At 40.0% G+C, this 72,089-nt stretch overlaps 1 protein-coding gene across 1 annotated transcript; it reads left to right on the top strand.

Moving 5' to 3' along the window:
* Positions 1-12,637: 12,637 nt before the first annotated feature.
* LOC308664182 (chondroitin sulfate proteoglycan 4-like) lies at positions 12,638-55,469 on the top strand. Its single transcript, XM_081321207.1, has 10 exons — positions 12,638-12,970; positions 27,350-27,513; positions 28,876-32,394; positions 33,506-33,976; positions 34,266-34,442; positions 42,204-42,402; positions 43,967-44,098; positions 49,524-49,696; positions 52,159-52,342; positions 52,880-55,469. Exons 1-10 carry the CDS (start codon positions 12,895-12,897, stop codon positions 54,913-54,915), a joined length of 7,131 nt encoding a protein of 2,376 aa, XP_081177333.1. The 5' UTR covers positions 12,638-12,894; the 3' UTR covers positions 54,916-55,469.
* Positions 55,470-72,089: the final 16,620 nt, after the last annotated feature.

Raw genomic sequence — 72,089 nt, 5'->3', positions numbered from 1 at the left:
GGTTTAGTATGGTCACAAATATTTCAGACATCCTAATGCACTGATTGGTGTCTTCCCTTCATGACCCGTGTGGTGGCCTTCTCAATGCATAACGTTTGTTTGGTTGGCAACAGCAGTTTTAGAATCACATGAAGGAATTTATTTGTGCAGCTATTGCTATGCTGTTGATTCAGATTTTGGTTGACCAAAATATTCATCTGACTGTGCCACTTCCAAGGAACATAGTTTTAGGTTGGTGCAGCAATGTTTACAACCAAAGCACTCCCAGTGGCTTTATTGTAGCTACTCCAAGCAATGTAATTTGAACTAATAATATTCTTTTTAAAAAATTGCTAGTTTATTTTTAAACCTTGACATAATATAGTATGGAATCCATTGCCCAGAATTTAAAGTATTTTGTTAGACACCCAACTATGTTCTCCAGTGTTGTGATTAATGGAATGTGCTGCTTTATTTTTCCCTTGGGAATCTGAAAGGCTAAAAGTAAGATCACAACTAAACAAAGGCATATCAATAACAGGAAGCTGTTGGTGAGAAATACCCTGATCTTCCTGTAAATTCACGTCACCGCTCTCCTCAGGGACAAAGGTGCACGAACAGCCCAGTAAATAATTATGATTTAATATGGGCTTTGCAATGCTGTTTACCGTACAACAACAAAAAAGAATTGTTTCTCAGGGTGCAAAAAAAAGCAAATAACAGAAACCCGTATCAATCTAATCAGGAAACACTGATGTTATGTCTGGGTCAGCTGCTGAAAACAGGTTATAACCCATCAGCGTATTGACTAGATAGTCGGACAGGCACCCAAAGAGAAAGATCGATCGTACAAAGCCCAAACCTTCAGAAGAGAATAAAAGCCAATCAACTACTTGTATGCATTTTTTTCCTCCTGCACAAAGCACAAACCATTCAGAATGAGATTGCAACATTCTTCTCAAGATGTTTACTGTCTTTGTTTGGAATTTACACACATAAAAAAGGAGCATCTTGTACTTTTTCTTTGCTTGTGTTTTTGTGCGTTGCAATGGGGGAATCTTGTGGCTTGGCTGCCAGAGCAAATGCTATAGGAAGAGCAAATGCTTATAATGGCCTCTAGAGAACTTGGAATAAATAGCTCTCAAGTGGGTCTCCAAGTGTTTCCTAACAGGAGAGCTCCTTTTGGGCGCTCTGGACAACCACTCTTCCAGCAAAGCATTCCATTCTGCCCCCATTCCATAGTCTCCTTTTCTTTTCCGACTGTGACTTTATCTGGGGTTACTGAGTGATACCATTACATGCTGGTTTTCTGGTTTTCCCCTTAGTAATTTTGGGACTTCTGCAAATCTTGTGGTTCTATTCAACTGGTTGATGCCTCCCTCTGGTATGCAGATGGTGCCATTTTGTCTGCAATCGGATTGGCACTTACTATATGTTCATTGTTAGGAATGAGGCTTTGACTGGCAAATTTTGAACTTGGAAACTTTGTGACCTGAACTCCTATTTGACCTCAGGAGTAGATTCATTGGAAGATTTCAAAACTGACAGTGGCAGATGTATTTGTTCAAATACACTTGATTACACCCATTTGTTTAGTGACCATTTGAAGTCACACCAGTACTGAAAAAGTGATTTACCACTAGTCTTTGTACTTATGACCATCACAGTATCCCCAGGGTCAGATGATCAAAATTTAGGCACTTGACAACTAGCATGTATTTATGATGGTTGCAGTGTCTCAGAGTCCTGCAATTGCTTGTGACTTTCCCAGACAGCTTCAGACAAAGCAAAGTTAACGGGAGAACTGGATTCACTTAACAGCCATATGATTCATTTAACAACTACAGTGATTCATTTAACAACAATGGCAAAAAGGTCATAAAATCAAGTGCAAAGCCACGCTTAGCAATGGAAATTCTGAACCCAATGTTAGTCATAAGCTGAAGACTACTTGAAGCTATGCTTTCTAATTGTATATCATACTGTGTATTTTTCAGTTGAAAGGGCTCCATGGCTGAAGATGCTAAACATTCCCCATCTTTTATGGATTGTTTATCAATATCACTCTTCAGCTCAAGTGACATTTATTTAATAAGATGAAATGGCTTTCTATCTCCTCTGCATGACTCTGGGAAGTTAAATAGTTGTCTTCAAACAGCAGCAGTATTTTTTTTTAAAATACAATCAGGCCTACTTTTTTGCACCACTAATGTTTGTGCTTTTGTGCTTTTGTCTGTATAAAAAAAAAGCATTAAAATATCTGCGGAATCTTGCATCACCGCTTTATCCAGCTTCTCTCCCAAAATATTTTGGAGATAATCAGGCAAGCAGTTACATAAAAGCCATTTAGAACAATTCAGTCTTTGTAAAAGAAGTCTGGGAAAAACACAGTTTGCAAAAGAAAAAAAACAGCATCCTCATTTTGGCGTATTAGATTTTAAAGCTAAGTTCAAGTCAGGGCAGTGGTTTAATGCAAAAGTTTAATAAAAACAAATAATAGTAATAAAATAATTAAGAAGTCCACAGTAAATTCTATCACCCAAGCTTTTAAATCTGTACCAAAGCACTATTGAAAAAAATGCCAAGTGTTATTTTTGGAGAAACTTACAACAAAGATTCTCTAAAGAGATTTCAAATTATTTTTCAAATCATAATTATATTTTATTACCCATCTAAACTAAGACTATGCTTCCAAAGAATCATTAAAATATTGCTGAGTGTCCCTTGAACTTTTCGTTATGCTTCCAGATGCCCTGTGAACATTGGCTATATATGAACATCTGGATTTAGAACAAAAACAGAAAGTTCATGTTTCAGAGGAAACCTCAATGCGTCCTATAAGAGGTGACAGGAAACTAAAAAGGCCCTTAGTATGGTCTTTAATACAAAACTTCCTTCAACATTAACTTTGAATAAATCCCCAACTTGGTGACCTCAAATCAAGTTCTAACTGGAAATTCTTGGAACTGTAGTTCTAAGACCTCTGGATGAACAAGCAAATATAAGGATCATGGAATTGATGTTCTAATACTATTTGTGGAAATTCATAATTGTTCATCAAATCTGCCATTCAAGTTTCCAATGTTCTTCATCATTATAGTATGTTCACATTTTTTGGACATCTGTGATGCTCTGTTTGCTTCACAATGCAGCTTTCAGACTAAAAGGTAAAGATGCTCTTAAATCAAGCTCAGATCCTGGGAACTGCATTTATGCAGTTTTCTCAGTAGTATTATGGAAGTGGTTTGACATCCCTCCTTTTTTTCATTTCCCTATCTAGAAAATAGCCCTAGGTTCCTCACTCCAAATACCAGCCAGGACCAAGACGTTCTTAGCATCTAAGAACAGCCAAATTAGCTACTGTAGATATAGCCATTTGCTTAAGCAGAAGATACATATGAGGAAAAAAATGGATATGCCATTTGCTGAGCACAAATTCTGATTTCAACTTGAAACCTAATGGTTTGATTTTTGACTCAGTGCTTGCTTGTAGCTCTTCTGTCTTTGGCTGCTGCCCATAATCTTGATCTCAGTCTGCTCTCAGCGTATGCTTACATACTACTTTCAAGAGACTGCTACAACCACGAAAAAGTGATTGGGTTCCCTACAGAGAAACTTGATGAGTATAGATAAGTACCCTTTGTATCTTCATATATCTTTTACTTAGCCATACACTCTTCTAAATCTTTGGATTGCTCACCAATATTATTTTCTCAAGTCACCCAGAACCTTTGGGAGAACAATGGGCCAGAATAACATATATGAGATGTTATGAAGTGTTTGCGGTGCATCTGGAAGATAAAATCACTTGGATTCTTTTAGGGTTAGATAGTTTGGGGCAAGTCCAGTAAAGAAGGCTTCATCTTGAGATGTTAACTGGGGTTGACTTTGAGACTAGTAGATCAGAGGAAGTGAACAGGAGCTTTTGAGACGTGCTAGAGGGCATAAAGAATTGCCAGAAGGACAGTGGAAAGATCCAATACAAAAGCAATGATCAGATATAAAGGTAAAGGTAAAAGTTCCCCCGCACATGCGTGGCAGTCATTTCCGACTCTAGGGGCCGGTGCTCATCTCCGTTTCAAAGCCGAAGAGCCAGAGCTTGTCTGAGGACTTCTCCGTGGTCAAGTGGCTGGCATGACTAGACGCCAAAGACGCACGGAACGCTGTTACCTTCCCACCGTAGTGGTCCCTATTTTTCTACTTGCCTTTTTACGTGCTTTCGAACTGCTAGGTTGGCAGAAGCTGGGAAAAGTAACAGGCGCTCACTCTGCTATGCAGCACTCAGGATTCGACCCGCCAAACTGCCGATCTTCTGATCAACAAGCTCAGTGGAAAGATCCAATACAAAAGCAATGATCAGATAAGCATGACTTAAATCCATTCCAAGAAACTAACTTGAGAAAGCATCTCAGGCTCCACCCAAAGAAAAAGCCAGGGAGGAAAAAAGCACATACAGACTTTCAAGACTGTATTACTATAGGTGTTATAATAAAAGAAGTTTTAGACCTTTATGTTACTGGGGTCTATTCTACAGTCTATAGTCCATAATCTATATGTAACCTACTCCATAGATCAAGTCCAGGGCTTTTCAACCAGTGGTACGGGTACCACCTGTGGTACATTGGCACCTGGCAGGTGATACGCGACCATCCTAGAAAAGTAGTGGGGGAGGGGAATGAGCTGAACTGGTGGCAGCACCACACAAGCCTGAGCGAGAGATGGCTGGAGATGTAGGACTGTCAGGGCTCAGCGGAAGCGCCAGGATTGGCGCCAGGTTCCAGCTAGAGCTCAGTGCTGATGCTGGCGCTTCTGCTGAGCCCAGAAGAATGTTGATGATCAGCTGGAATGTTGCAGCATCTCCAGGGTCTTGTGATTTAATTCAGATGCTTGGCAACTGATATTTATAAAGGTCACAGTGTCCCAGGGTCATGTGAAGTGACCAAAACCTGCTGCAACCACCCAGCAGATGGGGGGAATAAAAACCAAACACTTCCCCCACCCTCCGCTGCCAATCCTCAACAGAAATGCTCACAACAATGAAAACCTCGGACAGGAGGAAGAGCGCTGCCGGGCAGGCAGGCAGGTGTTTTGCTCGGCTGTGGTTTGGGGGGCACTTTTTTCAGTGCCATTGTAATTTTGAACAGTCACTAAGTGAACTGTTGTAAGTCGAGGACTACCTGTACTTGATCACTTTTTTCCTTTTTTTTTTGGTCATCAAGTTTTTGACACCTTGCTGGGTGACTGGTGGTACTTGGATGTTGCCATATCCTAAAAGTGGTACAATGGGTGAAAAGGTTGAAAAGCCCTGATCTAGTCTACTCTTCCCAGTTGCAATGTATGGCAGTGAAAGCTGGACCATAAGAAAGGCTGAGCGCCAAAGAATTGAAGCCTTTGAACTATGGTGCTGGAGAAGACTCCTGCGAGTTCCTTGGACTGCAAGGCGATCAAACCGGTCAGTCCTAGAGGAGATCAACCCTGACTGCTCTTTAGAAGGCCAGATCCTGAAGCTAAAACTCAAATACGTTGGCCACCTAATGAGAAGGAAGGACTCACTGGAGAAGAGCCTAATGCTGGGAAAGATTGAGGGCAATAGAAGAAGGGGACGACAGAGAATGAGGTGGCTGGATGGAGTCACTGAAGCAGTAGGCATGAGCTTAAATGGACTCCAGAAGATGGTAGAGGACAGGAAGGCCTGGAGGAACATTGTCCATAGGGTCGCGATGGGTCAGACACGACTTCGCAACTAACAACAAGTCTACTCTATACACTATGGCTAGATTCCCTAGCTTTTCTGCTGGCAAAATCTCCCAGGGAGGTTGGGTTGGGTTACAGCAGTGGTAAATATATTCTTGAGGAGAAGTTGGTATATCCTTACATCCAAATTAGTTTATTTATTATTTGAGCAATTTTCTTTTAAGTACAATTTATTTATTATAACAAAATCACTTTGAATAGGATGAAACACAAATGCCTATTTTAATGAAATCTGTTCCAATCTGATTCAGGAAAAAACAGCTATTAGTTTTGATATTTTCCACTGGAGACAAGCATGAAACAAAAATAACAGTGACGTCTATGTGCAAAATACACAGAGAACACAAAAGTGTTGTAAGCGTTAAAAACCTCATATGAGTCTATCAGAAACGTCCCAGCAGAAAACACATGACTACTTGCCACACTGAACTTTCTGTGTGTGTAAAAACGTCAGTATGGTATTGAACCCAAGGCACTAATATTTCTAATCTAAGAACATGCTCTGTAAGGCCACTGTGATTTATTTGGAAGAGAAACAAATCTATATTTATTTCTGTATTAAGAAAACATACTAAAATGAGCAGGCAAGGAAAACAGCAGAATTTACAGGTGTGGATAGGGCAAAAAAGTTACGGCAGTGGTATTAGTGCAATCAAAGGCAACTCTTTTGTACTTGCATACAACACTGACACACATACAGATAATTCTTGACTTCTTCTGAAAAAAGTGACTTGTGACCCATACTTGCACTTATCACTGTTGCAGCAACCCCATGCAACCAGCATGTATTTTTGACAATGGACGTGTCTCAGTGTCATGTGATTGCCATATGGAACCTTCCTAGCCAGCCTCCGACAGTCAGTGGGGATGTACTTAATGACATGATTCAGTTAACAATTGCAGAGATTTGCTTAACAACTGTGGCAAAAAAGGTAGCAAAATCAAGAATGGCTCACTGGACAACTGCTGATCCCAATTATTGTCATAAATCAAGGATGTTCTAATGGTAAAGGGATCAGATTAGACAGTAAGAAAGCATGAGTTCAAGTCCCACCTTAACCATGAAAGCCAACTGGGTGACCTTGGGCCAGTTCTTCTCTCTCAGCTCTACACACCTCACAGGCTTGTTGTTGTGGAGAAAAGAGGAGGTGTATTGTCGCCTTGAGCTATTTGTAAAAATAATAAAGGTGGGATATAATCAAATAAATATAATTAACTGTACAGAGAGGAGCACTGAATGTGCTGCTGTGCTGACAATTTGACTCCATCCATAAAGCCCACTGAAGATAACTAAGTTAGAAATCAAGATATCTATTTCTCCTTACTAATCACATCACTGTTGTTTTTTTGTGTTCAGTTTTAATCCTATGTGCGCTGCTCATATATGCAATTGTAAGGGCCGCTATATAAATTGATGTAATAAATAACAAATAAAGTTTGTTATGACTAACCTATGTATCTACTTCAAAATGGAAATGGGATGCACAAGGGGAAAAAAACTCAGGGAAAAAAATGACATGTTCTCATCCCCCTCAAAAAGAATGTTTATGAAATATGTTGTTTCAGAATATTAAGTAAAATGTTTGATACGATTTTTCTGTGTTGAAACCCTTCCCATTCCTAAATAATCCTTAAAAATTATGCAAAGGGAAGATTTTTCTTCACCAGATCATTGTAATTCCTGTGCTGAGAACAAGCTGTCCTTGTCAGAACAAGATGATTTCTCCTTCCTGGGGCCACTATTGCTTTCAACAGAGAGAAAAATTCACCTATGGCTTTCGTTGTTTACTTTCTTGGAGGATGGCAAATTTGTCTTCATGCCCATCTGTCTAGTCCTCCAACCCTGGGAATGGAGTGAAACAGGTGGCATGAGGATTGGGGGCCAAATGGCTGAGGAGGCAAGTGTTCTGTAGGAATTGCTACCAAGAATGCCTGTCACTGAGCCCCCTCCCACCATCTTCCAGGTAGATGGAGACCCTCAACAGGTGCTCCCCAATTGCCTGGGCACACTGGATAGAAATAACTGGGGAAAGGCAGTCCATGAGATAGCCGGGCCTATAATAAATACTTATTTCATCTTTATTATTTTTTTTATAAACAACTCAAAGTGGAGAACATATTTAATACTCCCTCTTTCTCCTATTTTCCCCACAGCAATAACCCTATGAGATGAGTTGGGCTAAGAGAGTGAGCAACTGGCCCCAAATCAGCCTGCTGGCATTGATACCTAAGGTGGGACTAGAACTCATCGTCTCCTGGTTTCTAGTTTGGTACCTTAATTACTAGACCAAACTGGTTCTCTATATTGGGTTTTAGAGGTAGTTTCTAGCATCTTTGAACTGCATTCAGAAACCTAGTGATTGGAATATACAAGTGAAAGAGGGAAGGCCCAGACATAAAGCTGTAGGATAAAACTTGAAAAGCACAAGATAACATTTCAGGTTTACCGTAGAAATGCTTATGTAGTTTTCTTCATAGCAACATGGAATATCTTGCTAATGCGCTTTCCTGAGATGTTTTCCCAACTTCCCAGTCTTGCCTACTACTGAGATTTCCTACTGGCCTTTTTTCCAGTTCTAATCAGGACTGACTCTGCTTTGCTTTAAGATCACCAGAGTAGGCCAGTTGCTTCCCCCTGCTGTGGATAGTTGGTAAAACCAAGACCTTAATGGCACAATAATAGTAATAAAATAAGGGTAAAAGGAAATTTAAAATGAAAGATATTAAAACATTTTATCTAAAAGAGAGGATAGGGAAATATTAGAAAATAAACTTAGAAATGTATCGATTTAAGAGGAAATATACAGACTGCATTTCTTTTTGGAAATTGTTTAATATCTTTATCATTGTAATTACAGAGGAATATAGGTAGTCCTTGACTTGTGACCACAGCTGAGCCCAAATGAAACATTTGTTAAGTGATTTTTTTTGCCCCATTTTATGACTTTTCTTGCCACAGTTAAGTGAATCACTGCAGTTGTTAAGTTAGTAACACAGTTGTTAAGTGAATCTGGCTTCTTCATTGACTTTGTGAAATAGTCTCAAAAAGTGATCACATGATCCTCATAAATATGAGTCAGTGCCAAGTGTACAAATTTTGATCACATAACCATGCTGCAATGGTTGTCTGAAAAACAGTCATAAGTCACTTTTTTCAGTGCCACTGTAACTTTGAATGGTCACTAAATGAACTATTGTAAGTCAAGGACTACCTGCAGTGTGACATGGAGTTTCATGAACGCAGGAGCATTCATATAAATGATGTAACATGGGATTGGATTAGTATATCTCAGTGTTTCACAGCCTGGGCAACTTTAAGTTGTATGGACTTCAATTCCCAGAATTCCCCAGCCAGCATATTGGCTGGAGAATTCTGGTAGTTGAAGTTTACATTTTAAAGATGGCAAGGTTGAGAAACACTGTTACGTATTACGTCATTAAGATTAAAGAGTTGAGATCAGTAACACATTCTTTATATTTAACACATTTATTATATTGCTTCTATTTAATATAAGATATTTTAAGTAGACATTTGTGTTTTATTTTAATTGTTTAGTTTATTTGATCACTGTGAAAGTTACTTTTTTTTTTTTTTAAAAAAAAGGCTTCCTCAATACACTTTCAACAAATTAGGAGAAACACAACTGCACATGCATTCATTGGTGTTTGTGTGCTTATAAACAATGCAGTATACTGAAATTTCATCATTACTGTTAAAGATGCATGCAGGTTTTAAAAGAGCACATTATTATCCTAATTTGGATTTTGGATTTGTTCTAATAAATAGAGCCAGTTTGAAACAATGGTTAATGTGCTTGGTTTCTAGGAGACTGTGTGTTCTGGTCCTGCCTTAGGCATGAAAGCTAAGGGTGGGGGACCTTAGACCAGTTACTTTCTCTCAACCCAACCCCCCTAACAGGGTTGTTCTTATGGGGAAAAGAGGAAGAGAAAAGAGTATTACATATATTGGCCACCTCAAGTTATTTGTAAAAAATAATGGAGACATAAAAATATTGAAAAGAAATTAACAGACACTATTTTTTGCTTTTTATAGTAGATGTCCTCTTTGTCCTCAGCCTTACACTGCCCTCCAGTGGCCATATTGCTCTCTTTTTGTTGGGTGTATTTTCTTTTGATCCATATAGATGCATACTACATGCAAAGGGGAAAATATATACAGGTGAAACTCGAAAAATTAGAATATTGTGCAAAAGTTCATTTATTTCAGTAATGCAACTTAAAAGGGGAAACTAATATATGAGATAGACTCATTACATGCAAAGCAAGATAGTTCAAGCCGTGATTTGTCATAATTGTGATGATTATGGCTTACAGCTCATGAAAATCCCAAATCCACAATCTCAGAAAATTAGAATATTGTGAAAAGGTGCAATATTCTAGGCTCAAAGTGTCCCACTCTAATCAGCTAATTAAGCCATAACACCTGCAAAGGGTTCCTGAGCCTTTAAATGGTCTCTCAGTCTGGTTCAGTAGGAATCACAATCATGGGGAAGACTGCTGACCTGACAGTTGTGCAGAAAACGATCATTAACACCCTCCATAAGGAGGGAAAGTCTCAAAAGGTAATTGCAAAATAAGTTGGATGTTCCCAAAGTGCTGTATCAAAGCACATTAATAGAAAGTTATGTGGAAGGGAAAAGTGTGGAAGAAAAAGGTGCACAAGCAGCAGGGATGACCGCAGCCTGGAGAGGATTGTCAGGAAAAGGCCATTCAAAAGTGTCGGGGACTTTCACAAGGAGTAGACTGAGGCTGGAGTCAGTGCATCAAGAGCCACCACACACAGACGGAACCTGGACATGGGCTTCAGATGTCGTATTCCTCTTGTCAAGCCGCTCCTGAACAACAAACGTCAGAAGCGTCTTACCTGGGCTAAAGAAAAACAGACCTGGTCTGTTGCTCAGTGGTCCAAAGTCCTCTTTTCTGATGAGAGCAACTTTTGCATCTCATTTGGAAACCAAGGACCCAGAGTCTGGAGGAAGAATGGAAAGGCACACACTGCAAGATGCTTGAAGTCCAGTGTGAAATTTCCACAGTCTTTGTTGATTTGGGGAGCCATGTCATCTGCTGGTGTTGGTCCACTGTGCTTCATTAAGTCCAACACAGCCGTCTACCAGGAGATTTTGGAGCACTTCATGCTTCCTTCCGCAGACGAGCTTTATGGGGATGCTGACTTCATTTTCCAGCAGGACTTGGCACCTGCCCACACTGCCAAAACCACCAAAACCTGGTTCAATGACCGTGGGATTACTGTGCTTGATTGGCCAGCAAACTCGCCTGACCTGAACCCCATAGAGAATATATGGGGCATTGCAAAGAGAAAGATGGGAGACATGAGACCAAACAATGCAGAAGAGCTGAAGGCCGCTATTGAAGCATCCTGGTCTTCCATAACACCTCAGCAGTGCCACAGGCTGATAGCTTCCATGCCACGCCGCATTGAGGCAGTAATTGCTGCAAAAGGGGCCCAAACCAAGTACTGAGTACATATGCATGCTTATACTTTTCACAGGTCCGATATTGTTCTATGTACACTCCTTGTTTTATTGATTGCATGTAATATTCTAATTTTCTGAGATTGTGGATTTGGGGTTTTCATGAGCTGTATGCCATAATCATCACAATTATGACAAATCACAGCTTGAACTATCTTGCTTTGCATGTAATGAGTCTATCTCATATATTAGTTTCCCCTTTTAAGTTGCATTACTGAAATAAATGAACTTTTGCACGATATTCTAATTTTTCAAGTTTCACCTGTATCATAGTGATGTTTTTCTAAATATCAAGATTTCTGCAACTATTGATAAGGCCAATTTTTACACCCAGAAGAGTGTCAGAGGTAGCAAGTGAGCTGTGAAAGTAATTACAGGCAGTTCTAGACTTACAACAGTTTGCTTAATGACCGAAGTTACAACGGCACTAAAAAACTGACTTATGACCACTGCAGTATCCCCATGGTCATGTGATTTACATTTGGATACTTGACAACTGGCTTATGATGGTTGCAGTGTCCCAGGGTCATGTGATCACCTTTTGCAACCTTCTGACAAAGTCAATGAGGAAACCAGATTCACTTAATAACTGTGTTACTAATTTAACAACCGCAGTGATTCACTTAACAAATGTAGCAAGAAAAGTCATAAAATGGGGCAAAACTCACTTCAATTTCTCACTTAGCAACATAAAGTTTGGGCTCAATTGTAATTGCAAGTTGAGGACAATCTGTAGTAATAATTTGGTATGGAGGAGGAAAATGGTAGTTGGCCTCAACTTGCATTTAAAAAAAAGCCTTTTCCAGACAGATGGAAACTACAGAACATGTTCTTCATTGCTGGTTTTATGGAGACATTTGAACCAGATTCATCATACCTTTGATTAGTAGATAACCTTTCTTTGAGCCTGGCTGCTTTAACCTAAGCCTAATTTTATCATTGGGATTTCCAATGGAAATTTATAATGAAATCTTAATTCAAGTACACTAAATTTCAATTTTGAATAATCTCCAAATACTGTAATTTTTGCTTTGTTTCTGCTCTGAGTGATTGGAAAAATCATCTGGAATAACAGAAGAGATAATTTCCAGGTAATCTTTTTTTAAAATGGGAGTATTTGAAGTGGAACTCCTAACAATTGAATAAAAATGATAGCATACAATTCCTGCATTCTGTGGGGGGGGGGGGAAGAGGCCTTTTTTTCTTTCACGGAAAATTTACAATTTGGTAACCACCTTTTTTAAAAGGTCTGATGGGAAGGTGTGCCCGTGGGGAAGACGACATACTGCAATTCTGTCATTGTTATCAATAATATATCGCTGCGTTCGTGGATGCCGGATCAGACTTCTCGGGTGGACCCCAATCAGGGCACTGAAAGCGAGTCAGATTGAGCCCACAGCTTCTCCGGACGGGCAACTGCAGCAGCTAGAAAGAGGACGACTATGAGCCATGCCTGCTCTCCTCCTAGCTCTCCCCCTTCCTGCCAGCCTCTCCCCCTTTCTCGCCCCTCGGTGTAACCTGACCCGAATTGCAAGCGCGACAGCAAGAGCACCAGTTGTTGGCGGGCGGAGCCCCGCCGTCCAGGCCCCGAAAGCGGCCTCTTGCTAGGCCGTCGGTGGCTCGCCCTCCGACGCCCGGAGAAGTCGGCATGGCCCCCGGCTGGTGTTCAAGAACCTTCTTGCTGCTCCTTCTGGCGCTCGCCAGGTGTCGAGACACGCTCGCAGGTAAGGCTCGACTTCCGCCTGCGGGCGGGGGCGGACAGGTGAGCGAGCGCGCGGCGACTGGAGGCGCAGCGGATCCCTGCAGACGGGAAAGAAGAGAGTGCTGGGCGCGCAAGAGCCCCGGGATACGTCCTCGAGTGGCTTCCCCTTCCAGCTCCTTCCTCCTGGGCCGGCTGCCTCTGCAAAGGATGGGCCAGGCTACCAGAGTTGGCGCCTGAGGCGCGGCTGTGCGTGGCTGGCTTCCGCGGCCCCACCTGCGTGCCGGCAGCAGCGCTTGGAGCGGGAAGGCAGGCCGGGCGAGAGCGGAGGCAGAAACAAACTCGCCCCAGGGGCCGGAGGGGGTGGGGGAGGGCTTCATTCCTCAGCCAAACAAAATCTAAAAAAGGAGGGAAACCCTAACTGGTTTTTTTGGATAAATGTCAGCGTAAGTCATTAAATTATGCTGTCCAGATGAGTGCACATCTGTGTAGACTGAACTTCCATGTTGTGCTGAGCATGCCTCCCTGAATGTTGAATCCATCACCAGAGAGCATTTGCTGCCACCTACTTAGCCTGAAAATAACTCCTTTTTACTCGAATGCCCTATGCTGAATTCTTGGTTTATGGCTTGTGGGAATCCAGGAAATTGGACTGAGCAAGCCAGAGCAAGTTAACCGTGGGCAAATGTGTGTTGTGAAGCTGCCTCCTAAGCCTAAATCATGGTTTGGAGATAAGAATGGCAACACCCACACAACATGCTGAACCAAAACCATACAAACATTGTGGCTTAGGTGAATAGATCAGCTTAGCTATCAATTACCACAAATCTTTGTCTAATGCTTCAGTGGCTTCAGTTAGCATAACCAGTTACGAGGAATGGTGGCAATTATACTATTATCTTCTCAGTTGCGCTGTGTTTCCTCACCTTGGCAACTCAAGATATGTGACATTTAAGATAGCTTATAGTCACTCATGCCTCAGTCACCTATTCAGATTATTACAAAGTGCTTTACATAAGGCTGCCCTTGAAGACCATTTTAAAGCTAAAATTGGTCCAGAATGGAGCAGTGCGTACAGTGTTGGATGCTCCTGGGTTTTTCCATGTTATACCTCTGTTGCACGAATTGTAGTGGTTCACATATTCCTTCCACTTTCAAAGTATTGGTTATGACCTTTAAAACTTTATATAGGATGGGACTAGGTTATTTGCAGGACCATCTCACCATGAGAGTATCTGTCTGTCCTACCAGTTCAACCATGCTCCAGGTCCCTTCTCTGAAATCTTGCTGTCTATTGGCACATTGGAAGTGTGCCTTTTCCATGGATGCCATTCACCTTATAGAACACCCATCTCCTAGTGATACAGTAAGACTTTACTCTTTTAGTCTTCTGAGAGGCTATTAAAATCTGGGTTTTAGCTCAAGTGCTGAGGTAGTGTGGTTGTTATAGCATCCCAAAGGGATGACTGAGGCACAGGGTTTTTTATATTTTATGGCTGGGTTTTATAGTTGGGGGGGCGGGAGGTAGATGACCCATCCAGAGTTTTTTTTTAAGATGGATAGTCAAATGTTACAAATAAAATAAAAGCCCAGAATTCCCTAGCTAGCATCCCAATTGCTAAGAATTTTGGGAATTGCAAAGCAAGCTAACTCCAAATACATGCTTCATTTACCAGGAGAGGCTAAAAGAGCATTAAAAAGAGAACTCAACAAGGCAGCACTATATACCACTTTACAAAATGTGTAATTTTTCTGAGCCCCTCCAACTGTCATGTGAACCCAGGGAAAGGCATGAGTCCTTTAAGACCCAAAGGCTTCAAAGTATTTTTCCCTTCAGATCCAAATAACTTAATGACTCTAGTGCAGGGGTGTCAAACTCAATTTCATTGAGGGCTGCATCAGCATTGCAGTTGCCCTCGGGGCCGGGTGGATGTGACCAGGGTGGGTGTGGCCTACTGGGTGGGCATGGCTGGAGTGTGTGTGGCCTACTGGATGGGCATGGCCAGCTCTACATCGTTCACGTCAGGGGGGCCTATGGGGACCTGGGCAGGAGTGGGACAGATCTGAGGGTCTCTGGCAGAAGGAGATGGGACCGGGGCAAGTGCCAAGGCATAGTCCACTGGAGGAGCTTCACTGTTCCTCTCAGGCCATGCAGGGCTAGGGACTGGATGGTGGCGCGGAGGTAAAATGCCCAGCCCAGCCCTCAAGCACCCGCGGCACTAAGCCCAGCCCCACTTCCCCAAGGGGGCGCCCAGTTGCACTTACCTCCTCCTCAAGGCTGCTGCTGCTGTGCTTGCTCTCCTTAGCCAGATTGCTCATGATGGGTACGAGGGCAAAGTCAAGAGGGAGGCCCACTCCCTCTCCATGTGAGGAGACCTGGCTTTGTATCCAAAGCTTCCTTAGCAATAGGATGGGAGACCCCCCAGGATAGGCCAGGAGGAGGGGGCAAGGAGATGGTGAAAGGGCAGCAGGGAAGGACTAAGGCAGGACTTCCCTCAGACCTCTCCTCTCCTCTCCTCTCCTCTCCTCTCCTTTTCTTTCCTTACTGTTTCCAGGATGGGTTCGCGGGCCATATGAAACCACTTTGCCAGCCGGATCCGGCCCCCGGGCCTTGTGTTTCACATGTCTGCTCTAGTGGAGAAGTATAGCGAGTGGTGTTAATGTCAACTAGATTTAGCTATATTTTCTTTTCTGATAACATTAATTTCTTTGGCTTCTATTTCTTATTCCTTTTTTGCACTTCTTATAACAACCACACAATTGGTTAATTTTTCCATGACTATCTGTTCCTCACCTGGCCTTTCAGATCTTCCAGAGGTTGCACCCATGGCTGCTTTGGCTTAGTCCAAGAGTGTCAAACTGCTGGCCCGCGGGCTGGATGCATCATGCCGAAACTGCGCCCACCCCAGCTCCAGCAATGCGGAAAAAGTTGCAATATGTCACAACACGTCATGTGACATTACGAGTTTGACACCCCTGGCTTAGTCCATCCAACTTGGTGCTGGTAGTCTTATTCTTCTCTTTCCTTTAACGTTTCCCAGCATGAGAGCCTTCTCTAGGGAGTTAAGACTTTGCATACTGTGTCCAAAGTAGAATAATTTGAGCCTGGTCATTTGTGCCTCTAGTGAGAACTCTGGGTTGATTTGTTTGATGATCATAGCATTATTTACCTACAAAAAGAATAATCTGATTGATATGTATGTAAGACTAGGGGGTGGGGGTTTGTTGCTAGATCTGTGGAAAAGTTTGATACTTGTTTAATGCATGTGAACTGGTTTATAGGCCACTTGAGTTTTTCATTCAGGGAAAATTGCATTGTAAGGACAGATTTCTGAGTTAGAGTCTAAATTAAACCATTTTAAACTTTACAATATTAAAGACATGACTCAAAACTGTTGGCCTGTAGAGGACAGAAAAATTATTGCCACTTTTGAAGATGAACCGCAGAATGTAAATTAGTGTCTATGTTTATACATGTGTGTTTTCAAATCATATTTCATCAGAAGGTTCTGGAAACAAACCAGAACCATGGAAATCAATAATTGTTTCTTTCACTTGACTCTAATAGGATTTGGATTATTCTCCTTGTGCCTGATTTATTACTACACGCCTGTAATATGCTGAAAACGTTTTCACAGTATATCTGTTGACAGCCGTTTCTCCCTCTCACCCCTAAACACATTCCAGATCTGCTTCTTAAAAATTCCTGAGTTCAAACAAGAGCAAAGCACTGTGGAGTTGCACATAGGAGTGGGTCCTAAGGAAAACTAATCAACATGTAACTGCAAAGCCTATAGCAGTGTTTCTTAACCTTGGCAAATTTAAGATGGGTGGACTTCAACTCCTAGAATTCCCCAACCAGCTTGATGGCTGGAGAATTCTGGGAGTTTAAGTCCACCTATTTTAAAATTGCCAAGATTAAGAAACAGTAGGCTATAGAGTGAATGGCTAGGCTTACATAGAAAGACCTCTGTTTAATCAGGCCTGTATCTATCTTTATCCAGTATTTTGTTTCTTATCAGGTCTAACCAGTTGCCTCTGGAGCACTTGCAAAAAAGGAAGGATTTCTCTCCATATGGATGATCTCTAGTTTTAATAGTTAAAAAGTTAAATAGTTAAAAAGAGGAAAATTTTTCTCTCAGTCAACTTTTTCCAGTCCATACATGTGTATACAGATAGTCCTCAAATTATGACCACAATAGGGAATTTCTGTTGCTAAGCAAAGCAGTTGTTAAGTGAATTGTGACCCATTTTATGATCTTTCTTGCAATGAATAAGCAAATCACTTCAGTTGTTAAGTGAATCACATGGTTGTTAAGCGAACCCTGCTTCTCCCATTGACTTTGTTGTCCGAAGCCAGCTGGGAAAGTTGTAAATGGCAATCATATGACCCCAGAAACATTGCAAAATTCATGCTGGTTGCCAGGCGCCTGGATTTTGATCACTTAACCATGAGAATGCTACAACGGTTTTAAGTGGGAGTACCAGTCATAAGTCACTTTTTTCATTGTCATTGTAGCTTCAAATGGTCGCTAAACAAATGGTTATAAATCAAGAACTACTTATACTTCTCAGTCATGCTTCCCTTCCATCAATTTTTCCCAAGCCAAAATGCTCTATTCTTTTTTCATAGAGAAGGTATTGAAGATTATTTTGGTTGCTCCTTTTGCAGTTTTCCTTGGTCTATAATGCCCTATATTGAAATGTTATTAACAGAAATGTGCATGGTAATCCAGGTGTGAATATGACCATTTATTTGGAAGGACCTTGCAATAGAGAATGTCTCATTTTCACAGCTGGCCCACACTAAGTTTCCTTCACTAAGCTATCTTCTATGAGCTCAAGGTTTTTTTCTGGTCTGTTATGAACAGCTGCATATTATGCTGGTTGAATTAACATATCCACCAAGCCAATATGTGGTGTGTAAAACAAGCTTTACAGCTTGGTGTGTTTATGGACCCAACTGACTGTGGTTTATTCAGCCGGCCACAGTGTTACACATTGTGACTTTGGTGATCAAGAGCTGCAATTAGCAGCTTTGGAGGAGCTAAAAGCTGCAGTGGTAGTAAAAAAAAAATAAGCAAGTCATATGTCATACAAATGCCTAGGGCTGGAATTTTCACTCTTCTCCCTAGTTTTTGGGAAACAGTTGTGTTTTTTCTTTGTCATCAAAATCCTGGCAAACTATCAGAGTTTGGTGATCACAAAAAGGCATTTGGAAGCCACAAGTGGTCTCAGATCTATGAGGTATTCTTTTTTAGTTTGATGAGACTTCAGTCACTTCATCTGATTGTTTTCCAAGCATTTGAATTCTGCAAATCTTTATCTATATTCTTTTTTGCATTTTAGCATTATTGATAGCTTTGGTAATAGAGCATCATAGAGTTCCTATATTTAGCAAGGTTTAAGAGGCTGTTTCAGAAGCGTTCACTTGGTACAAAAAGGGTTAATTACAATGTCTTCTGGACCAGAATAGACACTTAGAATTTTGAGAAAATGTCATCATCAAACATATATCATTCAGAACAGGTAAAACCAAAAAATTAGTGGACCAGAGGAATGCTGTGGATATAATTTACTTGGACTTCAGGAAAGCATTTGATAAAGTAGACCACAACATACTACTTCATAAGATAGAAAAATGTGGGTTAGACAGCATCACCACCAGATGGATTCATAGCTGGCTGACAGGCTGTACTCAGCGTGTGGTCCTCAATGGAACTGCATCTACATGGAAGGAAGTGTGTAGTGGGGTGCCCCAGGGCTCTGTTCTGGGCCCAGTGCTCTTCAACATCTTCATCAATGATTTGGATGAGGGGATAGATGGGGAACTCATCAAATTTGCAGATGACACCAAGCTGGCAGGAATAGCCAATACTCCAGAAGATAGGCTTAAGATACAGAAGGATCTTGACAGACTTGAACGGGCGTTATCTAATAAAATGAAATTCAATAGTGAAAAAAGTAAGGCTCTACATTTAGGCAAGAAAAACCAAATGCACAGGTGTAGTATAGGTAGTACCTTGCTGAATAGTAGCAACTGTGAGAGGGATCTTGGAGTCCTAGTGGACAATCACTTAAATATGAGTCAGCAGTGTGCTGCAGCTGCCAAAAAAGCCAACACAGTGCTAGGCTGCATTAACAGAGGAATAGAATCAAGATCACGTGAAGTGTTAATACCACTTTACAATGCCTTGGTAAGGTCACACTTAGAATACTGCATCCAGTTTTGGTCACCATTATGTAAAAAAGATGTTGAGACTCTAGAAAGAGTACAGAAAAGAGCAACAAAGTTGATTAGGCGACTGGAGGCTAAAACATATAAGGAATGGTTGCTGGAATTGGGTATGTCTAGTTTAATGAAGAGAAGGGTGAGGGGTGACATGATAGCAGTGTTCCAATATCTCAGGGGCTGCCACAAAAAAGAGGGAGTCAAGCTATTCTCCAAAGCACTTGAAGGCAGGACAAGAAGCAACGGATGGAAACTAACCAAGGAGAGAAGCAGCCTAGAACTAAGGAGAAATTTTCTGACAGAACGATTAACCAGTGGAACAACCTGCCTCCAGAAGCTGTGAATGCTTCAACACTGGAAGTTTTTAAGAAGAGGCTGGACAGCCATTTGTCTGAAATTGTATAGGGTTTCCTGCCTGAGCAGGGGCTTGGACTAGATGACCTCCAAGGTCCCTTCCAACTATTGTTGTTGTTGTTGTTGTTGTTGTTGTTGTTATTATTATTATTATTATTATTATTATTATTATTATTATTATTATTATTATTATTCCATTACTTGTGCTGGAACTCAATAGAGGAATGGCAATATAAGGTTTGTGAAATATTTAGCTTATGACCTCTATTTTACATATATAGACAGATATACTTTACAAATCTCATAACAAGATCAATATTTTTTTAGCATATTTCTATTCTCACTTCAAAGAGTTTTTTCATTCCTAAATCTTGTTTTGGTACATTCTATTCCCTTTTCAAGATAAAGCATTGTCATAGGTCTTCAGGTACATAATGTCGTTGTCAACACTGTCACCACCACCCACAATTTCTCATTCAATCTTTTCTACAGTCTCACAGATTCTGAAAACTAATGCTCATGTTCAGAAAAACGTTGAACATTATTTTATTTCAAAATGAAAATAATTGGCAGCCTTTTGGGGTGGGGGTTGTAATGTATTGGCATTGTATGTATAATTCACTTGCTTATGTTAACTGTTGCTTAATGGTTGACCTACTTTCTGTATGTTGTAACGGTTACTGGGCTGAGCTAGACTTGCTGTCTCCGGACAGTTAAGTAGTTTGGGGCGGGAAACTGCTCCTTCAAATCTATTGGTCGCTGCCTAGAGGCCAACCGTATAAATAGCTGCGCAGCAGCTAATAATAATAATAATAATAATAATAATAATAATAATAATAATAATAATAATAATAATAAAAAGTTGGAAGGGACCTTGGAGGTCATCTAGTCCAACCCCCTGCTCAGGCAGGAAACTCTATACCATTTCAGGCAAATGGCTGTCCAGTCTCTTCTTAAAAACTTCCAGTGTTGGAGCATTCACCACCTCTGGAGGCAGGTTGTTCCACTGGTTAATTGTTCTAACTGTCAGGAAGTTTCTCCTTAGTTCTAGGTTGCTTCTCTCCTTGACTAGTTTCCATCCGTTGCTTCTTGTCCTGCTTTCAGGTGCTTTGGAGAATAGCTTGACTCCCTCTTCTTTGTGGTAGCCCCTGAGATATTGGAACACTGCTATCATGTCACCCCTCACCCTTCTCTTCATTAAACTACACATACCCAATTCCAGCAACCGTTCCCTATATGTTTTAGCCTCCAGCCCCCTAATCATCTTGGTTGCTCTTCTCTGTACCCTTTCTAGAGTCTCGACATCTTTTTTACATCGTGGTGACCAAAACTGGATGCAGTATTCCAGGTGTGGCCTTACCAAAGCATTGTAAAGTGGTATTAGTACTTCACTTGATCTTGATTCTATCCCTCTGTTAATGCAGCCTAGCACTGTGTTGGCTTTTTTGGCAGCTGCAGCACACTGCTGACTCATATTTAAGTGATTGTCTACTAAGACTCCGAGATCCCTCTCACAGTTACTACTATTGAGCAAGGTACCACCTATACTATACCTATGCATTTGATTTTTCCTGCCTAAATGTAGAACCTTACTTTTTTCACCATTGAATTTCATTTTGTTAGATAGTGCCCAGTGTTCGAGTCTGTCCAGATCCTTCTGTATCTTAAGCCTATCTTCTGGAGTATTGGCTATTCCTGCCAGCTTGGTGTCGTCTGCAAATTTGATGAGTTCCCCATCTATCCCCTCATTCAAATCATTAATGAAGATATTGAAGAGCACTGGGCCCAGGACAGAGCCCTGGGGCACCCCACTACACACTTCCTTCCATGTAGATGCGGTTCCATTGAGGACCACACGCTGAGTACAGCCTGTCAGCCAGCTACGAATCCATCTGGTGGTAATGCTATCTAACCCACATTTTTCTATCTTATCAAGTAGTAGGTTGTGATCTACTTTATCAAATGCCTTACTGAAGTCCAAGTAAATTATATCTACAGCGTTCCTCTGGTCCACTAATTTTGTCACTTGGTCAAAGAATGTAATAAGATTTGTCTGGCATGATCTGTTTTTGACAAACCCATGTTGACTTTTAGTGATGACCTTGTTTGCATCAAGGTGTTCGCTGATTTGTTGTTTGATTATCTTTTCCAGAATCTTCCCAGGTATTGAGGTCAGGCTGATAGGTCTGTAGTTTCCTGGATCTATTTTTTTCCCTTTTTTGAAGATGGGAACTACATCAGCTCTCTTCCAGTCCTCTGGTAGTTCCCCAGTGCTCCAGGATCTTTGAAAAATATAGTTCAGTGGCTCTGAGATCACGTCTGCCAGTTCCTTGAGAACCTTGGGGTGTAATCCATCTGGTCCTGGTGATTTGAACTCGTCTAGGCTGGACAGGTGCTCACTTACCATTTTCTTGCCTATCTTAACTTGCGTTTCTATTCTGTGTTTTATGGCACTGGTTTGGGTAGGTTGGACTGTTTTTCCCCTTTGTGTAAAGACAGATGCAAAAAACGAATTAAATAGTTCTGCTTTCTCCCTATTGCTTGTCACCTTCTTGCCACTTTCCCCCACTAATGAACCAATCATTTCCTTAACTTTTTTCTTGTTTTTTATATGTTGAAAGAAGCTTTTTTTGTTATTTTTGACTTTGGTCGCAAGCCTTAGTTCATTTTGAGCCTTAGCTTTCCTCACTTCATCTTTGCAGGCATGGGCTATTTGCTGATATTCTGCCTTAGTTATGTGCCCCTCTTTCCAATTCTTATACTTGTCCTTTTTATCTTTCAATTTATCAGAGAGTTCTTTATGCAGCCATGCTGGTTTCTTTTGAGAGCTGTTATTTTTCTTCTTTGTTGGTATTGTACTAGACTGGGCCTTTATTATCTCACTTTTCAAAATTTCCCAAGCTTCTTGAGTTGTTTTCCCCTTTAGGATTCTCATCCATGGAATTCTTCCCATGGTCTCTCTAAGTTTATTGAAATTAGCTCTTTTAAAGTCCAAGACTCTAGTTTGGCTGTGTTCTATTGCTTGTGCCTCCAGAATGTTGAATTCCAATATTGCATGATCACTTCCCCCCAAGGTTCCTGTGGCTTCGACACCTTCTATCATTTCATCTCTGTTAGTGAGAATTAAATCCAATATGGCTAATCCCCTAGTTCCCTTCTCTACTTTTTGGGAGAGAAAGTTGTCTGCTAGGTTTGACAGGAATCTGATCTTCCACTTGGTGCAGAGTTTGTCTCCCAGTTGATATCAGGGTAATTAAAGTCCCCCATTACTATTGTGATGTGCTTCTTACATACCTTAGTTAGCTGACTAGCAAAAAGTTCATCTATTTCCTCTGCTTGGTTGGGCGGCCTATAGTATACACCTATGGCAATGTCATTTTTCCCCCTTTTATATTGACCCAAATGCTTTCAGGTTTACAGTTTTCGTCATTGTTGTGCTCTATTTCTGTAGAGATAAAGTTATTTCTTATATAGAGAGCAACTCCTCCTCCTCTTTTGTTTAGTCTGTTTCTTTTAAATAGTTTAAATCCCTCTAGCTGTGTGTTCCATTTGTAGGTTTCGTCCCACCATGTTTCCGTAATGGCAACAATATCATATTTGCCCTCATTTACCTGAATTTCTAGTTCACCCTGCTTACTGTTCATACTCTGTGCATTAGTGTATAGACATTTGAGTCCTTTATGACTGATGCTGTGTTTACTTGCTGCATAACTTGTGTGGTGCCTGGCTTCCCCTATTTTCTTAGATTGCCGGGGACAGTGATGTACTGTATCAATTAACTCACTATCCCCATTATTTAGTTTAAATGTTCCTCCAAAAAAGCTGTGATTTTATTGCCAAGTAACTCAGTCCCTTTCTTGGATGGATGCAGACCATCTCTTTTATACATTTTTTCATTGGACCAGCTACAGACATCATGACTAATATAACCAAAGCCTTCTCCTTTACACCACTCCTTTAGCCACATATTAAATTCTGCTATACGCTGGCCTTTTCCATTTTGCTCCTTATACACAGGTAAAACCTCTGAAAAAGTAAGCCTACAGCCTATTCTGCTAAGTTCCTGCCCCAAGCTCTGGAAATCATTCTGCACAGAGAGTACATCTTTTTGGGACAGATCATTAGTGCCAAGATGTACAATAGCCTCCACATCACAGTCCTTGCTGGCATTCTTGATTATTTTGGAAATACGCTTCTTGTCCCTACTGGCAGTAGCACCTGGAAGACACCTGACCTCTTTCAAAACCTCTGTGTCCTTTCCTAAATTTACATCCCTTATAATTGAATCACCAACAAGAAGGTGGCTTCTCTTTTTGGATGCCTTTCTGTTCTTGCATGACTGGTGTGTAATGCCAGATTCACACTTCTCCCTGTCGAAAACAAGTTTTTCATCTTGGACCACGATCCCCTGCTTATTTGAGTTATTATCACAGATACCTTTACCTGTCTCCTTAATGTCCTTATTAAGGTCAGAAAGGGCACTGTATCTGTTGTGCAGGGACACAGCGAAAGCTTTGGGTACACAGCGAAAGCTTTATTAGCTTGCTTCTGTTATGTTCTGACTGAGAATAAACTTGTTGCTGTTTGAACACTTCGTCTCGCTTAATGCCTTCAAGAACCGAATACATAATAGGGGTGGTGAGGATAGAGCTATACTTTTTAAAAATCTTTCTTGAACCATATGGATACAAAAGTTTTCATCAGGCTAAAAGAGCCTAAAGGAGAGAATGTATGAAGGTTTTTTGGGGGTGGTAGTGTTAAGGTGATGTGTCCATTTTTAGTATTAAAATGACCCAGTCGTTTGGCAGCACCTTGCTATCTTTGTCTGATTTCCAAAAAATCAAAAATTCTGACCAGGATTAAATTTGGTTGTGGACTAACTGTGGGGTCGGGATGGGAGGGTAAACAGGCAAGTCAGAATAGCATCCCAGGAAGATACTTCAACAGTACCAAGAAAGCTGCATGAATATCTCCATAAAGTCACAGGGATTTGAACCTCACTTTGAGGCTTTGTCTTTATCCCTTAAGCTTTAAAGTGATCCCACCTCCACATTTAAAAATGCAGTGCAGTGCTCCACAATAGTTGTTTTAGTGCAGGGGTGTCAAACTCAATTTCATTGAGGGCCGCATCAGCATTGCGGTTGCCCTCAGGGGGCCGGGTGGGTGTGGCCTGGGTGGGCGTGGCCTACTGGGTGGGCGTGGCTAAAGTGCGTATGGCCTACTGGGTGGGTGTGGCCAGCTCTACATCGTTCGCATCAAGGGTGCCTATGGGGGCCTGGGCAGGAGTGGGACAGATCTGAGGGTCTCTGGCAGGAGGAGGGTCTCTGGGCCAGGGCCAAGGCAGTGGGGGCCATTCCCTCACTGTTTCCAGGATGGCTTCGCGGGCCGCATGAAACCACTTCACGGGCCGGATCCGGCCCCCGGGCCTTGTGTTTGACATGTCTGTTTTAGTGCATCAATCTCCTGGTATGTTATAGATTTCCTGAACAAAAGACAGCCCTGTATTACTTGGACAAAAATCCTTGATGATGTATGTTCAGACAAAAAACTCTATTATATGTTTCATTTTTTTCTTGTAATGGCCAGACTGATTCTGTAAAAATAAAAGGAAAATAAGAGCAGCTTTCCCTTATCTCTCAGCAGACCAAGGGATGGTCTGAAAAACACATTTAGGTCTTATGGCTGGTATCATTGTAACCCATTTAGCCCAATTTATATGTTTGCCTTCTCATGAATAGGACAAACTTGGGATGTAGGTGCAAATGCGAGAGGGTAAATTGGGCTGCTTGAAAACATTGTCATGAGTTAAGTATGAAATGTGCAGGGGAAATATTTATTTGACTTGAACACCACCTGATTCCTATTGACTCTGGTCAGCTCACAGAATAAAAACAATGTACAATCCAGATAAAAAACAATGAGCAAGATGGCGAATCTGGCCAACAGCAACATACAGAGTGGCTCCAACCACTCTAGCCTAAAGCCTGGGAAAACAGCCAGGTCTTTCAGGCTTCTGGAATGCTATCAGCCAGATCTCAGGAGGAACCTCATTCCAGAGGGCAGGCACTGTGACAGAGAAGCCATGCTTATGGGGGCTTTGCAGGATTTTATAAATCATAATCCGCATTTTAAATCACACCCAGAAGCAAAGTGGCAACCCAGCTTATGGAACAGAGGTGTTGCATAGGCATATTGAGGAATACCTACCGCTGTATTCATTGCTCCATTCTGGATCAGTTGAAGCTTCTGAGTGGTCTTCAAGGGCAGCCCCATGCATACTGTGTTGTAGTAGTTGAGCCACAAGATAATTATGGCATAAGTGTCTGTCTGAAAGATCTCCTGATCTAAGAAATGTTGCATCTGGTGCACCAGATGAAGTTATGCAAAGGGTTTCCTGGCCACAACTGTTTCCTACTCAAGAGCAAGAATTATGAATCCAGGAAGAGTCCAGGTTGTTTACTACTCTTCAGTGGGAAATGCTATCCCATCCAAGGTTAAATGTTCAAATCCAGATGGTCTTTGTAGGTTTGAGGCAGAGATGACTCCTCCCATCCAAACCCACAAACCCTGCATCCACTAGGAAATCTCAGTAGCCTCACTTGGCCATCCTGAGATCATACTCATAATACTGAACCCCAGATTGGTAGTCCTCATCCAAAAGATTCAGGTTGATGTTGATAAAAGGGGAGAAAGATTTGACCTCTGTGACATCCCACAAAAGAGGGGACTAAAGTGTGACATCTCTCCCATCAATCAATATTGACTGAAACTGGCCCTGCAGAAAAGAAGATAATCACTTTAAAACCCTATCTCCAAGGCCCAGAGCCAGCTCTGAAGAATACTGTGGTTGATAGTATCAAAAGCTACTGAGAGGTCAAGAAGCACCACATCCATCCTAGCTGAGCCACAGGTAATCTACAGACATAAGCAGGACTGTCTCCATACTAAATTTTGGCCATAAAACTAATAGAGATGAGTCTGCATAATCCATAACTTCCAAGATTCTTATCAATTGCAGACTGACCACCTTTTCTACAGTCTTCCCTAAAAAGGAAGGTTAGAGACAGGAGGATAGTTATCTAGAATCATAGGGTCCAAGGATGACTTCTTGAGGAGATGCAACATTGTCTCCTTAAGCAGGAGTACCACTTTCTCCCTCAAAGAGGCCATGTTTACAGGATGGACTCAACTGCAAGTCACTTCTCTGGCTACTTTAATGATCCAGAGGGGTCTGGCTGTCCACTTCCTGAAGAATCATGGGTTCAAACTGATAATTTACACCACAAGTCCCAGTTACAGGCACCGTGGCCAGGCTTTTCCAGTTAGCATCCAGGTCAGCAGGTCTGAGTGACTTTATCTACCAGATAGCCTGAACATTTCTCACAAAAGCCCTGGGGACCCTCTCTCCTCGACAAGGATTTAGAATATCCTAAACAAGGCTGCTGAACAGCTATTGACAGATCAGTACGGGCAGAGAAAAATTGATGTTTTGCCACTCTTATCACTACAAGGTAATCCCTGGTATAATACTCACCTGAATTGATCAGACTCATTTCTAGTCTTCCTCCAAAGATGTTTCAGGCATGTCTTGTGATGCTTCTCATCTCCTGGAGCTCTTCAATAAACTAATGGATCTCAATCACAAGGCTTTGAATTGTAATATAAGAGCCAATCCAGGTGGCTATAAGAACCTCATATGAGACACAAGAGGGTTGAAAGTGTTTTCTGTGATTGCCTCTGTGACCAAATCCTTTATTTATGTAACGTTGATGAACTATTTTGTATCATGAAGTTACAATAACTTCTTTTGCCTTTTAGCATCATTTTATGGAGAAAGCTACATACAGTTAAAGGTTGCTGAAACAGTGTATGAAATATCACTGAAATTACGTTTTCAGACAAATAGACCTGATGGATTGCTTTTTCTTGCTTCTGGAAAGGAAGATTATTTTTTGGTGGAATTAAATTCTGGAAATATACAGGTAAGATTATAAAATATACACATGTAATTTATGCTAGATCTGATCCTTCTCCCACTTTCTTTTTTTAACAGCTAAATATATTTATGGTTCATGCAAGCCTCATTTTCTTGCTGTGTCTCAAACGCATATCTAGAACTGGAGACAGGTATGATAAAAGTTGAATCATGAATGTGTCGAGCTTCTATAAACCTTTGGTTAAAGCTTAAATTCTGTCTTCAAGGACTAGCACCATTAATTCTTCAGGATAATTTTCTATCTACATGGATCAAGGCTGTTGAATCTATTTTTTTTAAAATCTAGGCTACTCTCCCTCTTCAGATCTTAAAATGGAATATATTCAGGTGAAACAAATCTGGTAGCAAAGGATAAAGGCAATCAGATCTAGGAAAGGCTCCTGTTTTCTTGTACCAGTAAATATATTGCCACAATTGCTAACTAGAAATATTCAGCTTTCTCTCTTGCCCAATACCATGCTCTGCCCTCTGCAGTATTGGATGGTAAATATTTAAAAAGTATCATTGCCTGAAGGAGTCTGTCCTTGTGATTCCAGACAGATGGAAACTACAGAACATGTTCTTCATTGCTGGTTTTATGGAGACATTTGAACCAGATTCATCATACCTTTGATTAGTAGATAACCTGGTTGCCCAGATTTAGCCCATGCCTGGATGCTGTTCATGAACTGCCTTTTTTTACAGTGCAAAAGGTTTTGTGCAGCTGCCCAGAAGATCCATCAGACCCTGATAAGTAAATGTTCCACAATGTTTTCTATTTAGTTGTAATTCATTTAAATTTTATATATCACTTTATTGCAATGTTAGATATTATCATATTAATATAACTTTAGTGTTCACATTATAATTTAGTATGGCTACATTAGTTAGGCCTAACTAACTAATGGTTAGACATGTCTTCCATTTTGGTTTTGAACAAACTAAAATCACACCTGAACTAAGTGATTGTTGTACAGATTACCTATCTGGAGTACATAGGATTATGGATCTGATCATTTTGCTTACTGCCTGTTTGTTTTATTATTTGGGGTTTACTTTGATGTATCAACCTTTCAGTAATGGTTTAGTATTATGTATGAATAAGAAAATTGTGTCTTATTTGACAAACCATGGTTTAAAATCCTCAAACAGGTTTAGTCCTAGCTTTTTTAAACTAACATTATAACACTTTTTTGAGTTTGGGTGAAATGGAAAATAATAGTTTATTCTACATTCAGAGTTGTATTTTACATTTTCTCTGTTTTCTGCTCAGTTTGGTTGAAGAAATGTATATGCAATTATTTTGAATAGCTTTGAACATATTGTCATTGTTTTTCTTGGATGATTCAAACTCAGTTCTCTTTTACAGGTGAGGATCAACTTTCGCACAAATGAACAGATCCTTCATTCCCAATTACACTCACAACTTGATGATTTAGATTGGCATCTTCTTGAAATTCATCACGAAAGAGAAAATATTACTCTAGTGATCGATAAAAAATATCAGACTAGTGCAGTAGTGCCAGATTTCTTAGCATTTGAACTAAACATTGAATATGGTCTCTATATAGGTGGGAGAGGTAACCTTAATGTCTACTATCTTAACAATACACCAATTAATTTCCGAGGATGTATTAACAATGTGATATTTAACAACCATGATATCTTAACGTCCCTGAGATCGTCTGCAAGAAATAAAGATATTCACGAAGTATCACTGAGCTGCAGCAATGAATTTTTTGCAGGGGAAGAAGAGCCTATAAATTTTTTTAATTCCAAATCCTACATTTCATTTCCTCTTTGGAATATCCAAGCAGGAGGCATCTTGGAATATTCGGTGCAAACTACGGTTCCGAGGGGATTGCTGCTCTATAGTTCTGGTCCCTTAGGAGACTTTGTTGCAATGGAAATTGAAAATGGTCTCATTAAAGCTCACATTAGAATGGGTAAAAATAGACTTGAACTTTCTTCTCTTAGTCCCGTCAATGACAACCAGTGGCATGTTATCAGACTAAAATTTTCCATAAAATATGTTGAACTCACTCTAGAAAAGAAAACTGTGAAAACCCCATTGCCTTCTCATAGTAGGCTTCCTGTTCTTAAAGGGGCCTTATATGTTGGTGGAATAAATGATGCACTCCGTGCAGAAGTGCTAAAACAAGGTTTAGCTTCAGTTTCTGGGAGATATGGAGAAGGCGGATCTTTTAGAGGCTGCTTGAAAGATTTGATAATTGATTCCCAAAACAAATCCTTGAAAAATGTTCTAGTGACTAAGGATATTTCAGTAGGATGCACGACACCTAATTTTGCACCAGAAAAGCAGGCTGTTGTTGGTACTCTGACTCCTAAACTACTTAAGAAAGAAAGTCATGACCATTTTTTGCTTGTCAACAACTTGATTGTGCCAGAAGGTGGGCAAGCATTTCTTGGATCTAAGCACATTAAAGTCAGTGTGGACTTCAAAGCACTGGGGATTCGTCAGTCGCAAATTCTTTTTAGAATTAAACATCCCCCTTCTTATGGCCAGTTGAGGTTTAATGTTGTGTCAAAACAAGAAGACTTCACATTTACTATGCTAGATTTGTGGCAAGGCAAAGTTTTATACGTTCATGATGGTTCTGAAGAAGACTATGATTATTTCACTTTCTCTGTTTCTACAAGCAGTAAAAGGAAGATGCCTCCATATCTCCAAGGAAATGATGAATATATGTTTACTATTACAGTGAGACCAATAAATGATGCTCCAGAACTCATATTTCCAAATGGAAACTTATTTACTCTCTTAGAATACTTCAAGAAATGCCTGAGCATAGATTCCATAAATATTGTGGACAATGACACAAGTGCTTCAGATCTTAGTATTACAGTCCTTGGAAATTCAAATGCAGATGCAGGTTTTCTAGAAAATTCCAAAACTCCTGGGGAAACAATTAGTACCTTTTCCTATGAGGATTTACAACATGGTAATGTTTTCTTTGTCCACACTGGAGTTCAGAATTCCAGGATTGTTCTGCGAGCAAGCGATGGGGAGAAAGTTAGCAACACAGTCGTGTTGCGTGTCATGGCTGTACCCCTGGATTATAAATTAGTCAACAACACGGGAGTTGATGTGGTACAAGGCACCACAGTGTTGATAACACTCAGCCATTTGGCCACAGAAATAATTGCTTTTCAACAAGAGCTGGAAATAAGATATGAAATCACAGAAGAACCCTTTTTTGGAGAAATTCAGAGAAGGCATACTGGTGGAGAATGGAAAAAAACTGTTTTTTTCTCTCAACGATCCATTGAACGTGGTCGTGTGAGATATCTTTCTACCTTCAAAGCAATTCAGCAAGATAATGTCCATGAACATTTTAAGTTTAAAATTATCATTGGTAGCAATATAAGCCAAGAGTTTCTGTTTGCTGTTAGAGTAAAATGGCTGACTTATAATTTACTGAAATATGCGCCATTAGTTATTGATAAATCAGAGAGAGAACATCTTAATTCTAGTAATCTTCTTGTGATGATACCACAAATAGACCTGTCAGAAAATGAATTTCTTTACAAGCTGCAATCCTTACCTGAGAAAGGAAGAATTCTGCTTGATAATGTCCCATTGCAAATAAATTCCAGCTTCAGCCAACAGAATATTTCTGATTGTAAAGTAGAGTATCAGTTATACAGGAAGTCCCATGAAGAAAGTCTGGATTCATTTCAATTCTTCATTAGTACTCAGTATGTGGTATCAAATATCTATGATTTCAAAATTAAGATCAAAACAAACCCACAAAACATTATTTTGATAAACAATGGTCTTACTGTTACTGAAGGTGAAGGATCACTGATAACAAAATCAGACCTGTTTGTGCAGAGCTTCAGTAATACGACTTTTGAGTATAAGGTTGCAAAAAGTCCTCAACATGGGAAATTAATGCTTATTAATTTTTCTGATTCCCCAGAAAGTAACAACAATCTTAGTAGTTTCACTAATCAGGATATATATGGAGAACGTCTTATGTATATACATGATAACTCAGAGACACAGTATGATGAAATTCATATCACTGCAACTGCCATAAAATTTGGAGAAGAGGTTTTAGAAAAAGAGTTCCCATTAACAGTAGGGATAAAATTTAATATTTCTATCCATCTGAAAAATGATGAAAAACCAGTACGAGTGGTGGATAAGATATTTCATGTTGTTAAGAATGGGAGGAAACTGTTGACTTTGGATGATCTTTGCTATCATGATCCTGATACAGATTTTGATGATAATCAGTTGTTATACACCAGGCGTGGCATTCCTAATGGAGACTTGGTTCTTGTCAATGAAACATCACATAGACTGTATCAGTTCAAGCAAGAGGACCTTATGCAAAAGCAAGTCCTCTTTGTTCATCGAGGTGCCACTTATGGTCGTTTTGTGCTATTTGTCACTGATGGAAAACATTATACGTCATCATTGTTAGTAGTAAGTGCTTCTGAACCATATGTCCTCCTAGCAAACAATACAGGATTATTGATCCAAAAAGGAAAAGAAGCAGTGATTACCACCACTAACTTGAGTGCTATCACAAATCAAGATATTAGAAGTGATCATGAAATTATATTTGAGATATTTTTCTCCCCGAAGTATGGACAAATCTTTGTTAATCATTTAGCACTGACCACTTTTACTCAGCATGATCTCAAAGTGGAACATGTGACTTATAAACATGATGATAGCAATAATTTGATTGACACATTGAATTTCACTGTTTATGCTAAAGGCCTCCGTTTGGATGTTGAAATGAACATTCAGATATATTTGGAAAGTCATCAGCGTCCACCAGTGGTCCTACATAACCACAGCCTTTTGGTTGAAGAAGGGAAACCTGTTCAAATCAGTAATGGAAAATTGCTGGTAAGATGACGTTATCTAGTAATTTATAGCAAATCTTTAAAATATTTTTTGTACAGAATTGTGTTTCCTTGATTTCAGTAAATTTCTTCATCCAAGCCTTCCAACTCTGAACATTGGAAGAGCATCTGTGTATTATCTTTTTCTTAACCTGTTTAATGAATATCTTTTACTATACTGAAATTATTTTATAAGTTATTTTTGAGATTCTTCAATCTAAGGAGCTGTATATAAATATATTTATGTGTTTGATTAATAATGTTCATTAATAACAGGCAGAAACAATCAGGCAGAAAACAATGCTTTAATTAATCAACTTCCAATGAGGAAATAAGCAGCAAACTCCATACTTACTTGCTCTTATCATATTACTTAATTGGGTAATGAAATATTTGTAAGCAAACTTGGAGAGCACCAAGGGACGCGGTGGCTCAGTGGGTTAGGACGCTGAGCTTGTCGATCAGAAGATTGGCAGTTTGGCGGGTCGAATCCCGAGTGCCACGTAGCAGAGTGAGCGCCTGTTACTCATCCCAGCTTCTGCCAACCTAGCAGTTCGAAAGCACGTAAAACTGCAAGTAGAAAAATAGGGACCACTATGGTGGGAAGGTAACAGCGTTCCGTGCGCCTTTGGCGTCTAGTCATGCCGGCCACATGACCATGGAGACGTCCTCGGACAAGCGCTGGCTCTTCGGCTTTGAAACGGAGATGAGCACCGGCCCCTAGAGTTGGAAACGACTAGCACGCATGTGCGGGGGAACCTTTACCTTTACCTTTTTATCTTGGAGAGCACCAAGAATTCTTTTAAATTTATTGAAAAATCCTTATTTAATAGTAAAGGTTTTGTGTGTTTCCCATCTCAAGATAACAAACCATGCTGCCAATTTTTGGTAATTGTGTCACAGAATGCAAGGTGCGACATGCAAAAAAGACACATAGGCAGATAGACAGAGAGATTGAAAGAGTTTGGAAAGCCTCTATACCCGTAGGGACACAGATAAACCGTCAGAATATTCAATGCTGTTATTAAAGATTAAATATAAAAAGCTGTATAGTATTTAGAAAAAAAGCGCTCATCTTTATGTTACCAATGCCCTGGTCTTATATTTTTTTTAAGGCTGTGCATGAAAGCAGCTTGCCATCAGAGATAGAATTCAAAGTAAGATCATCTCCAGTCTATGGCTATCTTTGGAAGATTACATCAAAAAATAATTACCTTGGAGCAGAAGAAAATCCAGTTTTGTCTTTTACTCAACAAGACATTAATGATGGCATTATCCAATACATACAGACCATCTCCAACCAACTCCAAGACCACTTTTCCTTGGATGTAACCAATGGCATCCAGACAGCCAGTGGAATAGGAATGACTGTAGCCATCATTCCAAAGCTGATCCCACTAGAAGTACACAACTTCACAGTCGCTGAAGGCGGTTCAAAAGTCATTAAAGAAGATATTCTAAAAATTTCTAATAGACACTTTGCAGACGTTAATTGTGACTTTGGTGTAGTTGATCCACCAAAACATGGGCAAATTGCAAACTCTCATTTTTTTGGAATGGTATTGACTAATTTTACCAGAAAACAGGTAAAGTTATTCTAGATACATTTCTGGCTTTGATTTTATACCGTAATTAGATCTTGAAATTGTATATCAGAACAATTAAAACTTCTTGAGCTTTCCTGTTTTTGGACTTCAGGCTTCAAGAACCTCCCTGTATAGTCCCCATTGTTATATATAATATAGTGGGTAGTTCAAGGAGAAAATAATGTGTTGAGATTAAGTAACACTAGTTCAACAACTGGAGAGACTACATGCTTATGGTTTAATTTTTAAAGTGGATGCATTTTTTAATTTTGTGACTTTCCTATTTCAGATAGAACATGGGTTGATCTTCTATGTTCATGATGACAGTGAACAGCTGCTTGATAATTTTACCATTGTTGCAAACTGCACACAACTATGGAAGCAAAGCTTGCCTCAGATCATATTTGTGACTATTACACCAGTAAATGATGAAGCTCCCATCATAAAGAGAAATATAGCACTCCGGGTATGTCCTGAGGAATTTCAGATCTAAATGTTTAACTGGTTATACATGACAGTCTTCTGTTTGTAACAGGTGAAGTGCAAATAGAAAGATAATCAACACATTACTAGAAGTATCTCATATATATGAAAAAAATACTTGTCTCCGGGTTATCTGTATTATATGAATAGCCATCTAGAACAGCAGTTCTCAAACATTTTGATTTCAGGACTCCTTCATTTTTAAAAATGATTGAGGGGTTCCAAAGTCCTGGAAGAAGATATTCTAAAATAGGAGAAGTTAATTGGGACTATAGTTGAGTTATCGTGATATGGATGAATTACAAAGTGTTACTTTCTTGGAGTGGCATTGAATAAATTTATCAGAAAACAGGTAAAGTTACTTTAAACTCATAGAACTTTGCTTTACATCTATCAGTATTAACTATATTAGAAATGGAAACAGAATTTTAAAAATATTTGAGTTTGTAGACCCCTTGAGAGCTTCTCAGGGACTCCGAAGGATCCAGAGATCACATTTTGAGAACTGCTGTTCTAGCGTATATTTTTTCCATTCAGTTATGCCCAAATCTCTGCAGTTTTCTTGGCAAGTTTTTTTCAGAAGTGGTTTTGCCATTGCCTCCTTCCTAGGGCTGAGAGAGTGTGACTGGCCCAAGGCCACCCAGATGGATTTGTCCCTAAAGATGGTACTACCGGTAGAACTCACATTATCCCGATTTCTAGCCTGATGCCACTGAACCAAATGTGCTCCCTCTAGAGGTTATACCAGTGTTTAAAACATCTGGACAATTTTTCAATTTTACTACTGTTGAATTTAAAAGAAATCCTGGGGACTATGAAAAAGATAAGGCAGACAGCAATGCATCTTCATTGTGTCCTTGATTTATTTTTAATGCTCATATCCCAACTCTGTGCTGTTATTGCTAGCATATAATTGGTCTTGTTTAAAATAAGTTAATAACAGGATTAAATGATGAGAAATTATTAATTTGAACAAGTACATTGCAAAGGGGCAGAATTATCTCTCCATTTCTACACTAGAATGTTTGAAAGTTGATTTTTCTGGGAATATTGCATCCTCTAATTATATTTAAGAATTGCCACTTGATTGGTAATTTAATCAATTAATTCATAGAATCATAGATAGGGCTGAAAAAGACCTTGGAGGTCTTCTAGTCCAACCTCCTGTCAAAGGCAGGAGACTTTATTGCATCCTGAACAAATGGTTGTCCAATCTTTTCTTGAAGATCTCCAGCAATGGAGTGTTCATTACCTCTCTTTAAAAAAAACTCCAGGTGCATAAAATTATTATTATTATTATTATTATTATTATTATTATTATTATTATTATTATTATTATTATTATTAATAATAATAATAATAATAACAACAACAACAACAACAACAACAACAACTTGGAAGGGACCTTGGAGGTCATCTAGTCCAACCCCCTGCTCAGGCAGGAAACCCTATACCATTTCAGACAAATGGCTGGCCAGTCTCTTCCCAAAAACCTCCAGTGTTGGAGCATTCACCACTTCTGGAGGCAGGTTGTTCCACTGGTTAGTTGTTCTAACTGTCAGGAAATTTCTCCTTTGTTCTAGGTTGCTTCTCTCCTTGACTAGTTTCCATCCGTTGCTTCTTGTCCTGCTCTCAGGTGCTTTGGAGAATAGCTTGACTCCCTCTTCTTTGTGGCGGCCCTTGAGATATTGGAACACTGCTATCATGTCACCCCTCACCCTTCTCTTCATTAAACTACACATACCCAATTCCAGCAACCATTCCCTATATGTTTTAGCCTCCAGTCCCCCAATCATCTTTGTTGCTCTTCTCTATACTCTTTCTAGAGTCTATTTGGAACTTTCAAACATTTGTAAATAACTTCAATCAAATAGTCTCCTTGAATGAGTTCTGAATGAGAAGGTACAAATAGAATGGAAGCAGATTTCCACATTGCTATGTCATCTCCACATCACGTATTTATAAACCACAGTAACTAAAACTGCCCATCAATTTTTAGCGTAAATGTTCTTCTCGCCCTCCCCTTTTTTAAATTGCAAACTCCTTAGCACTACTTTTTTCATTCTTTTTTACACTGCTCTCTTTTCCTCATGATTGTCATAGGAGTTTTTGATCCATTGTGTATAGCTTTCCTCTGAAATTCATTCCAAATTCTACTGACTGCTTTCTGATAGCTTGAAGTGTCTATGGCCTAGCCAAATTCCATAATCTTTCTCCTTACTAGTTGGGACTAACAGAGGACAATATTAACAGTCATTAAGTTCCTTTTTTATGGGTTATAGGATTAACTAGTTCATTGGTGATTTTGGGTTTGTATTCTTATTGGCTTTTTCTTTTTATATCTATTTATCTGAGGGGTAGGTATTTTGAAGTTACTTTTAAAAAAATATCTTTAGGCATTAAATTGTTAAGGCGATAACTATCCAATGTCTTTTAGTCACAGATATACTAGCATTAGTTATCTCTTATTTTCTTAGTAAAGATCCTCTTTTACCCCAAATTTTAAAATGAGCAAAAGTAGTTGTATTTTTAGATGGCATGATTTTTAGCGTAAGTACTGCAGTATAACCAGAAGGGGGGGATCAGTTTTCAATTTTATGGAAGTTTCCCCATTTATCAGAAACAACTCTTTTTAGTAATGAAGACCAACCAGAGTGTGATCCTTAGAAACATGCATAAAGGGGAAAGAAATCTCAGAGCTGTGGATTTGCTAATATTAACATTTTAAAATGAAAATATGAAATGGAAAAGCTAAATTAAAAAGTGTATACATCTGGGCCAAATATTTGGTGTTCTCAAACCTTATCAAGAAAATCCTGAAATAATGGAGAATATGCGAGACAGAACTAGGATAAATGAAAATAAAATGTGTTCTTAAACAGATAATAAAGATAGGATAGCGTACAATGTGAATATGTTCACTATTTTGGTGATGCTAAATCATTTTTTTCTTTTCCAAGCTGCTTCCTGAGATCTTCTGTTGGCAAAGTAAGCTCTGTTTTTTATTTTGTAAGGATTCAGTATATAAAGTTTTCTTGTACTCACTAATATTCTTTTTTTTCACTTTTATTTGATTATCAGCTTCTAAAGTCGTAATATTTTTTTTCAAATCCAATTTGAATCTCTTTAATTCATCTGTTGAAACAATGCACTGAAGTAACATTTACAGGTAGTCCTTGACTTTCGCCCACAATTGAGCCCAAAATTAATGTTGCTAAGTGGGTTAGTTGTGAAGTGAATTTTGACCCCTTGCCACAGTTGCTAAGTGAATCATTGCATTTGTTAAGTTAGTAACATGATTGTTAAGTGAATCTGGCTTCCCCATTGGCTTTACTCCAACCATCATAAATATGAGATCAGATGCCAAGCATCTGAGTTTTGATCACGTGACTATGGAGATGCGGCAATGATCATAAGTATGGGAAACGGTCATAAGTCACTCTTTTCAGTGCTGCTGTAACTTCGAATGATCATTAAATGATCTGTTGTAAGTCAAGGGCTACCTGTATATGATATTGCAGTAATCCATAAAAGAGCACGGCTGTGCTGATTTTGAAAGAGTCAGGCCATACTCTAAGCATGTGTACTCCATTGGACCAGCTTAACTGAAGCTCAGGGCTGGAGCTTTACCTCACCATCATTTTCAGAAAATGTATGGTCTGGGCTGGGATGAAGTTAGTCATTGCAGTTGGGATTTAGTCACCTCAGATCTTGGTTTCAGAGAGACCAAAGCATGACTCATTTCTTCTAGAAGCAGCCTTCCATGAGGATTGAGGGTGGGGTGGGGGGGAGAAATGCAGTATTCTCTTTATTCCTTAAGGCATTGTTGAATGTTGTGGAATGGATTGCACAGATATAATTATTTTGATTAATAATTTAACTTTGTTTAGAACATGTGTGTGTCATTTTTTTCATGGCTCTTTGAAAAACTTTAAATGGGTTTTAAATGGATTTGTATCACTGTGATGCAGCTTGCTTTCAGTTTCTGGGCACAATACTGTCTAATGCTAAGTAAGATGCTCTTACATGCTCAGATGTAGCCACTGAAAAATCTTTAGAATAACATTTGTTAAGCGTCATTTTCCATATATGCATTACATGAAACATTTTTGCAGTTTCAAATTTGACATAATTTAATGGCAAGGAAATGATGAAAACGTAGCACGTGAGTCATCTTTCTAAAGAACAAGCAAGTGTGGGATCCACAGCGTTGACATATTGCTCTTGCTAGTTACCCCTCCTTTCACATCTGTCTGAGTAACATGACTGGGACAGAGCAGTCAAACTACAATATGCAGGACCTTGATTCAATACTTTCAGTGGTTGTTATGATCATCGTAATTGGCAATAAGCTATTTTTCTGCAATGTGCTTCATTTATTCTCTACTACAATGTATGATCTCATTCAGAAAAAAAATGCAAACAGAATCCCTAAAAAGGCAAACCTTTGTTTTCTGCTTCATTTAAGTAATCTAATTCTGTCACATTATAGACAGCCGTTTTAAAAGCATTTTTGGTTAAAACGTGTTGTTAAATGATTTATGATATAGCCAAAAACCACTACAATGGGCTTGGAATTCTTCATTCCCTCCTATTTCTATTAATATTTAGATTACTGTAATAGAGTTTTGTTGATCAATTGTCGATACAAGTATGCACACCCATCTCATTATTGCCTTTCTAGGCAAACAACATGGTATGAAGGAAGTGAGAAAAAGTCAAAGAAATTAAAGCCAGGATATAAGGAAAGAAACACAGTTAAACCTAGTTTATACCAAAATCTTTCACTATAATTATCCATATCTTTCTGTACTTGCAAATAACCCTTTTCCCACCATGTTCATATACTGCCTTTTCTTATTTAAAATTCTGACAGTTCCATTTTAGAGGAACTATTCCTAACGTGATAGTTTGGGAATAACCATCAGGTCCATATAACTATGGCTTTTTCAGGCTTCCCCTTGACATACATACTTACATTTTGATTTTGATTTTGATTTTGATTTCTATAGCTGACCATCTCAGCAAACAACTCTGGACTGCTTACAATTCAAATGTGATGAATTTAGGATGCAAAATTCATGTGTTTGTTTTGCATCCAATCCTTGGTTTTGTTTGTATTCAGTCTACATTCATTCCACACTCACTCATTCATGACATTAACTTTTCATGTTTTACCATACACATTTCTTAAGTGCCCTGTTTGCAGTGCAATCATCTTCTATGTTTTTCCTGATATACCAATCTCTCACTGTCAGTGGTTTACATAACCATTTTTGCTTCTTCTATAAATTTTTGTTTCTCATCCAAGGCCTCATACAACTCATTACTTTTCTATCAGTGTTTACAATTCTTAAACTATCTATATATGTTTCTTCACCTAACAGCATTCAGTAAACTTACAAAAATTTCACTTTTATTACAATTTAACTTCTTATTTGCATAAACAGGCTCCCCCCATTTTGATCACAATTGTGCTCAATACTTTCCCAGGTATACTTACAAACTAATCCTCAGTAGCTTTTGCATTCACTCTTACTATCTTTCTGTTTGTAGAGTGAAACAGTAATATATTTCTTCTAATTGTCTAATACAGCCATCACATCACATTGAACAAGTCATTTGTCAATGCCTGAATTTCAATCTCATGACCATGGGGGTGTTGTGATGGCCATAAGTGTAAGAACAAGATTTAAATCCCTTTTTTGAGCCCATCATAACTTTGAACCATCATTAAATGAACAGCACGGACTACCTGTGCATGTTTTTTCCTCATTTATAGCTTCATTATGTCACCAAGCATTTTTTTTACTTTGTTCCACTTAACCTCCAAATCTCTGTATCTACTTGTTCTGTTGGAAAAATATATTTTTTTCTCACACATTCCATAGTAGCAAGAATTATTTTTTCATTCTTGTTTTTTGCAATCAAATCAAACATGCTTTTGGATATATTTCTTTACCTTGTATGTATAAACAGATTTAAATATATACTGATACTTTGTATGTGTGAGTAGATTTATGTGTAAACTAAGCTCCTCAGGAATCCAAATAAGCAATGTTGAGGATATGAGACCTAGTTATATGCATAAAGCATATATTGGAAAGGAACAGAGCTTTTAGCAGTCACCTAAATTTGTTCAAAAATTTGTTCCAGCCAACAAACCAGTGTTTGGCAAATAGATGAGTATCAGGAAATAGAGAAATTTAGATAGTTTAATGCATATCTATTCAGATCTTACCCAACTGAATTGTCTATGAATTTGTAAATAAATGGTATAAGCATGGAATGTAAACATAGGAAGGAAACCTTGCTGAATTGTCCTGAAATTCAGATACAGAGGAAGAACTCTGTTACAGCAAAAACATTAGAGAGACTTGGAAAGTTACTTTAATGTGTATGTGTGTGTGTGTTTCTCTTTCTCTCTCTCTCTCTCTCTTTCTCCCTCCCTCCCTCCTCCCTCCCCCCCCCCTCTCTCTCTCTCTCTCTGTGTGTGTGTGTGTGTTTGTGTGTGTGTATGCAAGCAAACGTGCATGATTATTATGTACAATATCCAGTGGCTATCTGAAACTTGCAGTAAGATGTCCAAGATATTATGACTTTGGGCACCCTTCCAATTTCTTTTAGCCTGGCGTCTGTCTCTCTTTTGTGTCAGGTCAGCAAAATGCAGCTAAGTATTGACATCAGTTTAGCCCAGTTATTTCCCCATTTGTTTTAATTTTAGATACATCTGTACTTCAATGTGCAAGGAAGTACTGATACTATTGAGACAGATAAATGAGACAATAAAGCTACTTCAGTGATCTCAGATACTTTAATATTTGTATGCTCACAGGCTGTGCAATTCCATGCTGTGTTTCTTTAGATAAGAATTTATGCAGGATGTGGTTTGATATTTAGCTGAAGTCTTTTGAAATGAATTTTACAGTCTACATTCTACAGCGGGATGGGTAGGTTTCAGTCTTGTCAGATTTTTTAAAAAATTTATCCACTGATGTACTAATCATAGTCAGATGCAAACTTAACATCAAAGAACAAGGTGCTTCTGAGATGAGAGGTTTATTCTGCGTGCCAGAACTGAACTATGTTCATGAACCTTTCACACAAGGGCCCAGTCATTGTTTGCTTGTTTGCTTTATTTTAATAATCTAATTTAGTTGGATACTATTGTTGTTACCACAGTAATACGGTACTCTTGTTGATTAGCTCCAAGGCAGGCAACTTGTTTCCTCTATGTCCTGGATCTAGTTTCCAATACCTAGAGTCAGCAAGTTGCTTTTATACTCCAAAACATCCAATGAACCCTATGTTGTGTATCTTAACCTACAGGAAATCCTTAAGAAATATATCAGCAAAGTTTTTTTATTCCTTTCCTTTCCTTTCCTTTCCTTTCCTTTCCTTTCCTTTCCTTTCCTTTCCTTTCCTTTCCTTTCCTTTCCTTTCCTTTCCTTTCCTTTCCTTTCCTTCCCTTCCCTCCCGTCCCCTCCCCTCCCCCCCTCCCCTCCCCTCCCTCCTCTATTCCTAATCCGTTTCAAACTTTCTGATTATTTTTCTTTAATCTTCTTTAATTCAAAATGTGTACTGTTTTTAATTCTTTTGAAAAACTTCTACCATAAAAGTTATTTAAAAAGATATCTCAGCCAAGCTCAGCTGCTTTTAAAACCAACCTTGTTTACAAAACTATGTATTTTAACAGCAAAGCCAGAATCTGAGTAACATTTGTTTTTTCTTCTTTTTCTTTAAGGTGTGGGTAGGATCAGTCACTGAAATAACAACGAATGAACTCTTGGCAGAAGATAAAGATTCTTCTCCAGCAGAATTATTGTATTCTGTTTCTCCTCCCAGTAATGGCCACTTGGCACTCAAGTCTTCTCCAAGCAAGAGTATCCTTAATTTTACCCAAGCTCATATTGAAGAAGGACAAGTGGTATTGGTCCATAGAGGTATTATGCGCTGATGGAATTTCATGCCAGAGTTAATGATGTTTTTGCTTCTATTAAAAATAGCCCAGTTAAGAGTTAAACACACTATGGGAACTACATATGTTATATTTTTGGGATCTTTAATAAATCAGCTGAATAGAGAGAGAATTGAATGGCGTTTGTGGTAATTCCATGACTTAGCATATAACATATTAGCTGCAAGAATAATCCTTTTATGTTTTATGTTCAGAAAGCAAACTTTCTGAAAAAAGCAAAACCTAGGCTTTATGAAAGCAGAGTTTAGATTTGGATTGGACTTTGGGTAGGAGCAGAGACATAAAGGCATGTAAAATATAGTTTCCTTCCTTTGCACACCATTTGCTCTTATATCCATAACAATTTTTGTGTGTGTGGATGGGATAGGAAGAAGCTATTTTAATAGAAATTCATATTCTTTAATCCAGAGAATATCAAATGACTTAATGTAGTCTGAAATCTTTCCTACATATATTCCTACCATGCTCAATAAAACAAATAGATGAACGTCCATACCAGAAACTCAGGAACAAGACAGATAAACACCAAGATAAGAAATATGCATACGTATTTTTCTTTCTGCTAAAATGCAAATGAAATGAAGTGATTACTGTACAAGTAAGAGCTATGGCTAATACTAGAATATATTTTTTCTCTGCACAATATTTGCATATACACACAAATAGGTATGCAGCGATAGTAATTCCAGAAGAATAATTATGTTGAATAAAAAGTGCAAACAGTGAACCACACGTAAGCCAACTGCAGCCATACACATCAAGCCACAATTTCCAACTGCCAGTGGTGTTTTTGACAACGTCTATTACTTTTCTGAGGGATCTATCTGGCTCGCTGAAACATTGTCTGAATGCAAGAAACAAATGCAATCAAATTCAAATACTGAACCACAATCAACTGAATTACTAATCCAAGCAGGCAGCACAATTGTAGGTTTGACCAGTGCATACAGATATCATAATGTATTGATTGAAAATATTGTTGTGCGTATAGTCAAGGCTATGGTCTTCCCAGTTGCAATGTATGGCAGTGAAAGCTGGACCATAAGAAAGGCTGAGCGTCAAAGAATTGAGGCCTTTGAACTGTGGTGCTGGAGAAGACTCCTGCGAGTCCCTTGGACTGCAAGGCGATCAAACCGGTCAGTCCTAGAGGAGATCAACCCTGACTGCTCTTTAGAAGGCCAGATCCTGAAGCTAAAACTCAAATACTTTGGCCACCTAATGAGAAGGAAGGACTCACTGGAGAAGAGCCTAATGCTGGGAAAGATTGAGGGCAATAGAAGAAGGGGACGACAGAGAATGAGGTGGTTGGATGGAGTCACTGAAGCAGTAGGCGTGAGCTTAAATGGACTCCAGAAGATGGTAGAGGACAGGAAGGCCTGGAGGAACGTTGTCCATAGGGTCGCGGTAGATCGGACATGACTTCGCAGCTAACAACAACAACAATTTATTTTGTTGCATGCTAATTGCTAAATGTTTCTTAATTGTTATTATTGCTGTTGTTATATGAATATATCCCTGCTTTTCTCTAGGATCAATGTCTGGAGGTTTCAGTTTTCAAGTTACAGATGGCATAAACTTTGCACCTCGTCAGATATTTAGCATCACAGCTCGAAATTTGGTTATTCGCCTTGTAAATAATAATGGATTAGAAATTTTTCCAGGTAAGGCTTTGTATTCTTAATTTATTTCAAATAAACTAAAATAAACAATAAGGTGATTGGTCAATATTTAACAATAATGGGAATTCCAAAATGCACTTATGTTCAACTTGATCCTAAGTCAGGATAAGGTAGTGTTCATGTACTGCTTATTTCTTAAAATTACGTGAACCTATTTTATGTAGTTTCTTGACTAAAACTGGTAGGAAACTATACTATTTCAGCAATATAGGTGTGCTGGGAAAACATGTTTAGAAACTGCAGTGGCAAATTGCAATTTGTGATTCATATTTGACACGTGGCTTAATGCTTTTGATTCTCATTTTGACATTTAGTCACAAAAATGCCTTGAGGCATATTCTTTTGAAAGAATGTTTATAGGAAGTGAAAATAATTATAAGCAAGCTAGGCCTGGTACATTTTTAAAGGCTGAGTCTTGCTCCTTTACGCCAACATTTTCCCCAAAGTTGACATTCATAATCGAGAACTGGTATTTTTAAACAGCATTTTAAAACATGCAAGCATTCTGTCATATATAATCTTCTGACCTCTACCTTACAATTTGTTTATTATTGCCTGCTTATCTTACTCAAGCTGGTATGTGTGATTTCCTTCCTTTTAGTCTCATAACATGTTTATGAGGTTAAATTAAGAGAAGGTGATTGGCCCAAAGTCACTTAATAAAAATTTGCGATTAAGCTGTCTAGATGACCAGAACCCTTGAATATTGCTTACTGTCAGAAATGGGGTGGATGAGAGAGAGAACAAGCTGAAATTAAGTATAGATGACACTGTAACAAAAAAGTCGACTTTGATGGCTTTATTTCATGAACAGACGGTTCCAACCTATAAAGAAAGGTAGAACTCTATGATACTGTTATAAGAGCTACTGCAAAGTTTCACTTTCATCTGAACCTGCTGTTGGAGGTCATTCAGTGTGTTGAGATACAGGACCATAAGTAGATAGATACACCTGTACCTTACACCATTTGAGAGAAGCAGTGGAAGTTTTGGCTTGATATCTGGAGGCTGTAAGGATCTGAGTAGGAAGCAACAGGTTGTGATTTACCCCAAACAAGACAGAATGGCTTCTGATGCAGGAGCCAGTTGTAGTTAGAACAATGCCAACTTTAACTCTTGATGGGTTTATGCTCCCTGAGAAAACCCAGGTTTTATAGAAAGTAAGGGAGATGGTTTTGAAAAGAGGGTTGAAACATTCTTTAAGACCCAGGAAATATTTGGAAGCAGCTCAGGCAACATCTCCCTATTTCACTGAGAAGAAAAGGGAGGAACAGCACAATCACATTTGCAAGTTTATAAACATTCTCTATAAAATATAGGTCTAGTATTCCTGAAGAGTTGATTTTCTGGTCTAGAGCAGGGGTCTCCAAACTTGGCCGCTTTAAGACTTGTGGACTTCAACTCCCAGAATTCCTCAGCCAGCATGAAATCCACAAGTCTTAAAGCGGCCAAGTTTGGAGACCCCTGGTCTAGACGGTCTCACAAGTATCCACCTCTTGTTGGAACAGCAAGTGAAGGCTGGCCAGATGACTTTTGACTATTTTTGGCTGACGTGCCCCTTGTGGCCATTCCTAGAGTAGACGGCAACAGTGACTCATCCTCTCATTAACTTACAGTTGGATTACTACAAAATGCTATAGATGGAATTTAATTGAAGTCCATCTGGAAAATAGAGCTTCCTCCCATGGAACAATCTAGAACTATTTAAGATGGCTATTTAGCACCAATACTATAGGAACTGCACTGAATGCCAAATCATTTCCGGGTACAATTCAAGATGTTACTTTAACATCTTTCATAACTTGGGGCTAGTTATACTGTATGGCATACTTTCAAATAGAATCTCTCCCCCACCTCCAAGAAATACAGCAGAAGAGGACAGAGGCATGTAATTTCTGCAAAAACTCCCTTCTCCTATGGAATTCCTTCCTCCCATAGGTAAAATTGGTACATTTACTGTTCACATTTGGAAACTATTAAACAACGTATAACACTTGAGACAGCACTTGAGACAGAATTAATGTAATATTATTTATAATATTCCGGTATAGTATTTGAGTTCTGTTGGTTATTATTGTTTTATTGCTTCATTGTATGCCACTTAAAGTCATATTGATCGAAGTGCCCTAAAAATCTGAAAAAAAAGAATCCAATAATAAATAAATAAATATAGATATAAATAACATGGACCAGTCAGCCAATAATATTGCTGGCACTGCAACAATTACTAGCCAGAGACTCAGAAACTGTCTGTCTGGAGAAGTGTGCTATGCCTGTCCCATCATTCTCCATATAAAAGCAAAACTAACTGACCAGGATTTGTAGACAGTGCAATAATTGCCGTTTTGTTTTTAAAAAATTCTTGCCAAATGTCCTTGTTAGGAAATTGGGTTTTTACCTTCTTTGTTTGTACTGTCTTTTCTCCAAGCCTGGATGAGTTCCTTGTTGACCGTTTTGATGCATTCCATTATTGCTACCTGTTGAGCATACAATTCAGAACATTTACTTTTTATTCAAATAAATACAAATGTAAATGTTAGCTGCATACATAATTATGCATTATGGCTCATAGTTTTTTGGAACTGTATTGTTATTTGATTTTAGTTCATATTTATTGCACCCTTTGCACTCAGTGAAAGAATGTAAGAACATTGCTTAAAAACACTCCTGTTGATCTAATTCCTTTAAATTCTGGCCTATTTGATCTTTGTAAAATAATGGAGAGTTGTTTTGATCATTCATAAAGAGCTGGATCAAATGTGCAGAAATTGCATATTATACAATTTCAAATTGTAGGGCACAACCTCTTGTCAACATGAAACCTACATTAGAATAGCATGTTGCATAGCATGTCAATATCTACACTGAGAACGAAGAGGAACAGCCTTTGGAAGAGAATTTCAGGTGCCCCTTAATTCATTAGTAAACCTTCAGGTGCCCATTCTTTGTGTTTGTGTGTGTGTGTGTTTGTGTGTAGATACACACACACACAAACACAAAGTATTATATACAGTATAAACATAATACACTGTATATTCTCATTCTCTCTGGTATACTAGATATCTGGGTGCAAAGAGCTCTCTGTACAGGATAATGTTTAGGTATGAGATCCCCAAATTATACATTTGGTTGAAAATACCTCTAGATCAGGCATGTCCAAAGTCCGGCCCGCGGGCCATTTGCGGCCCGGGGGGTGGTTTAATACGGCCCTCTAACAGCCCTCCCTGCTCTGTGTAAATGCGGCCCTCCCACGGCCCTCCCTTCTGATTGAGGGCGGCAAGCAGAAGACTGTCTGCCACAGGAGGGAGGGCCGTGAGAGGGTGTTTCTGAGCAGCATATGGAGTCTTGGGTACTGCCAGATCCCCTCCTTCTTTTCCCCCTTCTCTCTCTGTGTGTCTGTGTGTGTTGGACCCACGGGGAACAGCTGGTAGGGAGGTGGCAGTCCGGCATTTTCCCCCCTCTCGTTTGTGTATGTGTGTGTCAGACCTGCGGGGAACGGCTGGTAGGGAGGCTGGTAGGGAGGCGGCAGTCTGGCATTTCCCCCCCTCTCATTTGTATGTGTGTGTGTGTGTGTTGGACCCGCGGGGAACGGCTGGTAGGGAGGCAGCAGTCCGGCATTTTTCCCCCTCGTTTTGTGTGTGTGTGTGTGTGTGTGTGTGTGTGTGTGGTCTCGGACCTGTGGGGAATGGCTGGTAGAGGTGGTGGCAGTCTGGTGTTTGCATCTCTCTGTGGGCCCGACACACACACACAGGAGGGGGGGAACGCCGGACGGCCACCTCTACCGGCTGTTCCCCACAGGTCTGACACACACACACAGGAAGGAGGTAAACAACGCCGGACCACCGGCTCCCTAACAAACCTCTCCTGCATGCGGAGAAATGCCCATTCCCTCTGCTGAGCCGTCCCGGTTGCTTGCATTGCGGAAGGCAATCATTTGGAATGAAGACACGAGATTCGGCGTTTCTCCGCCCGCGCTGATCTCGCCCTCCTTACAGTCTCCCTCTCTTTGTTTCAGCTTGCTTTCTGCATTTGGGATGAAGACTCGAGAGAGGGAGACTGTAAGGAGCACGAGATCAGCGCGGGCTGAGAAACGCCGAATCTCGAGTCTTTGTCCCAAATGCAGAAAGTGCTGATCTCGCGCTCCTTACAATCTCCCTCTCTCGAGTCTCCAGTCTTTGTCCCAAATGCAGAAAGCAAGCTGAAACAAAGAGAGGGAGACTGTAAGGAGGGCGAGATCAGCACCGGCTGAGAAACGCCGAATCTCGAGTCTTCATCCCAAATACTTGCCTTCTGCAACGCAAGCAACTGGGATGGCTCAGCAGAGGGAATGGGCGTTTCTCCCCACACGCTGGTCAGCGAGCGCAGAGAAACGCGGATTCCCTGTGTGCCCTTGCAAGATATGGAGGTGCTCCAGGGAAGTAACTGGGATGGCTCAGCAGAGGGAATGGGCATTTCTCCGCACGCGCTGATCAGCGGGCGCGGAGAAACGCCAAACCTCGAGTCTTCATCCCAAATGTAGAAAGCAAACTGAAACAAAGAGAGGGAGATTGTAAGGAGCGCGAGATCAGCGTGGGCTGAGAAATGCCGATCTCGTGTTCAGATTGTTGGGGGCAATCTCGCTCCAGCGTCTCGGCGAGCACACTGGGCCGCCCCGCTCCTTGGGGCTCGCTGCTGCCATGGGGGCCGGCTCGGGGATTTGTTTCTGCAGGTTAAATCGGAACCAAGCAGCAAGTGAAAAAGTTGGCAGCAGTAGCGGGAGTGGTTTTAATTGCCAAGTGTCCCCATGGAAGTCAATGGAGGCGCCGCGGCTGGCCTTTTGAGTTGGTGAGTGAATGAGAGCGAGAGAGAAACGTTTATTGAGCAGTGTGAGTGAATGAGAGCATGAAAGAGGCTTTTTGGAGCAAGAGAGGGAATGAGAGAGCGAGAGAGAAGCTTTTGCAAACAAAACATGAGTGAATGAGACCGAGAGAGAAACTTTTCCAAGCAAAGGTGAGTGAATGAGAGCGGAGGGGGCAGGGCGCCTGTATATCTCCCCTTAGGCTCCACTGTTCTGTCAAGCCTCTTGTTTTGCACATAAAATACATTGTGAAAACTCAGCTGTCAGTTGATCTTAATGTTATAAAATGAAAAGTATGCCATTTGCAATTAACTTGGCATAAAATAATTCATTTGCATTTAATTGTAATTGTTCAAAGAATGTTCGGAAAAATGTTCGGCCCTCCAGCATGTTCACTTCATCCAATCTGGCCCTCTTTGAAAAAAGTTTGGACACCCCTGCTCTAGATGAATGTTTACAGGATTGCACTGCTTCTGAATGAATCAACTGCTCAAGAGCAGACAGAGTTTAAGATTGGAGAAGATCATAAATTGTATTGATAATATTATTACCCTTCTGCAAATTATTCAGGTTCCAGGAAACCAATTACATCCCACAATCTGAAGGCTGTCACCAATGAAGTGGTTGAGGTGGAAAACAGAACAATTACTTTTACAGTTGCAAATTCCCCCAAACATGGAAGACTCATCTGTATATTTTCTGAAAATAACATACAGGATATTTCAAGTTTTACACAATCTATGGTAAGTGTTCGTTTACTTAGGAAACTGGAAGTATGCCTTAGTTACAAATATTTCTTAATTGCCTAAACATTTTAGAATAATATTCAGATGGAATGTGAAACTGTTTGGAGATACTTCTTTTAGCTTTCAAAATAGCCAGTAGTTGAACACAGTACTATGAAAAGCCTCCTTACTATGGAGTGGGGTTGGGGACTACTGTCATTATTGATTAATGCTTGAAAAGGCAGCTGAGTGACCTTGAACCAGTTCTTCTCTCCCAGCCCAACTCATCTAATAGGGTTGTTGTTGTGGGGAAAATAGGAGGAGGAAGATGTGTTGGATATGTTCACCTCCTTAGCTGCAAAAATAATGAAAGTGGGATACAAACAACAATTTATTAAACTTTCGGAAAGGGAGTGAAAGATTTAGGAGAAGTAAGCCAATGATTTAGAAATATTTGTATTTGTTGTGATCCATTATTATTATTGTTGTTATTGATGATGATGATGATGTTGGAATTGACCTTGGAGATCATCATAATTGTATGAGCCTTGGTGGAGCAGTGGGCTAATGCCTCCTTAAGTAACACCAGCTGCCTGCAATTAGTGCAGGTTCGCATCCCACCAGGCTCAAGGTTGACTCAGCCTTCCATCCTTCCGAGGTAGGTAAAATGAGGACCCAGATTGTTGGGGGCAATTAAGCTGACTTTGTAATAATGCCGCTTGGAGGGGGTGTGAAAGCCCTAATAAGCAGGCATATACATAGAATGAAGGCTACTGCTAAGCTTGTAAGCCGCCCTGAGTCTTCGGAGAAGGGCGGGATATAAATGGAATTAAAATAAAATAAATAAAAAATAAATCTAGTCCATCCCCCTGCTCAGACAGGAAACCTTATACCATTTCAGACAAATGGCTGTCCAATCTCTTCTTAAAAATTTCCAGTGTTGGAGCATTCACAACTTCTGGAGGCAAGTCCTGTTCCACTGATTAATTGTTCAAAACTGTCAGGAATTTTCTCCTTAGTTCTAGGTTGCTTCTCTCTTTGGTTAGTTTCCATCCGTTGCTTCTTGTCCTGCCTTCAGGTGCTTTGGAGAATAGCTTGACTCCCTCTTCTTTGTGGCAACCCCTGAGATACTGGAACACTGCTATCATGTCACCCCTCATCCTTCTCTTCAAATAGGAGATGAAGTATAATGTAATTATGATACCCTTATCAATAAGCCCGTACATGATAGTTTGTTTCTACTAAATATTCACTAGCAGGCCTGTCCTAGATATTTTTATAGCAGTTATTTACCGCTTCAAACTGATCAGTGTGGTGGCCTAGAGGTGGAATCTCACCTCACAGTCAGGAGGCTGTGAGTTTGATCCTAGGTAGTGGCAGATATTTATCTCTCTGGACACACAGAGAAAATAGCTGCTGTGACCTCCAAGTAGGTATCAGGAAGGACATCTGGCCAGTAAATGCTGAGCTCCATTCACTTACCCCAACTGCTGTTATATTATTCCCTTCCTCAGTACTTCCTGGACTGAATGTTGTCAATCCAGGAAGTGCTGGAGAAAACATTTTTGACTATAATAATAATACCCCCACATCCCAGTTATTTCAGAAGATGCAATGAAATAACTGCTTTCCACAACAAATTTTACATCCTTTAAACCAGGGATGTCAAACTGCCAGCCCGTGGGGCAGATGAATCAAGCACAGGCCATGCTCACCCCAGTTCTGCAAAGGCAAAAAAGTCACAATACATCACGATACGTCACGTGATGCGATCAAGTTTGATAGCCATGCTCTAAACCTCAAAAACATTCCTTCTCAGATTCTTGCCTTCTCTAACTATGATCATAATTGGTGAATAAGTTTTTACTGTGATCGTTTAACAAAATTTTAAATTAATCTCTGAGCTCTGTAAGCACACATCTCTTAGATTAAATCTGTTTCAAGGTCATTGTGATTGCAGTCTTACAATTAACCACAAAATTAAGGTGTTTATAGTTCTGGGGTTCTTACAACACTTGTAGGGGGTTACAGATTTAAATACCAAGTTTTGATTAAGATATAAAACATTCATTCTTACTAAACAAAAGCTTTAAATAAAAATGTATTTGTAACAAATTTAAAAAGAGCCTTGGTGGAGCAGTGGGCTAATGCCTCCTTAAGTAACACCAGCTGCCTGCAATTAGTGCAGGTTCGAGTCCCACCAGGCTCAAGGTTGACTCAGCCTTCCATCCTTCCGAGGTAGGTAAAATGAAGACCCAGATTGTTGGGGGCAATAAGCTGACTTTGTAAAAATGCCGCTTGGGGGGTGGGCGAAAGCCCTAATAAGCAGGCATATTGAAGGCTATTGCTAAGCACATTGATTTGTGCTTCTTAGATTGTAAGCCGCCCTGAGTCTTCGGAGAAGGGCGGGATATAAATGGTATTTAAAAAAAACCAACTGTTTTCACTGCCAGCAAGTTTACCATTTTTTCTCTTTACAGGTGGATGAAGGATTGATCATTTATGAGCATTCAGACAAACAACCAATAAATTGGAACACACAAGATTATTTTACATTTACGGTCTCTTTTCCACCAGCTGCTCTGGGACCTCAGGTGTTCCATATTAATATATCCTATGAAATTAGAGCACATGATCAGAGCAGTCAGCTATTTGCCAACACAGGTAAGTTCTGTGCAATTATATATTATCTGATCTTTGCAGAAACTCAAGTTAGGTTTTATGGAATTATCTCAAAGTTCTATACTTTGGAGAAACCTCATCACCTTATCGACAACTTTCATATTTTGGTCTGATAAAAGAGACATAATTTGTACTTTCTGTGTTCTTTTTCCTGGATTTTATATAAAGGGAGCTCTATAAAAAATCAGATATGATGCAGAATAAGCATAAAAGTAATACATGACCTACTGATTCAGCTTCTTCTAACACAGAATGACATGCACATTAATAATAAGGATACTATCTTTCCAGTAGGCCAAATAGAGTAAGATTGTGCTAAAGCACAACATTTGTCAGAACTAATTCTGCTGATACTCAGAAAAAAAGGTAATATTTTCTGTCCACTGGAATTGCTCACAAGTATCAGTGGATGGTCTTGCCCTTAGAATTCCAGTAGGGTTGCTTGATGTCTCAACGCAACGTTACGTTTAAAATGTATTCTCCAAATCTTCTATTGAAAGAGGGTTTTTCTTTTTGCAGGTGCTGTTGTCCAGGAAGGTGGCAAAGTTTTAATTGACAAAACTAAGCTAGATGGCTCAAACCTACTCTCTAAATTACCCCAGACACAACGTTCTGCATTTGAAGTGTGGTATGAAGTTGTAGCATTGCCCCAGCATGGCAGAATTGTTGTGGGAGAACGAAATATTAGTAGAGACAAGCCCCATTTCTCCCAGTATATCATTAACAAATTTGGAATCACCTATGTGCACGATGATTCTGAATCACTCACTGATCACTTTATCTTCGCTGTTTGGCTAAATGAGAGAAGCAAATCTGCTGTGAAACCCAATATCGATGTTTTCGAAGAGGCATTTAATATTACTGTTGTGCCAGTGAATGACCAAGTTCCAAAACTAAAGTCAAAACTGCTATGTTTGAAGGTTTTACAAGGAGATAGAACAGTTCTAAGACAAGATAACCTAAATGTTGAAGATTTGGATAACTCACCGGAAGAGATTAAATATACCGTTATAACTGATCCCCAAAATGGACATTTAGCACTGTGGTCTCGTTTGAATGAATCTATCAAAGATTTCACGCAAGCTGATATTAATGATGGTCGTGTTTGGTTTGTACAAGATGGGAGCCCTCTCTCAGGGGTTTTCTATTTCAGTGTCACTGATGGGCAGCACCATCCACAGTATAAACTCTTTCGGCTTGATGTGGTACCGCTGTCCATCACATTGATTAATTTAACGGAAGTGGTTCTTCTACAGGGACAGGACCAAGTTGCTATTACAAATGACCACCTTTCGGCAACAACAAATGGGAAGAACCCTGAAATCAGGTTTGAAGTAACAAAGCCTTTTAGATATGGGAATCTTCTGATTGAGAATGAAGAGGTGACTAGATTTCACCAAAGAGATTTATATGCAGCAAGACTGTTGTACTGTATGACAGACTTCACCGCCTTTGGCGATATGTTAGAATTTGCAGTGTTCACACCAGACAGTAATCTAACAGGACAGGTTCTGAAGGTCTTAGTACAACCTCTTTTGCAAATGGCCCTAAACATGACCATTCTCAACAGGATGTCTTATCAGCTCAATGCAAGTTATTTGGATGCTACACAGTTAGCCAACTTGACAAAAAGCAATCCCCAGTTTGAAGTCATAATGTCACCAGTTTATGGGAATCTTTCAAGGAGGTTACTGAGTAACACTGAAAGGAAGAGCCTGGTTCTCTTCACAAAAAGAGACATTGACATGGGTGTCGTTTTCCTTGAAACAAGTGCTAATATGACAAATACTGATGTATTAAATGATTCCTTTTCCTTCATACTTAGAGCAGACAATGTTCAGCCTGCTATTGGTGAGCTCCACTTTGTCATACTGCGACATGATCCTTCACTGGTTCAGGTTTTTACTCCAAAAGTGCCTTTCTTAACTACTACTGACATTTTAGAAAGTTACATAACAGAAAATGAATATCTGTTTATCCCAAATCGTGGCACACACACAGATGTGCCAGCACAGACTTTCAGGCCTGACCAAAGCCATTGGGAGCATCAGAAAGATAGACAGTTTGATGAAGATAATACTAGAGGCATATCTGTTTGGGCTATGACCACAATAAAAACACATTCTGAGAGCTCATGGCTTCAGACACCAAGCAGCAGGAACTGGTTGATCATCATCATACCCCTTTCTTCTGTGACTGCTTTATTCATTATAATTGCCATTGTTCTTTGTATTTTCCTAATGTGCCACAGATCAAAGAAGGCAAAACCTCTTATTTTAGAACAGCCACCAGTAATTCTCAACAGTTCAAGCTTTTCTCCAGAGAGGAGCTTAACAATACCTACTGTCACTGTAACACCTCTCCTAAAAAGCGCAGACAAAACATCTGTTTTACCACTCATGTCCCTCCAGCGGGAACAGCCTCATCCAGTGCCAGCTACTCCAGCTCCAGCTGTAAGTCTTTTGCAAAACACCTGGTCCAGCCTTGACCCAGAAATTATTCAGCACTGTCGAAAAACCCACCCAACATTAAAACGCAATCAGTACTGGGTATAATATACCACTGAAACCAGTAAAGAATGTTCAGTCTTGTACTCTGCTTATTTAATTCTTTGGTCGTTGTAGAAGTCAACCCACTTTTGAAACCTTGCCAAGAAAAATGCAGGAACTTTATCGAGGCCGTTGCCGGGAGTCAACTCCTGATTTGGAGACAACAAAAAAGGAAAGAGGGAGAGGAAATGAAAGGAAAAGGAAAGAAATGAAAGGGAGTGGGAAGGGGAAAAGACAATAGTAAGCTTCATGGGGTTCCAATTAAATAATCCGGGTCCAATTATGTTGGTCACAGTGGAAGTAAGAGAAGTGGTAAGAATGAAATATACAGCATGTGCCCCATTAGTATTTCTTTGGAATTCTGTAAAGTTGTGGGCAAAATGAAAATTTTAATGTGATGGAATGGTAAAATCAGTGGTAAATTTGAGCCATTGTGGTGCAATGATTAGAGTGCAGTATTGCAGACTAATTCTGCCCACTGCTAGAGATCTATGCTGATCAGCTTAAGCTTGACTCAGCCTTCCATCCTTCCAAGGTCAATAAAATGAGGATCCAGATTGCTGGGGGCAGTATGCAGACTCTAAACTGCTCAGAGCAGGGGTGTCAAACTCAGTTTCATTGAGGGCCGCATCAGCATTGCGGTTGCCCTCAGGGGGCCGGGTGGGTGTGGCCTACTGGGTGGGCATGGCTAGAGTGCGTATGGCCTGGGTGGGCGTGGCCAGCTCTACATCGTTCGCATCAAGGGTGCCTATGGGGGCCTGGGCAGGAGTGGGACAGATCTGAGGGTCTCTGGCAGAAGGAGGGTCTCTGGGCCAGGGCCAAGGCAGTGGGGGCCTTTCTCTCACTGTTTACAGGATGGCTTCGCGGGCCGCATGAAACCACTTCGTGGGCCTGATCTGGCCCGCGGGCCTTGTGTTTGACATGTCTGGCTTAGAGGGTGTTGTAAAGCACTATGAAGTGGTATATAAGTCTAAGTGCTATTGTTTTTGCTATTAATCACTATGTCACTGGAGATTAATATTAGAAGGTAGTTGTAGAAAGAAAAGAAGAAAGTTGTAGAAAGCAGAGTTTGGTTCCATATGGGACTAGGGGGGGCTTGTTTATTTATTTTGTTTTTGCAACCAGAATGCTCTTGACCAAGTTTTATTTAATTTGGACTGTAGGTAGCAAGCACCGCTAGCATCATACATACACAAATGTATATTTCCATTGTTCTATATAGCTGAAAATCAGCAAACTCAAAACATGAAATATTTTGATTCTATTGGTTCAAAACACCACACATTTCTATTTTGTACAGAATTTCTATATGGAAACACTATTTATATATTTAGGAATTTAAACCATATTAAGGATTTGCCATAAAGTTAATTAAGCTTATAGTCTGTGGCATAACATAGGGACAGAAGCTAAGCAGTGCCCAACTGGATCAGACTTCATTTAGTCATCATTTAGTCCAGCAGACTTCTAATAGTGGCCAACCAATTGCATGAGGAAGGTCACTTGTCTCCCAGCGGATGGCCTTCAGAGGCAGCCCCACTGCCATCAAAGCTAATAGCCATGGATCTCTACAACTTCCATAAATTGGCCCATTCTTTTTTTGAAGTTGGCCAAGCTGGTAGCCAGCACTATGTCTCGTGGTTTGCTTGTATGTTTTAAACTTTGGCTTTTATTTGGTGATTAATAGCTCAAAACTATTTTTACAGTTTTTATTAGTGTTCTTTAAAAAGGAAAACTTAATACCAGTAATATATGTCCACTCACATTCTGAGTCTACTTGCTTTTTTAAAAAATGTTCTTTTTCTCAGACAAAGGACAAACTGCTAATTTTACCAGGTCCTTTGGACCCTTCTATAATTTGAAGGTAAATATTAAAGCAAATCAGGCTTTTGGTACTTTGACTTGTATTTAACTGTGAGCAAAAAAAACAAAACCCTCTATAGTCTATTGACTACTTGCTATTAATTGCAAAGGTCTTGGTGATATGAACAATAATGCTATGTTTGCTAAAAATAATGCTAATGTGAACATTAATTTATTTTCATATTTATTCTTCTTAACCATAAAAATAGGGACGCAGTGGCTCAGTGGGTTAGGACGCTGAGCTTGTCGATCAGAAGGTTGGCAGTTTGGCGGGTCGAATCCCGAGTGCCGCGTAACAGAGTGAGCGCCTGTTACTCGTCCCAGCTTCTGCCAACCTAGCAGTTCGAAAGCACGTAAAAATGCAAGTAGAAAAATAGGGACCACTACGGTGGGAAGATAACAGTGTTCCATGCGCCTTTGGCATCTAGTCATGCCGGCCATATGACCACGGAAATGTCCTCGGACAAGCGCTGGCTCTTTGACTTTGAAACGGAGATGAGCACCGGCCCCTAGAGTTGGAAATGACCAGCACGCATGTGCGGGGGAACCTTTACCTTTACTTTTAACCATAAAAATTGGTTGTATATTTTTTGTACATTATTTTTAAAATATGTATTCATCTCATCCTCATGGTATTTATGTGTGGCTGCCAGCTAGTCTTCTAAATTATCTTGTAGGAACTCATATTTTCTGGTATATTACAATGCCAGGGCCAGAAATTCTTACACAAATGGGTTGCACAAATAGTTGCTTGGAAATTAGCAGACAGTGTAGTAGAGCCTCAGAAGAAATTCTGTCTTTTAGCTTTATCACTATTTTTCATGAAAAAATGTTAAGAAATATTGTGCTGTTATATATTTACAGAAGTATCTCATCAAATGTCTGCTACTGACTTTGTATAGGGGGCTATTTGCACATCACCACAATAATAGTGCTTTTTGAGATATTTACATATTTTGTATTTAAAATATTTTAACATCAAATTCAACACACTTCTGTAAAAGGAAAACATGTGACCTGTACAGTAGTAAATACTTCAGGGCCCCTATTCTTTCTTAAATTATTTTGTAAACTGAATTTGAATTTGGAGAGCTTCTCAAATAGAGGACTTACAAGAGGACCTAAGAGAAATAAGTTTATTGATTTTTCAGGAGGTATCCATGTTCATATGAAACCTGGACAAAATGCATCATAGATTCAAAAGTTGCCAAATACAGGTAGTCCTTGACTTAAAACTGTTCATTTGAAATTACAACATCCCTGAAAAAAGTGACTTACAACCAACCCTGGCACTTAGCAACCAGTGCAGCATCCCCATGGTCATGTGATCAAAATTTGGACACTTGGTAACCATATATTTACAAAGGTTGCAGGGTCATGGGGTCATGTGATCACCATTTGTGGTCTTCACAGCCATCTTCTGGCAAGCAATGTCAATGGATTCCACTTAATCATCACCCAATTCACCCGCTTAATTACAGGGTTTGCTAAACATCCATGGCAAAAAAGGTCATAAAATTGTACATGACTCACTTAACAATCACTTTGCTTAGCAATGGAAATTCTGGTCCTAATTGTGGTTGTAGACATGTGACTGGTACTAGTCCAATCCACAGGCACATGCCTTCTCATAACAAAACACGAGAATATGTAAAAAGACAGACAGTTTTTGGATATCTACCATATTTTCCGGCGTATAAGATGACTTTTTAACCCATGAAAATCATCTCAAAAGTTGGGGGGCCGTCTTATACGCCCAGTCGTCTTATACGCTGGAAAATAGTACATAAATCAATCGAGCGCCCCCGTTCTTGCAAAGCAACTTCAAGCCTCCTTAGTCCAGTCCCCCCTCCAACGTGACTCTCCCTTCCCACCCCCAAGAACCTCTCAGCCCCTTTCCCTCCCCCTTGCAAACGCCAGACCCCGGGAGCTCTTGCATCTATTCCAAAGGGTGGGTGGAAGGAAAAGCCCCTTTCGGCTCCGGCTTGGCTGCAAGTCAGCGAGCCCGGGAAGGCACGCCCTCCCCTCTCACTGTGGAGGAAGCAGGGCAGGCTGGCGTCTGGCGGGAGCCGGCAGGGCAGTCCTGCGCACGTGCGCTCTCCCCGGCTCCTAAGGAGTCCTCGGGGAGCCATGGCAGGCGCCTCACGCTCTTCCCTCTTGAAGCAGCATCGGCAGACTTGTCCGGCGTCGGGCAGGAGCCGGCAGGGCAGTCCTGCGCATGCGTGCACTCCCCGGCTGCTAAGGAGTGCTCCTTAACAGCCGGGGAGCGCGCGCGTGCGCAGGACTGCCCTGCCGGCTCCCGCCCGACGGCTCCGCCGATGCTGCCTCAAGAGCATGAGGGAAGAGCGTGAGGCGCCTGCCATGGCTCCCCGAGGACTCCTTAGGAGCCGGGGAGCGCGCGCGTGCGCAGGACTGCCCTGCCGGCTCCCGCCAGACGCCAGCCTGCCATGCTTCCTCCACAGTGAGAGGGGAGGGCGTGCCTTCCCGGGCTGTCTGATTTTCCGGCGTATAAGACGAAAAATCTTGAAAATCATCTCAAAAGTTGCGTCTTATACGCCCAGTCGTCTTATACGCTGGAAAATACGGTAATTATTTTGCCAATTGAAGCTCTGAGTTCAGAGATCGATAGAGATTTACTGTTGAAAAATCATTGTCCAAAGATGCATGGATCTCAATCCTTGCATTAGAAATTTTGCAAAGAGGAGCAGCAAAAAGATGTGGAAAGCAACTCTGACCTGTGAAGTGACAGCAATTTACTCTGTGCTGTTGGGACACTCTAATCAAAGTTAAGCTTGTTTGGATTCCATTGATTTCAAGAGGGCAACATGAAATAGTTGAAAAGAACGGAAAGCAAAATTGCTTTACTTTGAGTGCATACTGTAGCCCCTTTCCTTTTATAACCTGGCATGAGAAGTGTCTGTGATAACACTTTTTAGCAAATTATATACCTGAAAAATATTGCTAATTGTTTTTTTAAAAAAAAACTTTCTGTAATGAACAAATTGAATTTGATTCTGTCGTAAATAAAATCTAATTCCCGAGTTTTATATTTTTAAGATTGCATGTTCTGAATTCAGTTTTTTCACCCACGTGCACCTGTAGTTTTAGTTTCCTTTTCTACAAAGGGAAAAACATTTGTATTATGATAAGTAACCTTGAACCAATTATGATTATTCATTGCCAGATATCCATAGCTCATAAGTTTCCTGTTAATTCATTTTTGCATTTTATTCTTGAACCAGTGAAGAATAATGAGTTTACACTGGATTGTGCTCTTAGGTACTGGTAAATTCTAAAGTACAATTAAATATCACTTGTATATGTACTATGCATCAGTAAATTCAAAATGTTAAGCTTCCTTTGAGGAAATACATTCTGTTGAATTCAGTGGCTCCTATGTGTAAGGAAATTTGCATTGGGTTGGACTGCAGATCCAAGTTTGGGTTTGTAGTGGTTAAGGTGCTGGCCTAGAAACCAGGATGGTTCTAGTCCTGCTTTAGGAATGAGAACTTTGGCCAGTCACTCTCTCTGAGCCCAACCCATCTCACAGGGTTGTTGTTGTGGGAAAATAGGAGGAAGGAGTATTAGGTATGTTTGCCAACTTGAATTATTTATAAAGTAATAAAGGATTTTTTAAAAAAAATCTTTAAAAGGTATAATGTAGCTTTGCCTTTGAAAATGCATAATTTTTCCTTCAATGTTTCACCAGTATTCCCAATTTTTCTTAATTGAAATCTAGTCAATGTATATTATAAACATACTAGTCCATACAAAGAAAATAGATTCATCAGAACACATTTCAGGAAATGTGAAAATGAAATGTACAGTTCTTGCTCAACTGCCAAGATATTCAGTTACATCACAGAGCTTATTTCACTGTAATCTGTGGAATCCCTGGGTATAAAATGGTTCATGAAGAATGTTTTGTGGTGAAAGCATTTTTTTCCTTTTGTATTATTCATTTCCCCATTTTGTGAACTTCTTGTTCTTTTGCTGCATTTCACTATAGATAACTTGGGGGGTGGGGGTGGAAATAGTAACTGCTTATTAAACTGTTTGCTTGTAAGTTGAAAGGTTTAAACTGAGTGTTATTTCCTTGACTTCACATTGTCTGGAGAGATCTAAGTTCTATGCAAATCAGGAAAAAAAGAGATGTGCATGTTTTTAGTACTGGAATAGAGCTTAATTGATGTTTTCAAGAGATTTGTAAAAGAAATACAGTACTAAAAGAAATGTGTGGAATTATATACTTACATATTAATCATACCACACCCCAGGTGGTCCTCAACCTACAACCACAGTTGGGACCAGAATTTTCATCCCAAGTTATCGTTGTCGTAAGTCAAATCAGAATCAATTTTATGATAATTTTTATGGCGACCATTAAACAAATCCAGCTTCCCCAATGGGTGTTTTTTGCTGGAATGATGAAAGGTTGCAAATCATGTCACATGAATACAGGATGCTGCAACCAGTCATCAATAGGAAATGATTGTCGAGAGCCCAAACTGCGTGACCACAAGGTGGTGCAAATGGTTGTTTGATATGACTGCAGGAGTGCTGCAGCTGTTAAGTGTGAGTATAGGTCATGCGTAATTTTTTCTGAAGCTGTTGTAACTATGAACCATTGATAATACAGTAGTAAGTTGAGGACTACCTGTACTCTAAAGTGCTTCTTTGCATATATTTTGAGTGTGCATCCATTACATTTATATATTTCACAATATGTAATTACTGCATCAAACAATGCAGTCATGATTGCTGGACTTCCTGTTGGAAAAGGGCATGGCAAAATCTGGAGGTGGAATCAAAAGAGGAATCAGCCTAGAGTCTCTATGCAGTCACAAATGGACCAAGTCCAATCCCCCTTGAATTCCATTAAACCTTATCTAATGCCAAAAGAGTCCTGACCATTTGTTGAGTAGATTACTGTGCAGAGGTATGATTAGTAATAATTCAATTTAATTAGAACTTCACGTGATGTTTCGCACCTGACACTTCCACATCATAATCGCCACACAATATGATGGCAAGCTAAAGAGGGAAAAATAAAGATTCCTTTGAATTGAACTCTGGTTCAATAAGTCCCTAGGTACATGTATGGATGTTTGGTTTATTGCAATGCATTCTACATGGGGCTGTCCTTGAAGACTATCTGAAAATTTCAACTGATTCAAAATGCAGCAGAGTACTTAGTAATCAGGGCCTCCTGGTTTTGCCCATGTAACACCATTATGCTACCTGCACTGGTTTCCAGTTTCTTTCCAGGTGCAGTTCAAGGTTCTGGTCATCACCTTTAAAGATCAATAGCACAGGTGTAAAACTTGCTGCGTCATGTGACGTGTCACGACGTATCGTGACTTTTTTTTATTTTGCATTGCTGGAGCTGGGATGGGCATGGCCTCCGTATGATGCAACAGGCCCGTGGGCTGGCAGTTTGACACCCCTGATTTATAGGATCAGGTAACCTATGGGACTCCTTTTCCCTAAAGACATCTAACTTGGAATGTCCTAGATCCTTCCCTTAAATATTGCCTTCGATTGCCTTTTCCGTGGGTGCTCCTGCCCTATGAAACTTCTGAAGTTCAGCAGGCCTCTGCCCTCCTAGCTTCCATAAAGCTTTGAAGACCTGGCTTTTCCTCCAAATGCTGAGATAACATTGGATAATTGCACATTAGAAATTTGAGTTAGTGCCAGGTCTTTGTTGTTTTTAATGTTTTGATCTAATTTCAGACATGATTTTATATATTTTTAACTTGATTGGGAAGCATCTAGAGTTGATTAGAAGATGAACAGCTATTTGTTTTAAATAAAAAGTAAACAAATATGCAGACTTAATGGCAACAATACTGAAGCAGACTCAAATTGTCTTCTTTCAGGATTTTTTTGTTTATTTCTTAATCAAGCCTACAGCCTGGGTAATTCCTGGTGGTCTCATTTCCAAGAAATAAATCCAACTAGACTTAGCTTTTGAGATCAATGCCAAGTTAAAAAAAGGCAATGCATCATTTATCTTAATAAAGCAATAAACCTAATACCTCTGCAGCTGTTAGGGGCAGAACCATCACTACAGCCCCAGGGATAAAGTAATTGGCAAAAACTACTTACATCAAACCTTAAAATCACTTGATTTCTTTTTTCAGTCAAGGAAATGTTTATCAGCAACTTATTTCCTCTTAACCATTAGAGGAGATCAAAGGTTAACAAAAGCAAGTTGAGTATTCCCTTGAATATCCAGGACAAGGGTGAGCTACATTTTTTTCAGCCTTCATGGTTTTATCAGTTACTGAGTCAAAGTTTGTGGGCATCTTACATGCCCCAATCCATTCACACAGTGCATGCAATATACATAAAATATTTGCTGCTTTCAGTCACTTACTGTAAATTGCAGTGCTAAAACAATGCAAAATAGCGCAAATAAAAAGATTTGAGACTAAGCAGTTCTCATCTGTGGAAAAACTCTTAGGAAAAGGGTGGATAAGGAAGGACATAATAGATTACATCAAATACATTAAATCACCATAGAAAAATACAGCTAAACTTCTTACACATTGGATAAGTTTGACTAAAGGAGACTTGGAGTGAATAAAAGCAAGAACCTCTTTACATGGGGTATAATTAAAATTTCCATATTAACTTTGCTTTTAACTGTCCTGCAGAAATCCCTGGACCTGAAGAATGTGCATTTTCTGAGATCTGATTAGATCCCTTTTGATAGCTAGCTTGTTTCCTCTTTCCTCTTCTCTTCTTCCTTCTGTTCATCCAAATAGCTAAACATTTTTTCTTTATTTTTCCATTAACCTTTTCCTTTTGACTTACAGTGGTACCTTGGTACTGAAGCTCATCAAATTTGGTACTCAGTGCATTTTGATGCAAAAATTTTGTCCTGGTACTCATCGTTTCTTTGGTACTCAACACACAAGCTAGAACTTGTCAGTTTCTCACTGCATTATTCCTTATGGGAAAAAAATGTTTGGCGTTCATTGTCCCAAAGATGTTTTTTAAAGTAGCAACTGGATTTTCTTGTTTTTCTTTCAAGACGTTTTGCTTTTCATCCAAAAAGCTGCTTCAGCTCTGGTTGGTGGAGAATGGAAGGATTTATATTCCTTGTAGACAGCTGGTTATTTGCATTCTTTTAGAGAGTTGTTGAGGCCACTTGGAGGTTTATCTGTGTTCTGAAGGTCATATGAATAGTGCAAATGGGTACTCATTGCATCTCCCAGAACCAATTAATGATGAATACCGAGGAACCACTGTATTGTGTATGCCTTGTCTTCCAATCTTTTATTCTACTTAGTGGTCTCCTTGCGACAATAGAAACATCATTATACATTTGCAGCGTCTGTAGGAAAAGTAGTGGCATGTTTCTATGGGAGTGTATAATTATGCATTTTGAAATTTAGGAGAAATCTGGGGAGATAATGTTTTTGGTTTGCATCACGTTAAGGAGCAATCAAAACACAAGATAGGCAATCAGAATTATTTGAAACTACAGGCAGTTAAGAATTGACATCTTGGAAATCAAGACCACTACTTTAAGTTATTGTTCCATTGCACTCTACCCTTTTAAAACTTTTTTTCTGTATGAATCAACACAGATATTGAGTTAGCATTCAAAGTTTTTGTTGTTAGCAGTTAGACGGCACAAGCGTTTTCAAGCTGAAAGACTGTGATGTACGGTTGTGGGATGTATAACATGTTCTTCAACTAGGGTTTGATGGCATGAAATTACAGACTGTCATGAAATGTAGGAACGCATAGCTGAAATGCAAAGCTGAGAATCTTAGAGACTGCTTTAGAAAGAAAGTTGTAATTTATTGAAGAGGAGAGCCAGACAGAAAGATAGCTCTGGGGGGAAAAAAACTACCACCTTCTTTCTAAAGCAGTCTCCATGTTGTTTATTCCTGGCTTGGACTGGACCCTGATGAAGATTTTCCCCTCAACATTCTGATAAAGATTCTCCTCTTTTGTAAAAGAGGGACAATTGACACTTAAGAAAAAAAAGGGAAGAAAAGGAAAGAAGAAGGGGAAAATACACTTACCGGGCAGAGGAGATAACTAAAATGCAAATAATTAAAACTTGTATCCCTTCTTGAGAAATGGCTGAATTGGACTGTTGTCTTTTAGCAGCAATTATACTAATTCATGGACAGTCTATTGACAGCAGAAATGGGATCAAGACTTTTGGCTGCCTGAAACAAAGGACAAGAGAGCTCCTCTACCATTCTACCTGTAGAAACAACAGGTGTAATGGTTAATAATATTTTCATTGAGATGGAATCCTCCACCATTTCTCAGAAAAGTAGACTCATTAGAAGATAGGGGATAGGCTAGTGTATGGAGAGCTTGTTCTCCAAGAGAGTGGAATAGATAGACTGTAATTGCAAAATGGACTCCAGAAGATGGTAGAGGACAGGAAAGCCTGGAGGAACATTGTCCATAGGGTCGCAATGGGTCGGACACGACTTCGCAACTAACAACAACAATTGCAAAAACCTTGTCTGTTTTGTGTTAATGCAACTATGGCAGATATTTCTACCATAAGCTACCTATCTACAATTTCTTTCTTGTAGATTGATTTAAATGGTTTGGAAATAGAGAATGGCCATTAACGTATCTACATCAGTAACTACAGTATTTACATAAGGGGATGATGTGCAATCAGAAGGACACGTCTGCCATAGGTTTACATATTTACAATTTTGGAAATCCTACTGTATGGTAATGATGAACGTATTATTGCTAAGGTATTTGGATTGTTATTGAATTTGAATTTGGGAAATGAATATGTAAGGCATTGCATGATTCGGTGGGCAAGAGACTTTGGATATAATGTAATGCTTGAATAATGGGAGAATATGTGGACAAAAGGTTTAAAATTTACACTAAATAACAATTTGAAAGAAAATTTCTATGAGATGATGTATCGCTGTATTTAGCCCAAGAGAAGTTGTCAAGAATGTATAAAGATATTTCAAATGAATGTTGGAAATTCAATGTAAAGAAGGGACTTTTTATCACTTATGGTGTTTATGTAACAAAGCAAAGAAATATTGGAGTAGGATTCACATCCTAATACAGATGATTCTTAAAGTACATATAAAGATAAAAGGCTTAAACTGGAATTTAATGGAAAAAAGAATTGGAAAAAAACCCAGAACTTTGATGTTATATATGTTGACAACAGCAAGACTACTTTATGCACAAAAATGGAAAGACACTTTGATTCCGACAATGGACAAATGGCTGCAAAAGTTGATGTATTAGCAGAGATGGCTAAACTAACGGTTTACTTTTGTTTCTACTTGGAAATTGCTTCTGGACTTCGTGCTTGAGGTGTAAAAAAAATAAAACTTTGATTTTGGGCTTTGCAGATTAGGTAGTTAGCTTAATGGACCCTCTCGGGTTCCAGGCAGCGCTGGGATCCCCACCTGCCTCCGTCGCTCACAGCTCGGCGGATGCCTTAGTGGAAGCCTGGGAAAGGGCAGCCACTGAGGCACTGGACCGAGTTGTACCCCTGCGGCCCCTGACCCGGTGCAGATCCCATCGAGCTCCATGGTTCTCCGCGGAGCTCCGGGAGATGAAGCGTCGGAAACGGGGCCTAGAGAGCTGCTGGAGGTCCAGCCGATCCGAATCCGACCGGTTGCGGTTAAGAACCTATATTAGGTCTTATCTCGCAGCGATGAGGGCAGCGAGGTGCAATTACTTCTCTGCCCTCATCGCGTCCGCAGATAATCGCCCGGCCGCCCTGTTTAGGGTGACTCACTCCCTCCTTAATCAGGAGGTGAGGGAGGATCCCTTGCAGGGTCGTGCCGAGGAGTTTGGTCAACATCTGTCGGATAAAATCGCTTGGATTCGGACCGGTTTGGACTCCAGCTGGGCAGAGTCTGACGATCAGGACACGGGCGGTCTTGTCAATGTTATCTGGGAGGAGTTTGATTCTGTGACCCCTGATGAAGTGGACAGGATTATGGGGAGGTTGAGCTCCCCCACATGTTTATTGGATCCGTGCCCTTCCTGGCTGGTTTATGCAGCCAGGGAGAGGACACGAGGCTGGTTCCAGGCGGTCATATCTGCTTCTTTGAGTGAGGGTTATTTCCCCACCGTCTTGAAGGAGGCGGTGGTGAGACCTCTCCTCAAGAAGCCTGCCTTGGACCCAGCTGTCTTGAACAACTTTCGTCCAGTCTCCAACCTTTGCTTTCTTGCGAAGGTTGTTGAGAGTGTGGTGGCGCATGAGCTCCCTCTGGTCCTGGATGAAGCGGATTATCTGGACCCGTACCAATCGGGTTTCAGGCCCGGGTACAGCACGGAGACGGCATTGGTCGCTCTGGTGAATGATCTCTGGGGGCCCGGGATAGGGGATATTCCTCTGTCCTGGTCCTATTAGACCTCTCGGCGGCTTTCGATACCATCGACCATGGTATCCTGCTGCGGCGTCTCAGGGGATTGGGAGTGGGAGGCACAGTTCTTCGGTGGTTCTCCTCCTATCTCCTGGGACGTTCGCAGTCGGTGTTGGCAGGGGGGCAGAGATCGGCCCCTAGGTCTCTCGTTTGTGGAGTTCCTCAGGGTTCGGTTCTCTCGCCTCTCCTGTTCAACATCTACATGAAACCGCTGGGTGAGATCATTCGTGGTTTTGGAGTTGGGTATCATCAATATGCTGATGATACCCAACTTTTCATTTCGACCCCAAACCACCCCAGTGATGCCCTCGCTGTGATGTCCCGTTGCCTGGAGGCGGTTCGGGTCTGGATGGGGAGGAACAGACTTCAACTCAACCCTGACAAGACTGAGTGGCTGTACATTCCGGCATCCCGGGACATTCAAAACGTTCCATCACTTTCTATGGGGGGTGAGTTTTTACCCCCCGTAGATAGGGCTCGCAACTTGGGAGTCCTCCTGGATGCACGGCTTACCTTAGAAGATCATGTAGTAGCCGTGACCAGGGGGGCTTTCGCACAGGTTCGCCTGGTGCGGCAGTTGCGGCCCTATCTAGACCGGGATGCCCTGTGTACGGTCACTCATGCGCTCGTGACCTCTCGTCTTGACTATTGCAATGCTCTCTACATGGGGCTTCCCTTGAAGACCACTCGGAGGCTCCAACTGGTACAGAATGCGGCCGCGAGAGTTGTCTCGGGAGTTTCCCGGTACTCCCATGTTACACCTTTGCTCCGCGAGCTGCATTGGTTACCAGTTGTCTTCCGGGTGAGGTTCAAGGTCTTAGTGATGGTTTTTAAGTCCTTACATGGCATGGGTCCGGAATACCTCGGGGACCCCCCTCCGCCCCGTGCGTTCCCACAGAGAGGGCCTCCTCAGGGTGCCTCCAGTCAGAGAATGTCGGCTGGTGGCCCCCAGGGGAAGGGCCTTCTCTGTGGGCGCTCCGGCTTTGTGGAATCAGCTGCCGGTGGAGCTCCGGATGGCACCGGATCTCCGCTCCTTCCGGCGCGGGTTAAAGACCCATTTATTTGAACAAGCTGGCCTGGCCTGATGGGGAATTACTTAGGGTTTTAATATTTATATATATTTTTATTGTTTTTATTGTGGGCAATAATTTAATTCTTTTTTAACTTTTGTACTTTTGTAGTTTTAAGATATGCCCTGTTCACCGCCCTGAGTCCTTCGGGAGAAGGGCGGTATAAAAATTTAATTAAATAAATAAATAAATAAATAAATAGTTTTGTTGTTATAGAAATGGCTAGTTTATACTATTATGTAAAAGTAAAAAGTTGAGGTTTGATATTATTTATTCTACTGTACCAAAAGGAGTCAGAAGGCAATGCCTTTTCTTTTCTTTTTCCCCTTTTTCTACACTTTTCCCTTCCTTTTTCCTATTTTTCCTATTATTTTCTTTTGTATTTTATATTATAAACTAATAAAAATAATAATGGGATGATGTGCATCCCATTGCTGGAGGTCCATGGACTTCTTCCACGTACGTGGGCAGGGCACTGCAGCTGTGATTATATTCTATCAGAAGCCTATAACGTCATAGTCAGGACCACATGACTGAAAACATTTTAAAGATGCATGTTTTCCCAGGTTAAACTCTTTCATCAGAAACAAAAACTGAAAGTCAGGCTTACAAGGTTAAATCAGTTTGTTTATACTCCTTACCATAATTGAAGACTTCTCAGTTTAAAAAAGTAGATATTTTATCTAAGGATCAGTTACTCAGAATACATGAGTAACGTGACAGACAGAGCTGCCAAAACAATTTGCACGCATGAGATCAGCTTTTTGTCTTAAAAGTAGGCACAGCTTTTGCCATCTCCAGTCAAGGAGCAATGAATAAAAGGGAGACTGGCATCCTTCCAAATTTATAGAAAAGCCATTCTCTTCTGAGGAAGATGCCCACGGCCTCAGTTTAGAACAAAGTAAATTAGGCTTTGTTTGAGAACTGGGAGTTGACGTCTGAATGATAGGAGTCTGTGTCATTCAGCTCATGGGTATTCACAAGCAATACTAGGTACAAAATAGCCTTAATAGCCATGAAAACTATGGACTTAATAAAGGAAAGATACTCTCCTCAGCAGACTTCTTGAATATTCAAATCAGCAAAATCAGCTTTTATCAGCGCTATGATAAAACCAGCAATCTGGTCTATAGAATGGGAGTGATTCATAAATACGGGGCCAGGAAATGTTTGCCTTTCACAAAGTCACACATCTTGTATGTAGCAAATTTACGTTTGAAAACTTTCATACAGAATGTTGCAGCCCCCAAACCATAGCCTTTTAACCAACAGCTTTCAAAATACGTTATTTGGAATTAGCAGTACCTTAGGAAATAACCTTTCCTTCCAAATACTTGAGCACAAATCCCGCAAAAACAGAACTTCTCTGATAACTGTCAACTCTTCCTTTTTAACGATTTACACTTAGAATCATAGTGGAAGGCAGACTATGAAGCATGATTGTTCTGAACACATAGGAGGGTTTCTATGGGGTAATAACTAGGAGCAAAAGAATTTCTCCACTTTTCAATTTCTTTAGTAACCATCAACTTTAAACCTCTTCCTGTCATCCCACATAACTCTGATCAGGATAACTGAACTTCTTCAGACTCAGATAACCCACACATAATACTCAATAAAAGAACCACTGCTATGTTTATAGCGCAGAGGTTGATTCTGCGGAGAAGGCTAGAAAGTAAACATGAGCTGTTTCTGTGGTTCTGGGTTGTGGCCAATATGATGTCGTTTCTGCTAAAGTCAGCAATGGGAATTTAAGAAAAGGATTGATGAACAAGAGTAGCACAACCACAAAAAAGTAGACAATTATGGGGAAATGCACAAAAAGCAGACAATTATGGAGAAATGTACAAAAAAGTAGACAATTATGGGGAAATGTACACAATGTAGACTTTAAGGGTGCTGAATTTTTAACCGTCAAAGATCTCATTTATGCTTACTACATAAGACTATTTATTACTTATGGTATCAGAGGTGGAATTAACATTAAGAGTAGCATCACTTTCTCACTGACAACAAATGGAATTATTTAATGATCTTTACCGTCTCAACATCACATTGCATGCTTTATGAGAATATAAATCCAGGGCCAAACTAGATATGACCTACTTTACATCATGTAGACTTTTCTTCTATAGTTCTCAACAACAGTTCGTTCAGTGATCATTCAAAGTTACAACGGCACTGAAAACAGTGACTTGTGACTGTTTTTTACCCTTACGACTGTTGCAACACCCCCATAGTCAAATGATCAAAATTCTGATGCTTGGCAATTGAATATTTACGATGGTTGCAGTGTCTCGAGATCATGTGATCACCCTTTGCAACTTTCTGACAAGCAAAGTCAATGGGGAAGTTAGATTCATTTAACAACCTTGTTACTAAATTAACAACTGCAGTGATCATTTAACAACTATGGCAAGAATGGTTGTAAATTGGGGCAAAATTCATGTAACAACTGTCTCACTTAGCAACAAAAATTTTGGGTTCAATTGTGGTCATACGTTGAGGACTATCTATAGTTTTTCTATTGCCAGTAGCTATAATAAAGTGAGTGAGAGCAAAACTGCAGCATGGAGGCAGACGTCTTTCAGTTGGTTCTCTGCCACTGAACTGAACTTCTAGTCCTCTTCCATCACATGTCACCTTGCTCAGCTAGTGTGGAAGCCCATGCTAAGAAACTGTTAAAGAAAAAAATAGCTGCCCGGGTTGAGTCAATGTCTTTAGCTGTTGGTACATCACATACGTACAATATCTGACGAACAATACGCAAATATATTTGACATGATTGCTCCAGAAAGCTCTAAGGTAACACTACCTGAAACAAAAAACACATGTATATTCACTGAACAATCCTTTATACCCTTGTTTTGTAAAATCTAAAGCTGTCTTTGTTTTAACAGAATGACATTTTGCATTTCTCAGTCTTGATTCCCAAATCAACCTGCTATAAATGATGAAAGGGAAAAGAGCTGGGAATATAATGGTTGGCCCTTTAAGACAGTTGTCCCTTGAAAGAGATTTTACAGTAATTGAAATCCTACCTGGGGAGATGTGTTAGCCTTTATGCAACAGGTACAAAACATTTTCACCACAGATCTTTAAGAAGGATGCTTAAAACTAGCATTGGTCATTTGTTAATGTTTGTTTTCTAACTTGGTAGTATTTGGTCTTGCTTTATTGTTGCTTAGTTGTCGAGCATAGTTTTACTTTATCATGTACCCCTTTCTAGATTATTATATCTGAGAAAGCAGGATATAGATATTTCAATAAAATATATGCACAATGTTGTAATGTAGGTAAGATGTCCTGACTGCAGAAGACAACACTGCTGAAGTTCCCATTATTCATGCTTTACATAAATTCTAACACACCAAGAGAATCTCACAAAAATATTCTCTTATTTCTTTTTCTGCTGGTTATACAATGACACAGCTATCATGCTTGTCACATTTATTGTCAGTATAAATACCAACCTCTCGATATCTAAAGCTATGAATGCAGTTAACTATCAGCTCTGTAGCTAAGAGACTTGTAGATAGCCAATCCACAAAATCCCTTAAGTTTCAGTGGGCTTATTTGGCAGCAGTAGCCACAGCAATTCTCCCATCAGAACCAGTTAATCCAGACTGAGGTTTGGAGCTGACAATTTAATATTCTAAAATCTCTCCAAATTCCCACTCGACCCTGTTGTGGGAAACAAACATACTTCTCAATTCCTAAATGATGCAGAATTATAAAAGTTGCTCCCACTGGAATTAGCCAGCACTGATTTGAATATGATTAAAATATTTAAAGAGCAGTTGAGGACAGAAGTGATAGCATGGATCTTGCTATATTGTCTGGCTGT

Source organism: Vipera berus (assembly GCF_964194415.1).
Source record: "Vipera berus genome assembly, chromosome: 2".
Taxonomy (NCBI): domain Eukaryota; kingdom Metazoa; phylum Chordata; class Lepidosauria; order Squamata; family Viperidae; genus Vipera; species Vipera berus.
Note: the sequence above shows the minus strand (reverse complement) of the source record. Positions and strands in the feature narration are given on the sequence as shown.

What these genes read in the sequence shown, in the direction of transcription:
- LOC308664182 (XM_081321207.1), top strand. Translation starts at nt 12,895, where the DNA reads ATGGCCCCCGGCTGGTGTTCAAGAACCTTCTTGCTGCTCCTTCTGGCG. An exon ending in TAAATTCTGGAAATATACAG is followed by an intron (nt 27,514 to 28,875) that starts GTAAGATTATAA and finishes TCTCTTTTACAG; the next exon opens with GTGAGGATCAACTTTCGCAC. An exon ending in AGAGAAATATAGCACTCCGG is followed by an intron (nt 34,443 to 42,203) that starts GTATGTCCTGAG and finishes TTTTTCTTTAAG; the next exon opens with GTGTGGGTAGGATCAGTCAC.